The 72089-nt window shown below is 39.9% G+C and overlaps 1 protein-coding gene across 1 annotated transcript; it reads right to left on the bottom strand.

Moving 5' to 3' along the window:
• Positions 1–17521: 17521 nt before the first annotated feature.
• On the bottom strand, positions 17522–45639 carry LPL (lipoprotein lipase). The gene is made up of 10 exons (XM_001149804.8): positions 45322–45639; positions 36473–36633; positions 32897–33076; positions 31415–31526; positions 30487–30720; positions 28633–28875; positions 25378–25498; positions 23693–23875; positions 22559–22663; positions 17522–19473 (listed from the first exon to the last, which is right to left on the bottom strand). Coding segments are annotated over exons 1-10 (1428 nt in total). The 5' UTR covers positions 45410–45639; the 3' UTR covers positions 17522–19472.
• Between the last annotated feature and the right edge of the window lie 26450 nt (positions 45640–72089).

The raw sequence follows: 72089 nt of genomic DNA, 5'->3' as shown, positions 1-72089 counted from the left end.
GCTGAAACATGATTTTTAGAGATTATTTATTTTAAATTGTTAAGGTTTCTGTGTGTGTCAGTGAGGGGGGATGTAAACATTTCAATATAAATATTTGTGGAATGAATGAGTGTAGAATCCACTTAAGCTGATCACAATCAAGGGAAGTACACAGGTAAGCAAACCCCTGCCTCCTATTTCACTTGTAACTGGAGAGACTGAGGGATATGGAGGGAGAATTTTGTAAGAATGATCGAGACTCATGTGCAATTTATATAGTATTTAAATGCAAGGGATGCTCCCCCATTTGTCCTCTGGCAACGGCCCTCCTTGAGCTAAAGAGATTCCTACACTAATACCTCAGCAGCAGCAGCCTAATTAAGATCCCTGATTTTTCTCCAGCAAAGGAGGTGCATCCTTCCAATGGTAATTCCCTAAACTTGTGTTCTGTCTCCCTTTACTAGGCCTTTCTCTCCAAGGTCAAATAAGCTTCCCCCCACCGCCCCCACTCTCTTTACTAAGTTAAAGAAGGGTTCACAGATTTCCCCACCTTACTTTCCTTGGCTGCTATGTCTCCCCGGCCTCCTGATCTTACTTTGACAAGTTTCTCTAAGGTCTTTCAATTGCTGTCAAATTACCCAGCCTGCTCCTTCCTTACCTGGACCTGCACCCTCAGCCATGACCCCATTGGCTTCACCCACAGCCTGTCCCTGCTAAGGAGGCCCAAGAGTGAGTCTAGATTCCGCACATCACCTCAGGCTCATTACTTAACTTTTCTGTGTCTTGATTTCCTAATTGTTCAAATAAGGACTATAAGGGGCCTAATTCACAGGTGTGCTGTGAAGATTTTAAAAATTAATGTGCACAAGTTCATGCACATAAAGTTAATTTGCATAAAGCGCTCAGCACAACACCAGCAGACAGTAAACGCTCTGTAGATAGGAGATATTATTATACGATTCTGTGCAAACCCCAAAGGCAGGGTTTGCAGGCAATGTAATCACCTCTATGCCAACTGCACAGGTGACAAAATTTACAGAGGTTGAAATTTTAGGTAAAATCAATTATTTTGCATTGTATACAAACCCTATCTCCCGTCCAAAATATACACTGTTTGAATTTATATGTATTTGTATAACACTTTGTGATCGCACTCATCTTTGCTTCTCACTAAACATTAAATATGATATAACCTAACTGAGGAAAGTAAGGATGAAATTTACTTGTTCTGAAGACTCTATCCACCTTGCCTATCTGGAGACAGACTAGCTTATTTTAAGATGTAAAATTCATGCAACTGATTGTTTTCTAAAATAATCGGTAGAATTCAGTTGAATCCAGTCAACTACAAACATGTATTTTACAAAGCAATTATTATTATATTTTTAAACAAAGCATCCTTTGGGCTGATTTTGAACTTCAGCAAAAGGCTTGTGTGCCATTCTACAAATTGTCTTTTTCAAAAGAGTGGATGCTAAAGGGCCTACATGGGTCTGTTAGCTCCGCTCTGATTTTCAATAAAGACCAGGGATAATGATAGTGACAAGAATGATAATAGCCACCAGATACTAAGCACTTATCATGCTAAGAATTTTACCAGGAAATTCCTATTTAATTCTGACAACTGCCCTGAATATTAGATATTATTAGCTTTATTTTATGAAGGCAGAACTAGGGCACAGGGAATTACTTAATTAGGAAGTAGCAGAGCCAGGACCTGCTACTGTACCTGTTTGTCCCCAAGTCTGAGTTGTTAATGACTGTACCATAAAGCCCTCTCAAACTCATGCTTTAAGGGAAAGAAAGACCACTGTATAGTGCTTTATGTTATTAATTTTCACTCACATTATGATTTTCTTAGGAGTAGGAACTCAGTAAGGATTAATGTGGAGTATGGTAGGGAAAGTACCAAACCAAGAAGCAGGAGATCTCAGATATGTGCACTTGGGCAAGTCAACTGATCTCTTCAGATGATAGTTTTCTGTCTATAACATGAGCAGTGTTAAAGAAGAATATTCCTGACACTGGTTAAAATGGTAAGGCACACTTTATTCAGGACCATCACCATTGATATAAGGTGTACTAAATGGAGTTTTGCAGTAATCAGGAGAAATTGGGCTCAACTTCAAACACAACATGAACAATTGGGAATTTATAGCCAATTTTTAGCAGCAGAAGGAAAATTACTAAGAGGAAGACATCAGAGTTGGAGGAGATTCTGGCTAAATCCAACTAATAGGATTCTTATTGAAGTCAGGCCAGGCGAATTGGATGTTACTTGAGGGATGGTGGAGGATGAGGAACTCAATCAGATATCAAAGGTGACATATCGAGGGTCCTGCCTAAACTAACTTAGCAGAATTCTTGCTAAAGTCGGACTCTTGAGAACACATCCAAGGACATGGACTGAATGAAAAAGAGCTCAGAGGAGCCTGTCTAGAGTTTGGTCAAAGAGAGAATCTTTGTCAGGAGGTCGGTGATTCTAAGATGCCCACCAGCCTTACCATTCACTTCTCACATGTGTCAGGCATGTTGGTGTGAGAAGATTATGTAAGGGAGTGGTGTTGAGGTGTCTCAGATTTTGTGTCCACTGTGTGGAATGTATCATAATTTGTTTATCCATTCATCAGGTAACAGGCCATCTTCATTTTTTCCAGTTTTAGCAATTTTAAGTAAAGCTACTATAGTAGGCAGAATAATACCTGCTCCATCCCATTTTTGTTGTTTTTTGTTTTTGAGAGTTTTTTGTTTTGTTTTGTTTCTGTTTTTGTTTCTGTTGGTCAGGCTGGAATGCAGTGGCGCGATTTCAGCACACTGCAACCTCCGCTTCCCGGGCTCAAGCAATTCTCCTGCCTCAGCTTCCCAAGTAGCCGGGATTACAGGTGCCCACCAGCAGGCCCGGCTAATTTTTGTATTTTCGTAGAGACTGGATTTCATCATGTTGGTCAGGCTGGTCTCGAACTCCCAACCTCAGGTGCTTCCTCCTGCCTCGGCCTCCCAAAGTGCTGGGATTACAGGTGTGAGCCACCACGCCTGGCCCTACCCCTTTGTCTCCTACACACAATGCATCTGAATCATAATCTCCAGAAACTGTGAATATGTTAATGTCAAAAGGGATGTTGTGGGTATGATTAAATTAAAGTTTTTGAGATAAAGAAATTGTCTTGGTTTATCCAGGTTGGCCCAGTGTAATCACAAAGGTTCTTATAAGGGAAGCAGGGAGGTAGGAGAAGCAGAGCTGTGTGTGTGTGTGTGTGTGTGTGTGTGTGTGTGTGTGTGTGTGTGTGTGTGTCTGAGAGACAGACAGATTTGAAGTTGCTACATGGCTGGCTTTGAAAATGAAGGAGGCTACAATCCAGGAATGAAGTCAGAATCAGCAAGAAAGTGAATTCTCCCCTAGAGCCTCCAGAATAGACAAAACCCAACATACTTTGATTTAGCCTAAGAGTTATTTTGAACTTGTAACCTCAGAATTGTAAGATAATACATTTGTCTTGCTTTAAACCACGAAGGTTGTGGTAATTTGTCACAGTAGTAATAGGAAGCTAATACAGCTGCTCTAAATATTTACTGTAGGTTTTTGTGTCGATATTTTGCATTTCTCTTGGGTAAAATTCCTAAGAGTGAAAATGTCAGTCCTAGATACGTGTAAGTTTAACTTTACTAGAATCTGCAGAACTGTTTCACAAAGTGGCTGTACCATCTGGTATCCCCACCAACGATGTCTGGGAGTTCTAGTTGCTCTAAATCTTTGCTAACAATAAAGTTGGTCTTTTTATTTTAACCTATATAATATTACAAATTATGTTGAGCATCTTTTCATATGTTTCTTTCCCAACAACATTTTTTCTTTGGTGAATTGTCAAAATATTTGTTCATTTTTAAATAGTTTCCCATCCCCACTACCATCACCTGCCTTCAGCAACCACTGATCTATTTTCTGTTTCTGTCGGTTTCTCTATTCTGGACTTCCATACAAATGGAATGATAATATGTAGTCTTTGGTGGCTGGTTTCCTTCCCTTAGCATAATATTTTCCAGGTCTATGTGGGATGTGGTAAGTAATAGCATGTATCAGTACTCGGTTACTTTTAATGGCTGAATAGTGTTCCGTGGTATGATTATGTCCCGTTTTGTTTATTCATTCATAGGTTGATGAATATTTGGGTTTTTCACCTTTTGTGCCTTATAAATAAATGTGCTATAAATGTCTATGTACACATTTTTTGTGGAAATATGTTTTAATTTCTCCTAGTTATGTACCCAGAGTGGAATTACTGGGTCTTATGGTAACTGTATATTTAATTGTTTGACCAACTGCCAGACTTCTTTGAAAGCGGCTGAAGCATTTTGCTTTTCTATCAGCAATGTTTGAGGATTGTGATATATACTTAGAAACACTTATAATTATCTGACTTTATTATTGTAGTCATTCTAGTGAATGTGAAGTGTTATTTTCTTGTGGTTTTGATTTACATTTCTCTGATGACTAATAACATCAAGTATCTGTTCATATGTTGGCCATTTATACATCTGCTTTGAAGAAATGTATATTCAGATCTTTTGCCCATTTTTAAGTTGGGTTATTTGTCTTTTTATTATTGACTTGTAAGAATGAAGTTGAGCCTTACCTTACATTATATGTAAAAATTAGCTAATAGATAAATTGAACTTCATTCAGTACAATTGAGTTGTCTTTCCACTTTCTTAATGGCATCTTTGAGCACAAAAGTTTTTAATTTTTATGAAATACAATTTATATACTTTTTTCTTTCATTTCTGTGCTTTGAAAAAGTTTATGTCTTGGAATCCTTTGCTAAATCCAAAGGTGTATCAATTTACCCTTAAGTTTTCTGCTGATAATTTTATAGTTTTAGTACTTTGAGTTAATTTTTGGCTATGTAAGGAAAGGTAAATAAAGGTTCCACTTTGATTCTTTTGCACGTAGGAAAGGTTCCAACTTCATTCTTTTGCGTGTAGCTATTCAGTTGTCTCAGCTCCATGAGTTGAAAAATGATTCTTCCCCTCCTACCCTCACCTCCGCTGCCACCGAATGGTTTTGGAACCCTCATTGAATCAGTTGACCATAGGTGTATTAGTTCATTTGTGGACTTTTAACTCTATTCCATTAATCTATACATTTTTATCCTCATCTCAACACGACACTTTCTGGATTACCATTGCCTTGTAGTAAATTTTGAAATCAGGAGATGTAAGCCCTCCTACTTTGTTCCTCTTTTCCAAGACTGTTTTGGTTATCCTGGGACCCTTGCATATGAATTTTAGGATCAGCTTGTCAGTATCTACAAAGAAGACACCAGGATTCTGATAGGGATTGCACTGTACGTCAATCTGAGGAGTACTGCTATCTAAACACTGTTAAGTTTTCTAATCCATAAATATGAGATGCTATTCTGTTTATTCACAGCTTCTTTAATATCTTTCAACAACATTTTGTAGTTTTCAATGTATAACTTTTCCATTTATTTTGTTAAATTTATTATTAACTATTTTATTGTTTTGATGTGATTGCAAATATTTGTTTGATTTTATTTTCAGATTGTCTATTACAAATTATTCTTTGTGTAGAAATATAACCAGTTTTGTGCTTTGATTTTAATGCATCTTCAAGCACAAAAGTCTTTAATTTTGCTGAAATCCAGTTTAGCTAATTTTTAAAATAATTACTTATCTCTTTACTTGTTTCAGGTCTATTCAGATTGTCTATTTCTTCCTGAGTAAGTCTCAGTAGTTTGTGTCTTTCTAGGAATTTGTCCATCTCATCTAAGTTATCTAAATTGTTGATATACAATTATCATCATATTCTTTGTAATTCCTTTTATTTCTGTAGCATTGGTAGTAATGTCCCCTCTTTCATTTCTGGTTCTAGTAATCTGAGTCTCTTTTCTTTTTTTCTTGGTCGGTCTAACTAATGCTTTGTCAGTTATGTTGATCTTTTAAAAAAACAGCTTTTGGTTTCATCGATTTTCTCTATTGTTTTTCTATTCTCTGTTTCATTAATTGCTGCTTTAATTTTTTATTATTTCTGTCCTTTTGGTAGCTATAGATTTAGTGTACTCTTCTTTTTCCAGAGTCTTTTGTGTGTGTGTGTGTGTGTTTCTTTGGCAGTGGCTTTTCTTTTTTTTTTTTTTTTTTTTATTAACCTAAAATATTGTTACTAATTTGAGATCTTTCTTCTTACTTAATATAGGAATTTACAACTAGGAATTTTCCTTGAAGAATTGCTTTAGCTGCATCTCATAAATTTGAGTATGTTGTGTCTTCGTTTTCATTCATGTCAAATTATTTTCTGATTTCCCTTTTGATTTCTTCTTTGATCCATTGGTTATTTAGGAATATGCTATTTAATTTCTTCATATTTATGAGTTTCCCTAATTTTTTGCTGCTATTGATTTTTAATTGTATTCCATTGTGGTTGGAGAACATATTTTATATTATTTCTATCCTTTAAATTTATGAAGCATTTTATAGTCTAGCATATGACCTACCCTGGACAATGGTCCATGTGAACTCGAGAAAATTGTGTATTTTGTTGTTACTGGGTGAAGTGTACTATAGATATCTGTTAGATTTACTTGGTTTATTCTTCACGGCTTCTGTTACCTTGTTGCTGTCTTGTCTAGTTTTTCTATACATTGTTCAAAATGTGATATTGAGATCTCTTACAATTATTGTTGAATTGTTTTCATTTCTGTCCATTTTTGCTTCATGTATTTGGTGCTTTGTTATTAGTTGCATATAAATTTGTAATTATATTTTCATGGCAGATTGACAATCTTATTAGGAAATGTTTCTCTTTGTCTCCAGTAACATTTTCTTTTGCTTTAAAGTCTATTTTGTCTGATATTAGAATAATACATCAGCTTTCTTGTGGTATTTGTTTGCATGATATATGTTTTTCTATTATTTGCAATCTATTTGTACGCTTACTTGTCCATTTTAATTTTAGTTTAAATTTTGAAATCTTTTAAGGATTGGGTTGTTTAATATTGAGTTTTAAGGGTTCTTTAATAGTTTTGAATATAAGACCTTGATCAGATTTTTTTTTTTTTTTTGCAAATATTTTACTCAGTCTGACTTGACCTTTTATCTTCTTAACACTATCTTTGGAAGAGCAAATGTTTTAAATTTTAATTAAGTCTTTGTTATCAGTATTTTCTTTTATGGTTTGTGCCTTTGATATCTCAAGAAGGCTATGATTAACCCAATGTCACAAAGATTTTCTTCTGTTTTCTTTTAGAGGTTTTATAGTTTTAGGTTTTATATTTAGGCTCAGCTCTAGTAATTTTGTATATATGGTGCAAGCTATAAATAGAGGTGGTTGGGTTTTGTTGTTGTTTTTGTTTGTTTTTACATAGAGATATCTAGTTATTCTAGCACCATTTGTTGAAAAGACTATCAATTGTTCATTACATCCCATGGGCAACTTTGTAGATCATTTTTGTTTATTCCATCAGATTGTTTACATAGATGATCATGTATGGAAACAAAGACAGTTATAACTCTTCCTTTCCAATATGGATGCCTTTTATTTTGTTTATCTTGTCTTGTTGCACCGAATGGAACCTCCAGTATAGTATTGAATAGGTCTGGTAAGGCAACTATCTTAGCTTTTTTCCTGATCTTAGGAAAATAATTTAATCTTTTACCATTAAATATAGTTTTATATGTAGGTTTTTTTGTGGATGGCCTTCATCAGGTTGAGGACATATCCTTCTATTCCTAATTTTCTGAGAGGTTTTTTTTTTTATCATGAATGAATATCAAATTTTGACAAATCCATCTTTATCTTCATTTTTTATGGTTGCAAAATAATCGTAACTGACAGATATATGTGTTGTTCACTAATTTGCTATTACAAGCAAAATTGTAGTGACTGAGACTATGGTAATATCCTTTTGCAGATGTGTGTCTTCAAGGTAAATTCCCAAGAGCAGAACCATTAGAAAAGGATATGTATTTATAATTTTGAAAGGTATTACCAATTGTCTTCTACAAGGATTGCACCAATATACATTACTATCTGCAATGTAAGACTTATTCTCCTTTAGAGTTGCCAACAAGGTGTATTTTTAAACTTTGAGATTTTCTGAATCTAAATTGGTAAAAAGTGGCATTTTCGTGTATTATTAAATTCTATCTCTTATTATGCATGACAATGACTACCTTTCATATGTTTAAGGACCACTTTATGTTTAGATTTGTGTTCCCATCTTTTGCTCTTTTTTCCTTTGTGTGTGTGTGTGTGTGTGTGTGTGATTTTGTTATTGATTTTTAGAAACTCACAATTACTATTTTTTGAGACAGAGTTTTTGCTCTTGTTGCGTAGGCTGGAGTGCAATGGCGTGATCTTGACTCACCACAGCCTCTGCCTCCTGGGTTCAAGGGATTCTCTTCCCTCAGCCTCCCGAGTAGCTAGGATTACAGACATTCACCACCACGCCCAGCTAATTTTGTATTTTTAGTAGAGAGGGGGTTTCTTCACATTGGTCAGGCTGGTCTCGAACTCTCGACTTCAGGTGATCTGCCCGCCTCGGCCTCCCAAAGTGCTGGGATTACAGGCGTGAGCTACCGCGTTCAGCCAAAACTTACTTTTTGTATATCAATTTTGGGGGGATCAATTTGTTATCTTTTGACTTTGCTTATATTTCAGCTTATCTTAAATGGGTTACATTTTCTTCCATTAGTTTTTCTGCTGAGCTTTTAGGCATGTGACTTAGGAGAAAATGTGAGAAACACTATAGTTATGTCAATTATTTTGACAAATCACTTTTTGGAAAGATATCCACACGTGGTGAGCCTTATAAAAATGGTGTGCTGATTTCTGCTACTTTTTTTCATAGAAATTATACAATATAACTTGAGCATTTCTTCTTTTACTGGTGTGAATAAAAGGTACCACCCTCACTTCCTCACACCCTACATCCTACCCTTTAATGAACCAGTAAACATCAAGGAGCAGCGTGATGCTGTTTGTTGTACACGAAGTTAAAATGTGCCCTTGGACTTGAGGTCACCTTGAAATAATGAGTGGCCTGGTCTCAGAAGGCTCCATACCTCTGAAGGGACACTTATCATTGTCATCTTAGTCAAATCACATGTGGTGGCAGAGGAATCTTAGGGCCTCATTTAACAACCCAGGCTCACCTCTGACCTGGGGACATCTAAAAGCCTAATTTTCTAGCCCTTACATGGTTATCAAAATGCTGAGTTCACAGTGTTACTCAGGCACATCAACGAGCTCTTTGTTTAACTAGCACTGTCATTGCCCTCAATGTGTGACACAAACTCACATGATTTTGGCCCATACAATGGAAAAATAAGGTTGGTTTTTACTTTAAAATCAATATTAAGTTATTAAAATGATAGTGTATCAAGACATGAGTATCTTCCTTCCTTCTTTCTAACTTCTGTTTTCTGTTGCTTTTTTTAAAAAAACCCAACTCAAAATCACCCGCTCTTTCCTAATGATCTATTTTGGTCAATATCTCAGTTCCTTTTTGTCTCCTGGTTGTTTTCTCCTTCTTAGGACATATAGGAAAATCTCTTTCTAGAACAAATTGTGTTCCTTTTTGTTACATCCTTGAGAAACTCAGTTTAATGAATCAAAGAAGGTATTTTTAGAGCATCCTACATGTTCTGTTCCCAGGAAGAATGAGTGTACTGGTCAATTTTGATTACACCCTCTGCTTGTAGAAACCTACAGAAGTGGAGACATGGAGAGAAAAATGAGAAGTTTCATTCATTTATGCTGCTTGTTGGAGTTTAAAAGTACTTATTCATGACAGTCTTTATTCATTTATGTATGCATTTGTTCAACAAATTATTAAATACACTTATTTTTGTACTTTGAATTTTTAAAAGAATAGTAGATGGATAATATAATCGTTATTGCCAAAGGAACTGAGAAGGCAAGACAAACAGTGATGCAAATCAATTTCTGGGCAACAGAATGCTGGGGGAAATGTAGGGCCAAAATAATATTGCAACAGCATTTTTCTAGCTTCTTCATCCCCCTTCTTTATATCCAGGTATCTTCAGCATCTTTAAATCATTCATAACAAACTTGGGTGAGAAACAGAGCAGTGAGTAAAGTCAGGGTTAGCATGTACAGTATAGTGCCTGTGCATGAATTACCAAAATTTGCCCACTCTGAGCAGATGAATTACAAAAAGACAAGTGTATGAAGACCTTTGTCACTCCTAGCTTTTCTATATACTCCCATAAGTCTGCACAAACATGTCACAGGCTGCATGACTCTAGCACCTTGCAAAATTGCCCGCACATCATAGGTACCCGATAAAAATTTGCATTGACCTTACATTTTCCTTCCTTTGTCCATCTGGCTGTTACTAATATCACTTGTCACAACCCACCACAAATGAGTTGCTGAAGCACTGGGGGTGTCAAGGTTCCCTGACCTATGGAGTCCGCACTGAAGTCAGTGCAGCTTACAAAAGCCACCATAGACCCCAGCACATTAGAAGCTTGCTGGGAAAATGTTGGACCACCATGCCCCACACCATGGATGCCAAATCTAGCAATTCACAGATTATCATAGTTGCTTCTCCCTAAACCTCAGGCACCTCCCATAGGCTGGGCTGCCAGACAATAGAAACAGACACATGGTGGAACTCAAAGTTGCCTCTCCTCTCTGTCTTGGGCCTCCATCCTTGAGTCACTTTTATGTGTCTTGCTTCTCTTTTCTCTTAGGAAAAATTTTTTCTGCCAATATATTTCTGGTGCACCATCTCCAAGTGCCCCAGATGTGTTCAAACAGGCTTAAAACTCAAAGGGGGGAAAAATCAACAACTCCAACTTTGAAGTCACACATTGGTTTAAAAGCCAACTCACCCACTTACTAGCTTTGATTTCTAAATTCATTTCCCTGCACCTCGTTTTATTCATCAATAAAGAGAAGATAAAAATACCTATTTCAGGAGGCTATTGTGAGAATAAAACAAATGTTAACCAAGCACTTCACACAATGCCTGGCACATAGTTGATGCAGAAAAACTGGTAGTAATTATTTTTAGTAACACAACATCGGAGCAAGTACATGCAACACTTGTGCTGACAGGTAGATCGTAGTGGTAACATAGCAATGGAAGAAAAAAAGGTTGCAAGAAGGGAGCTCAGAAGAGTGAAAGTAGTCATTAAAGGTACTTAGAAAATAGGGTGGTCATTATAGGCAGAGAGGGACATTTGAGCAAAAATATAGAGACTACAGAAAAAAACTTTGTTTAGGGAAAGAGTAAGAGGCCAGGTTGTCTGGCGAAGAGCTTTATGTTAAATGCATGAAGAATAACTGGGATTAGTTGGAGAAGTCTGGGGAGTACAATGATTTATTGTCTTTACCGACCTACTCTCCTTAACTTGCAACTTGGACCGTTTGATCACCATTAAGGGACTTTAGGAATCCAAATTTTGGCCTAGCACAGCATGACTCAGGAAATGGTGTTGGGGTTGCATCCTCAGGCTATCCCATTGTGGTGGTGTGAGCTTGGACTTTGCACATAACCTTTCCCCATTTGTAATGGGGCAATGATGCCAACCTCATAGAATTATTATGAGGATTAGAAAAGATGTATTTGAGGGCCTGGATCACATAGTCTTTGGATCTAAGGTGCAGATCTTGTGCCAATTCTTAGCGTCTCATCCACGATGTGATTTCTGCTGCCACACCAGTGCCATCTGGAAACATAAAGATTAAGGGAAATATCATCATCCTCAGCTTATGCTGCCAAATTTTGTAAATCTTATTATTGATTCTTATCTCCTTTAGAGCTTTCTCCAGTTGTGTGCTAAGAAGGAATTGCATTTTGATTATGAAACCTTTGTGTTTCACATTTGGCTAAGGAGGCATTGTCTTTGACTTAGCGATCTCTTGATTAAAAGACCCTGGAGTTGTTGGAGCCCTGTCAGCAGAATGGGTGGAGTCAGAGAAGTGCCTTGATTCCAGATACCTTCTCTTAATCTCATGTCAGCAGATTTCCATTGTAGGTCCAGAGCCTGTTACAAGAGGATGAAGGATCTGAGCCCTGATAAAGGAATGAGGTCCCTATGCTGGAACTCTAGCACAGGCTTTCTGAGTGAAGTCTGTTCAAAGCCCACATTTCCTGAAAAATCAGTCATCACGAGGAACTGATTTGTGAGGACCAGAGAACAGAGTTGCCAATGTAATTCGATGGAGAGAGGATATTTTTTTCAACAAATTGCTGGAATAATTTGACTATGTAAAAAAGAAATTATTGCCACAACTACCACAACAAAAACAAAAAACACCTCTAACCACAGATAGTACCATATAAAAAAATTAGCTAGAAATGGGCTAAATGTAAAACAGGGTGAATAACAACAGTATGCGTACAAACACACACATGCATATGCAAACAATAATTTATAGTTTTTTTGTTGTTAGGCAGGATGAAAAATACAGAGAGATGAACTACTGGGTAGAGGAATGGGATGCTACGATCTACTCTAGAAAGTTCACCTGATTCATTATTAATAGACTAATGAGAAGCAAGAGCAGTAGCGGAGAAACCAGGAGAGACTATTGAAATAATCCAGTGAAACCTGATGGCATAACATTAAAAATGGTAAAATGTAGTCAGATTCTGGATATATTTTAAAATGAAGCTGATAGAATTTTTTTTTTTTTTTTTTTGAGACAGGGTCTTTCTCTGTCACCCAGGCTAGAGTGCTTTTTTGCTAATAAAATCTCGCTGCAGCCTCAACCTCCTGGGCTCAAGCTATGCTCAAACCTCAGTCTCCTGAAAATACAAGTATACATCACTATGCCCAGCTAAGTGATTTTTTTTTGTTTTGTTTTGTTTTGTTTTTAGTAGAGATGGCGTCTTGCCATGTTGCCTGGGCTGGTCTCAAATTCCTGGGCTCAAGTGACCCTCCTGCCCAGGCCTCCCAAAGTGCTGGGATTACAGGCATCAGCCATGACACCAAGCTAGTTTTTTTGACTGATTGATTATGTATTGTGGAAGAAAGAACTCAAGTATGGATTCCAAGATTTCCTCCTGAGCAACTGGAAGGAAGAAATTCTTTTAACTGGGAGGAGAAAACTGGTGGATAACAATGTTTTATAACATGATAGGTTCACAAAACCTATTAGAAAGCCAACTGGAGATATTTGATAGACAAGTGGATATATTAAAAAGTCTGAAATTTAGAAGTGAGGTACAAGATGGAGATGTAAATTTTGGATTCATCAGCAGCTGTGTGGTGTTTAAAGCCATGGAACTGAGTATCACCTTGTGAATAGATATAAATGAAGTTGAGACACTGAAGATTCAGCACTGGAGCACTCAACACGTTAAGGGTTAGGAAGATGAGCAGGAATCAAGAAAGAGTGAGAAGGAATAGCTAATGTGAGAAAGAGGGTAGCAAACAGTGGAGTCCTAAGAGACCAGTGAAAAATGGCTTCAAGGGAAAAGCAACCTGGCTCAAATTACACAGGGAAGTCAAGTAAGAAGACAAAGGAGAATCGAGCATTGGGTTTACTGCCATGGTATTCATCAGTAAGCTTAGAAAGAATAAGTCTGGTAGATTGAAAGTGGCTTGATCAGACTTTGTTCGAGGATTGCGAGGGGAAGTAGAAACCATTAGTAGAGATTAAGCAATTGCTATAAAGAGGAACATAAGGCCGGGTGTGGTGGCTCACACCTATAATCGCAGCACTTTGGGAGGCCAAGATGGATGGATCACTTGAGGTCAGGAGTTCGAGCCCGGCCTGGCCAACATGGCAAAACCCCATCTCTACTAAAAATACGAAAAAAATTAGCCGGGTGTGGTGGCAACATGCCTGCAATCCCACCTTCTCAGGAGGCTGAGGCAGGAGAATTGCTTGAATCAGGGAGGTAGAGTTTGCAGTGAGCTGAGATCGTGCTACTGCACTCCAGCCTGGGCAAAAGAGTAAGACTCTGTCTCAAAAAAAAAAAAAAAAAAAAAAAAAAAAAAAAAAAAAAAAAAAGGAAGGTGGAGATGGAAGTGGGTTCAAGCAAGTTTTAATTTGTTTTTAAGTGGGAAATATAAATTTTTGTTTGCTGTTAGAATGATCCAGTAGGAGGTGAAAACTGAGGAGCAGGAGAGAACAGGAACAACTCCAGAGCAATGTCTTTGAGTAGGAGAAAAGGACTTCCTTCTCCTGCAAGATCTTTTTATGCAAGAATTGGTCAGAGGTAGAAAGAAGGAAAACGTCTCTTATATCAGAAGGGAAAACAGAGTGTATGGACACAGGAGCAGGGAGATGGATAGATTTAAGAGTGAAGCACATATAGCTTTATGATTGCCCCTGTATTCTCAGTAAATAAGGCAATCAGGTGAGTGTAGAGAGAGGTGAGAAGTTATTAGAGGTCTGAGATTAAATCATCATCTGGGAGAGTGAGGCCTGTTTGGACTAGGGAAATGTCGGAGGACTGCTGGGCAGCTGTAAGGGATCCATGGAGTGAGGCGGTAAAGTGAGGGGCAGCAGGGCTGTGGGTGCATGGGTGTGTTACCTATCACATTCTGCTGCTCACATGCAGTTATGGAGTTGAGTGGCAATTTGGATATATTCAGGGTTTATGTTTTGCCCTGAAGAGCTCAGTTGAGGGTGAGAGAAGCACAGCTCTTTAGAGTTTTGGCATTGGAGTAATAATAACTTTGGGCCTTGAAATCTAAGCTGAGTACGGATCAAAGTGAGGCTAAGAAAGGAAACGAGGGATGGATAGATCAATGTATTGGAGGTCCTGGGGCAGTTGAGGAGCTGTTGAACTGAGAGCACTAGACTGATTAAAGTAGAAAGATAGCATGTGGTAGTCAAAGAAGGGAGAAGTTGAAATTGAGTTTATGAGTTATTAGTAATGGCATGATATAGTATAGCACATGACTGAATGTTTCTATGTAAAGGTAGATTTAGAAGACAAGGCCATGGGAGAGAGGAGGTAAAGGCAGTGAGAAGCCAGAATATTGGATGCATCATCCAGATGTTTCAGCTATCTATCGTTGCAAAACAAACTCCTAAAAACTTAGGGAGGGGGGAGGGATAGCATTTGGAGATACACCTAATGTTAAATGATGAGTTACTGGGTGCAGCACACCAACATGGCCCAGGTATACATATGTAACTAACCTGCACGTTGTGCACATGTACCCTAAAACTTAAAGTTTAATAATAAAAACAACAACAACAACAACAAGTTATTAGTATCTCTCATAGTACTGTGAGTTGGCTGGGCTTGGCTGGGCAGAGCATCTCTCATGTGGTTGCATCCAGATGCCAGCTCGATCTGCAGTCTTCTGAACACTCAACTGGCCGGAGGTCCAAGATGCCTCACTCACATGGCTGGCAGTCGAGACTGGTTGGCTGGGAGCTGAGAGAACCACCATATGCTCTTTTCATGTGGCTTCAACTTCCCACATCATGAATGCTGAGTTCCAAAGGGAAGTTTCCCAAGAGTGAGTGCCCCAAGGAACCAAAAGCAGAAGCTGCCAAGCCAGTTAAGGGCTGCACCCTACACTGGTCCAGGGTCATTTTAGTTCTATTCTACTAGTAGAAGCAGTCTTAGGGCCCACACAAGTTCAAAGGAGTGGGGAGACTAGAAAAGTGGGGTGACTAGATTCCAACTCTTAATAGGGATGTCAAGGCAACATTGCAGGGGAACATATAGAATGGGAGGTAGTGTTGTAGCTGCCACTGGAAAATAAAATCTGTCACCTCAGAGGTACTGAAATCAGTAATAATAATGGCAGAACTAGTGTAGAAGGGAGAGAGAGTGAACCAGGTTCTAAAATAATGATTAGGCAAAAAACTCAGAGCTCCACAGATGTCTGTAACTAGGAAGAATAGATGGCAATAAGCTCGCTGACATGAGCAAGACAAGGGCTTAAGGGAGGAGAACGGGACAATGGTGGGCATGTCTTATGAAAAGGTGCTTTCACCCCCATCCCTGTTTTAGGTAGTCCTCAATTTGGTACAGTGTGTGAGGCCCACCTCCAGAGTTGAGTCCCACCTCCTACTTCATCTTGAGAACACCTCTTTCCTTTAGCCCTCTCATATGTGGATATTTTCTTTCCTCCTGTGTTACTTGGCCTGGGAGCGAGGCAGGTAGTCTTTTTGTTCCTCTCTGCAACTTTTACACCATTGCGCTGTTCTCCTCCCCTAAGCCCATGGTTCCATTTTGCATCTGGTTTCTTTCATATAGCTAAAGGTTTTCAAGGCTCATCGTGTTGTATCATATATCTGCTGCTTGTTCTTTTTACTTCTGAATAATATTTTATTATATGAATTTGTCACATTTTGCTTATCTCTTTCACAAGTTCATGGACATTTGGGTTGTCCACTTTGGGACTAATCTGATTAATGCTGCTATGAACCTGTGTGTGCAAATCTTTGTGGATCTGTGTTTTCATTTCTCTTGGGTGTATATCTAGGAGTGGAATTGCTGGGTCATATGGGTTAAACTCTATGCTTAACTTTGGAAATACTACCAAATTGTTCTCCATAGTGGCTGTGCCATTTTACATTCCCATCAGCCACTTACACAGGTTCACACTTCTCCACATCCTCAGCAACATTTGCAATTGTCTATCTTGTTGATCATATCAACAGGAATTGATGGGCAGTGGCCAAGTGTGAACTGGGGAGCCCCTTCCTGTCAGGGGAGACCCAAACTCCAGAAGCCCCAATAGCTAACTGACAATAAAAGTTTGGGTCAAGGCTGGGCATGGTGGCTCATGCTTGTAATTCCAGCACTTTGGGAGGCCAAGGAGGGCAGACACTTGAGGCCAGGAATTCAAGACCAGTCTGGGCAACATGGCAAAACCCCATCTCTACAAAAAATACAAAAATTAGCTGGGTGCAGTGGCATGTGCTTGTAGTACCATCTACTTGGGAGGCTGAGGCAGGAGAATCACTTGAGCCTGGGAGGTGGAGGTGCAGTGAGCCATGATCACGCCATTGCTCTTCAGCCTGGAAGTTTGGGTCAGTGGCCATTGAAATAATTGTTTTCTGGGCTGAATTCTTCCTGACTGTACTAAGAAGCAATCCTTACTTAGCTGCATAAATGGACTATATGCTATTAATTATCAAGGCAACCCAAAGCAAAATTCTAAAAAATGTACCCTCCCATCCCAAATAGTTCATTTTATTGCACAAATGCTACTTGCGTTACAGCTAACAATGAGGCCTCAGAAATAGAGATGATGTATACTATAAAATGGCCAAAGGTATTTTATATTAGTCTAACATTTTGCTTGTGAAAAAGCATATTGTAGGCAAGAATAGTCCTGTGTACTTTATGCAGGCAAAATTCTGTATCATTTTCTTCTATAGTCAGTTTAAAGGATATGTAAGGCTTTCTTTAGCTTTATACAAATATAAATGTTAAAAATATCTATAAGGTGCACTATAATTCTCAGAAGCTCTTTGGTTTACTAAGTACAGTGGTTACTTAGTCAAAATATGCTGAGTGAATCTGACCTAAGAATAAATTTACTTTAAAAATGATACAAAATAATGACTTAGTGTGGTAATAAAATGTTGTCAATTTTATTAAAAGCTGATTGCATTTCTTCACACAGTTAAGTACGTTTCTTTCTTGTTTTGTTAAAGCCCATTTCATAAGAGTAAGTTGGCTCTGTGAGACCATCACTGATAAAGACACATACAAAGTTAGCACCACACGTTTATAAATGCAGATAGCCACAATGACCTTTCCAATATGTACAAGCTCCGTTTACACATCCACACATGTATTTACAGCTAATAAATAAAATGTAAAGCCAGAACATCCTTGATATATATAGCAAAGTTTTTCGGAGCCAGAGTTCCCAGTGCTATGTGCTGCTTTAGTGAATCTTTTAAGTTAATGCACCCTGGGTCACAACCCAAATCCAGAAATTTAATGAATTAATAAAGGGGATGCCAACAACAAATCATACATCATTTTATTTTTAGAGAGAATTCATTCCAAGCCTGATGATGTTAATCACAACATTGGTCCTACTATTTATAGGCACGATCATCTCTCTCAGAGAAAGGGTCGAAGTTCTGGCACATCAGGAACAATTTCTACTCCGACATGTTCCAATACATCCCTTGATCGACTGTTTTCCCTTCCGAATTATGCTGAAGGACAACACACATGCAGAGCTTTCTAGTATGTGTTCAGATATCACATACTTTCACAGTCGGGTTCCCAGCTATAGCCTCTGAGATATTTGACATCTTTATCATTTCATATTTATACGTAGAAGAGCATTCTGAAAAATAGGAGATCTAGTTTATAAATAATTGTTCACTCACTCTTGATTAGTTGTTAAAAACAACAAATAGCAACCCTCATGGTACTCCATGTGGCTCATTGCACGTGATGGTTTACAAGCACTGCTTAGGAATCCACCCCAGGAACTTCTCCACCCTTTTACTTAGTAAAAACGGTCCTTGTCTAAAATCTGTAGAAGCTCACACAATGCAAAATTTGAACTCAAACCTATCTTTTCATGTCAAAGCCAGGAACAAAAGAGACGCACTGGAAGTACAACTGAAGCATGACCGAGGTAAGCCTAAAACTGAAGAGTAACTGTCAGATATTGAATGATTTTAAATTGATGAAAATCATTTGGAGAATCTAATAATAAAATTAAGGTATCTTTTTTTTTTTCTGCACCATTCAAATTATGTGTCAGCTGAGGATTACAGGCTCATTTTCAACACCTACCCAGAGAACATTATTATAATATAATCTTGAGACAAAAAAGAAGGGGGAGAGAGGGATTAAGCAATAAACGATAAAGCCTATTAAGAATGAATTGATCTAGATTTTATATCTCCTTGAATTTGTAACTTTGTCATGATGCAGGCCAATGGTAGGGACTGTTTAAAACCTCTGTGTTTATCAGAACCTTTCTTCGTCCCTCTCCAAGTTACATGTTCCTGGTTGACGTCTGGACCACATTCCAATAGCGAGAGGGAATCATTCTAAAACATCATGCATACTGCTGTGTAGATGAGTCTGATTCATGCCGTGGAAAAGCATTTTCTGTATTCTTGGAGACTTAGAGTAAACTTTGAGAAGGCCTCAGTCTGAAAGATCCAGAATTCCAATTAAAATAGGAGGTTCTAACCAATTATAGGCTATGGCCCAATACGCCACATGAAGGAGCCCTATTTTACTCTGCGCCCAAACAATTATTTCTTTCTCAAAGGACAAAACAGCACTTTTCATGATCCACTGTCTTTTAGCGTTGGAGGATGTGCTATTTGGCCACTATACCCCACAAATTGAATTAGCCACTTTTTAGTGCTTGAGACTGTCTCCTAAAATAACTAACAAGGATAGGGCTGGGATTAATATTCAGGAAAATCCACTTTTGAAACACCCCAAACACTGGGTATGTTTTGTAAAAGTTACTTCCTTCACTTCATTCTTCACAGAATTCACATGCCGTTCTTTGTTCTGTAGATCTGCCCAGTTTCTGAGAAAAAGCACAGGAAAAAGGGCAATTTATTATCTTCTGAGTGTTTTACAATCCCCGCCCATCCCCCACTGGTTTTAGGATGGAAAAAGCCTTCAAATGGAATTTCAGAACAAAGGTTGTGAGAATAAACCCAGGGGAGATGTGTATAATGGATCAGAGAATGGCAGGTTTGTAGGAATGGAAGACACTGGAGCAACTATTTAGCCCCGTCCCAATAAGGTGCATCATTTTTGGAGGACTGGGCCAAATGACTTCTAAATTTAGAGGATTTCTTATTCTCAAATGTATCAAACGAAAGGCCTGTTCCATTTCATTTCTTGTGATATGAGGTTTCTGAGGAGTTAGCAGAAGGTGTGAGAAAGAGAATCTTTGATTTGATTGATTTTAATCACAGAAGAAAGAAACTGTAGAAGATTATTAGTCTAATTTATAATTACCTCCTAGATAAAGTTCAGGTACGTTTTTAAAAATGCATCTGGCTGGGTGCTGTGGCTCATGCCTGTAATCCCAGCACATTGGGTGGCTAAGACAGGCACATCACCTGAGGTTAGGAGTTCAATGACCAGCCTGGCCAATATGGTGAAACTCCGTCTCTACTAAAAACAGAAAAATTAGCTGGGCATGGTAACGGGCACCTATAATCCCAGCTACTTGGCAGGCTGAGGCACAAGAATCACTTGAACCCGGGAGGCAGAGTTGCATTGAACCGAGATCACGCCACCACATTCTAGCCTGGGCAACAGAACGAGACTGTCTCAAAAATAAATAAAAGTAAAAAATAAAAATAAAATGCATCGGAACATTCTCTGTCTAAATAACTGTTCTGTCAGTAATCCTATAATCAGACAAGGAATGCTTCATTAGGCTTTCTCAGATAAAGTCTTGTAACATATAAATAATATGACTGGATGTGCTTTACAAGCAGCTAGAGTTATTTACTAATTTAATGAGGTTTTATTTTCACATTCACATGTAGATTTAAAGTTGTAGATGCTCTGGGAGAATATGCATGCTATTTATGTGTAATACAAATGCATGTATAAAACTTCATCTAGGGCTGGGTGTGGTGACTCACACCTATAATCCCAGCACTTTGGGAGGCCGAGGCAGGTGGATAACCTGAGGTAAGGAGTTCAAGACCAGCCTGACCAACATGGTGAAACCCTTTCTCTACTAAAAATACAAAATTAGCCAGGTGTGGTGGCGGACACCTGTAATCCCAGCTACTTGGGAGGCTGAGGCAGGAGAATTGCTTGAACCCAGGAGGTGGAGGTTGCAGTGAGCTGAGATCGAGCCACTACACTCCAGCCTGGGCAGCAAGAGCGAAACTCCATCTCAAGAAAAAAAAACCAAAACAAACAAAAAAAACTTCATCTAAAAGTCTCTTCTAAGAACTGAAGAAAGTATGATATTGCCTCAGATTTGTGATGAGGAAAAACAACGTAATAACCTCTTAGAAGAAAAGACTCCAGTTAGATAAGAATTGCGTTATTTTGCCTGGCTCAATACCACTAACTATTCTCCATTTTGAGTTTATCCTGAATGTTCTTACATTAATGCTTTTGATCCAGATGGTCTCATCTAGTCATTCAGAGTATATACACCATAATTCTATTTTTGTAAAAGACGAAAAACATATAAATATTATGTATATATAAAGTCCCAAAGAATATAAATAAAAACGTTAATTGGGGTTGTCTCTGAGTGATATGGTCACAGTGATTTTATTTTAATTTTGCTCATTTTTCCTAATCTATTTATAGTAAACGTGTATAAAATCTATTATAAAGTAGAATTTAAAAATATTAAAGATGTTACACATAGGGTCTTTAATATACTTTTCCTAATAGGCATTTTTTTTTTTTTTGAGATGGAGTCTTACTCTGTTGCCCAGGCTGGAATACAATGGCGTGATCTCATCTCACTGCAACCCCTGCCTCCCCGGTTCAAGCAATTCTCCCGCCTCAGCCTGCCGAGTAGCTGGGATTACAGGCATGTGCCGCCACACCCAGCTAATTTTTATATTTTTAGTAGAGAGGTGGTTTCGCCACGTTGGCCAGGCTGGTCTCAAAATCCTGACCTCAGGTGATCCACCTGCCTCAGCCTCCCAAAGTGCTGGGATTGCAGGCATGAAGGCAATTCTTATACTATACTTTTGTCTCAAACGCAAACTAGGAAAAGAACAAACCAAAAGCAGTTGCTTTTCCTGTTTCCAGATGGCTCTGTGTCCAGCCTTTCCCATCATTTCTTGTGTCACTGGCTTGTATGACATGATCTAATATTTCTCCCCTTTGTTCCTGTAACCCATTAGCACTTGCTGTCTGGCAGGGGATGTGTGGAGGGTTGAAAAGGGCATATTCCTGGAATTCAGAACAGGAGTGGTGAAGGTCACATGCTTAGTGTCCTCTTAGTACTGACGCTCTGGAAAGATGCAGCTAACAGCTGCCACATGGATTAGCCCTAAAGGTCAGGTAGGAAAGAGGCACAGAGTTGTTTGGAGATAGAAGAGAGAACAGTTTCCTATAACCCTCATTCTGTTTGCTTGGCAGCTTTGAGGGTTTTGAGATGGGTGCTTGGGGCAGCCCTGTTGGCTGTGTGTCCCAGAGTATGCTGGCACTTGGAGAATCAAGAACTATGTGGCTGCAGGTGATGCAGTGAGACCTTTTTACTTCCCTGAATACATCCTGGGAAGAGCTGCACCCACAGCCAGAACGGCGACTACTAAACTTGTGTTACATGCTCTGCAGATGGCATCTGCAAAGTCAGCAGAGACGCAGTAGAGAAAAAAGGAGAAGTGAAGATTCAGGGGTAGTTCAAGGAGTAAAATAAAACCTAAAATGTGTGCCTGGGTTGAAGGTCCGGGCTGGGAGAAACAACAGGAGAAAGAAAAAAGAGGAAGTATTGCATAAAGCAACAGACCCATTTGATACATATGCAGAAGGACTAAGAAAGACTGACCGAATGCTTTGATCACATGAGTCAGGGCAAGCTGCTGGTGATGGGGTGAAGAGGAATGCATGAAGCTGCCTCCCTTAGGGTGCAAGCTCAGGATGCCCAGTCAGCTTTAGCCCAGAATGCTCACCAGCCTGACTTCTTATTCAGAGACTTGTCATGGCATTTCACAAATACCGCAGGTGCCTTTCCTTTCTGCAAATGAGACACTTTCTCCCTAGAACAGAAGATCACCCTGTGGAAGAAAATGGATGTGAATATGCCATGTAGAACAATCAAAAGCACTGTTCACAAAGGTACAGTTCTGTCAGGACTGTTTAAATACTACATGATCATGCTGGGTAATTGTTTTGATATTCCCAATAATTAACTGTCACACTCAGGCCACATCAGAATCAGAGGGTAATTTGAGAGCCTAACCCGGTGTTCAGCAAACAAGCTAGTTAATTTAGATAGACAGGCATGCAGACAGCCTAGAGCAGTCTTATGTTACTGGGCTTTCACCAAGAGATGATAAAAGATCAACTCTGCCATCTCTTAGCATCTGCATTAAGGAATTAGGGCATCTGCCTTCAGCTAGACCTTGCTAGTGTAAAAAAGATTCTTTATAACATTTCCATCCCCAAGATCTTTTTCTTTTTTTGTTTGTTTGTTTGTTTGCTTCTTTGGTGATACAAGCAAATGACTAAAGAGAAATAATTTGTCAATCCTAACTTAGAGTTTTTTTAAATTAACAATAACAGCACACTATAGTTTGCAAAATCCCAGCACATTTAGTATAAAAGCTTTAAATCCTATAGCGATCTCTGTGTAATTCATTTTATGGGTACACATGGGTGGGGCTGCGGAGACAGGTTGAGATTATCTTGGAATCTCACCCTTCTTGAAGAGGTTGGTTTGAATCTTTGAATATCCAGGTAGCATCTCGGAGGTTTGTTCCCTAACTATTTTGTACTTACAAGAAACAGTGCCAAATGAGAAGCTGAGATTCCTGACTTCTAATCCCAGCTCTCACTGAATAACTGTGAGCGATTCAGGGCTTATGTTTTCCTTACATGAAATACAAAAATACTGTCACTTCCCACCCCCCCCCCAAAAAATAAGAAAATAAAAGAAGACTCCTAAAGAAAATCTACATCATACAGTAATAAATACAAGGTTTCCTAAAGCTCTCCCTGAATTGCGAAGGCCCCTGAAATACAGCCCCTAGGTCCTGACATCAGGTGGGGGTCTAAAGTGAAGGAAGAAAAATAAATTTAATTACTTTTTCTGAGTCTCTCCTGCTTTTACTCTGATCTTCTGAATGGCGAAGCCAGGACTGCTCCACCAGTCTGACCAGCTAAAGTATGAATCACTCTTCCATTTGAGCTTCAACATGAGTAGTTCTCCAATATCTACCTCTGTGTAAATTAGGAAGGAGTATGTCTTATTTGTGGAAACTTCAGGCCTAAACAAAAAAGCAATAAATTTGGTTAGTTATAGAGATCAGCTCTCCCTGCCCCCCACTTTTTTTTCTCCTCTCCAAATATAAATAACTTTATTATTTAGGGGATATTTTAAAAATGCACAAAAATGCCCAACGAAGTACTCAAAATGAAGGTTGATGGCATTTAGTATATTTTAAATTATATCCACATTCCAGCATTTATCCTAATGACATGAACTATTTAATACAATTCTAAAAGAAAATCCTGAAGTCAATCATTCAGAAATATAATTTTCATTTTCATGTATTTCTTTTCAATTTGTGTTGATACTTGAACATTATTTAGCTACAATCATAGCACACATACGATTCTCTATTCTTTATTCTCTTTAGATTTTATATTCCATTTTTTACCATGTTTTCCTGGGTTTCCTAGAATTATAGTTTTTAAAGGCTAGATTGATTTTAATGACTTGATAAACCACGATTCATTTAACCACTGCCTCAATGTTGGATACTGGGTTTCTAATTTATGCTAGTATAGGTACGACTGTAATTGATGTTTTTAAAAATGTTTGTTGACTATTTCTTTAGGATAAATATTAGAAAAAAATCACTCCCTTCTATGTAATAATATTTTGTAGCTATGGAAAGTTATTAAAATACTACCTTCCGCACCTGGAGGGTTCTAGCCGTGAATGATGCATGGTAGGTTCGCATGTTCTGCTTCACCACCTTGTCTGCACTGGCTATTTTTAAAGATTTGTTCATCTAGTAATTGTAAAAGTATCAAGTTGCCTTACTTTTATTTCTTTGATTAGTAGTAAAGGGTAGGCTGGGCATGGTGGCTCACACCTGTAATCCCAGCACTTTGGGAGGCCGAGGCGGGTGGATCACCTGAGATCAGGAATTCAAGACCAGCTTGGCCAACATGGTGAGACCCTGTCGCTACTAAAAATACAAAAATTAGCTGGGCATGGTGGTGGGCACCTGCAGCCCCAGCTACTCGGGAGGCTGAGACAGAAGAATTGCTTGAACTCGGGAGGTAGAGGTTGCAGTGAGCTGAGATCGCATCACTGCACTCCAGCCTGGGCAATAGAGAGAGACTCCATCTCAAAAAAAAAAAAGAGCTAACACTTTGTCATGGACTTCTTATTACTTATATTTTCTGTACATATTATATGTACATCTATAGAGTGGTTTCCTGTTACCATTGCTCATTTTCTTTAATGTCAAACCTTTTGAGATAGTTTAATTATATTGTTTAACAGCAGCTTTATAAAAGAAATAAACAGATATAAGATGATAAATAAAAAAAATAACTAGTAAGTGAAAATAAAATGGTCAATTTGAAGCATTTTTTTCTCAATATCAAATAGAGGAAAGACCTCAATTTTGAAATTCTGATTTTTTTAACTAAAGACTTGTTTTCTAGGCATCGCTCTCTGCTTCTGCTGCTCAGACCAAGGGTTATGGCAGGGGAGGGACTGGTGCCATGATGACCGCCCCCCTGTGCTACTCACAGAGTGAATGGGATGTTCTCACTCTCGGCCACGGTGCCATACAGAGAAATCTCAAAGGCCTGGTTGGTATGGGTTTCACTCTCAGTCCCAGAAAAATGAATCTTTACTTGGTAATGGAAGACTGTTGGGGAGGAAATTGGAACATGTTGATCAATCTTTATGAAAATATCACAACCCCAAACAGTCAGGCAATTCAGAACCACAGAAGTATCTCACTAGCACTCAAACCAGAAGTGCACACACATGGAACCACTGGTGTGGCTTGGAAAGACTTCATCATGCACAGTGTTCATACCTAGAAAATGCAGACCTTGAATTCTACTCCCTTTCAGAAAAGTGTGGTTATATGCATAGGAAAAACCCAAATGTGTCTGAATTGCCAAGCAGCATTAGGAAGTAGCCATCTTTGAGGGGTGCTAGGGAGATCAAATCAGAAGGCCAAAACACTCATGACGCTTTCTCCATGAACTCCGCCATCCTTGGCCATCTTGTGCCTTAGCATCTGGAGCAAGCATATTTGGCATTTGCTTCTGTGTCACTGTATGTCACTGTGTTTGTTTCATGAGTAGGTCTGTCCTCCACCCTGACTGTAAGCGGGCTTCCGGTCACAGGATCATGCCCACGCTCTTAATTCCCCCACCGTCTAGCGCAGAGTAGGTGTCTAGTAGGTGCATCATAGAACTTATTTCATTGATTTTTCCATTCCGTAATGGGCACACCAAAATCTCACAAATCACTACCAAAGAACTTACTCATGTAACCAAACCCACTTGTTCCCCAATAACCTATGGAAATAAATTTTTTTTAAAAAGAACTTATTTCATTGACCCATCAGTGAGGCCACAAGGACTGCCTTGTAAAGCCAGACCCTAAAGTATTCTATACTAGGGACAGCCTCTGGAAGCAGGTAGTTGAACTTCTATATCTCCTCCCTGCCCCTCCTCTGGTCTCTACCAAAAACCCTGAGCAAATAGGCCTGGGGAGAGGTTAAAAGGAAAGGCAGCAGGACTAAAATACAACCATGATGATGGGGGAAAAAAGAGTTCTTGGAGGCCAGGCATGGTGGCTCATGCCTGTAATCCCAGCACTTTAGGAGGCCTTGGTGGGTGAATCATCTGAGGTCAGGAGTTTGAGACTAGCTTGGCCAACATGGTGAAACCCTGTTTCTACTAAGAAAAATACAAAAATTAGTCGGGCGTGGTGGCGGGTGCCTGTAATCCCAGTTACTCGGGAGGCTGAGGCAGGAGAATCGCTTGAACCGGAAGGCAGAGGTTGCAGTGAGCTGAGATTGCGCCACTGCCCTCCAGCCTGGGTAACAGAGCGAGACTCTGTCTCAAAAAAAAAAAAAAAATAGTTCTTGGAATGTTTTTTCTTCTATATCCCACTATCCTTGGTCAGATTTTTTTCTTATTTGTGTTACTGTCTATTAAATGTACTTTCTCTTAAGCTGAGACACAGATCTCTTAAGACTGATGGTTTAGAATATAGCAGACCATATTTTTATGCTGCTTTAGACTCTTGTCCAGGTGAAAAAAATTTTAATAAATGTTGTGAACTTCTGATAACAATCTCTATTTTGTTTAGCTACATCTCTTTTTATAATTAAAAAGTAGTCAGATACTAAGCAAAAACAGAAGAACAACAACAAAACCCCACAGCTACTAAAAGATGAAGAGACATTGAATTGAGAATTAAGCAAAACCCTTGCAGGCAGCAGGACAGGCCAGAGCTGAAGAAGCTGGGAGTGGTGAGGTGCCCCCAGGGGACACTGACAGAGCCTTGAACCCACTGGTGCAGGAGACAGGGATGAGTGAAGCCTGTCTGTGTCTTCAAGATTATGGTCCCACGGTCCCCTCTTTACCTCATACACATTGCCTGATTCTGAAGAGTTAAGGTTTCCTTGAAGCACAGGTGCCCCAACCTCTATACCACGAAAGACACCTCTACAGATTCTAAGAATCACCTTACACATGGGTGCCATATGTTTTACCTGGGGCCACTGTTCTTTAATATCATCCCTTCCCTCAGGTTTCCACCTGGATTCCACAAAAGCCACCCTTCCTGAAGTTGGTCCCTCTCACCGGATTTATCCGAAGACCTCCTCTCTCATTTTCCGACCATTCCTTTAGGTCTGGCTCTAAACAAGAGGCCAAGCTTGAAATTCAAGTGTGAAACAAACTCCTGGCAAAATGGCAATATCTTAGAAGGTGTGAGATATTCTTGCCTTCCAGGAATAGTTGCATTTAAAAAGACAGATGAGGCCAAGGAGGGCAGATCACCTGAGGTCAGCAGTTCGAGACCAGCCTGGTCAACACGGTGAAACCCCCTGTCTACTAAAAATACAAAAATTAGCCGGGCATGATGGTGCATGCCTGTAATCCCAGCTACTCCAGAGGCTGAGGCAGGGGAATCATTTGAACCCGGGAGGCAGAGGTTGTGGTGAGCCAAGATCATGCCCCTCTCCTCCAGCCCAGGAGAAAGCTAGACTTCATCTCAACTTAAATAAATAAATAAATAAGACAGATGGTCCTTGCCTTTATGTAAGTTGTGAACATTCTGTAAAGGGCCAGGGAGTAAATATTTTAGGCTCTGTGGGCTATCAACTCTGTTACGGTGGCATGAAACCAGCCTTTGACAATATGGTAACGAATGTGTGTGGCTGTGTCCTAATAAAACTTTGCATGAGCACATAGAGGGGAACAACAGACACTGGGGCCTCCCAGAGGGTGGGAGGAGGGAGAGCTTCAGGAAAAATAACTAGTGGGTACTAAGCTTAATACCTGGGTGATGGAATAATCTGGACAACAAACTCCCATGTCACAAGTTTACCTTTTTAGCAAACCTACATACGTACCCCTGAACTTAAATGTTTTAAAAAAACTATTTACAAAAGCAGGAAGTAGGCTGGATTTGGCACAAGGGTTATAGTTTGTTGACCCCAGGTGGATGGTTCCAAATGAGCTCTGAGCTCTGTGCTGATAGCCTAGCCCATGCTAATGGCCAGATTTACAGGGGAGGGCAGCGAGCAAGGCTGCAAATCCCACGCTGAGCACTGGGACCTTGCTGACAATGGGAATTAGGAGCCTCAGACAAATGGATCAATGCAACCCCCTATCAACAGAAACACCAGGGCTCAGGGTTTAGTAATATCAGTCATCATCTCCGTTCCAATGGACAGAATCAGTACATGTGATGCAGTGAGCATGATGAAATAGGACTCCTTGGTTTCCTTATTTACAACAGTCTCCAGCCTACCTTTGTAGGGCATCTGAGAACGAGTCTTCAGGTACATTTTGCTGCTTCTTTTGGCTCTGACTTTATTGATCTCATAGCCCAGATTGTTGCAGCGGTTCTTTCTACAACTCAAGCAGAGCCCTTTCTCAAAGGCTTCCTTGGAACTGCACCTGTAGGCCTTACTTGGATTTTCTTCATTCAACAGAGAGTCGATGAAGAGATGAATGGAGCGCTCGTGGGAGCACTTCACTAGCTGGTCCACATCTGTGTAAAAAAGAGACACCAAGATTGTATCTCGGCAGAAATTCACAAAGAATGTTTCATTTGGCGTGTCTAAAATACGTGAGATGTGGTGTTAGAATAAAATCACCCAAGGATATAGTCCTGTGCATTTATGATTGTAGGCCCTATTTCAGGAGATATTCTTGGTGGTAGCGGCCCACCCACCTTCAAGAGAGTGAAAGTTGCAAGTTCACAGGGAATTTTTGACTTTTGTGCTTCTTATATTTATGAGTATGTTTATGAAGCTGTAATAAGCGTCCAAGGTGGAGGTTGATTTCCTTGTTTATCTCATCCTTCTCTTACATTGAAAGTGTCTAACACTTCTAGGTGCTTCTAGAAACATATACCTGCCCCTTGCCTTACAACAAATTCTTCATAAGTCAAAAATACTGTAAGTCGAAATACACTTAATACCCCCAAAACCCATCATAATGTCAAAAACTTTTAAGTCAAACCATCACGTGCTTCTCAACTTACAATGGTGTTACAGGCCAATCGTAAAGTTGGAAAACTGTAAGTTAAGGACAGTTTGTATTTCTAGAAACCACATCTTAAGAGGGTAATTGTTAAATGAGTTGTATTTTATCATTGATATTATGTACAATTGAGGGTTCTGCCCCTACTAACACTCTTTTATATCAAATGAACATAGAAATAATCAGCAATGCCATAAGAATGAATTCCTTGTAAGTTTTTAGGACAATCGAAAATAGTAACATTATGCTCTAAGTTCTACAACGTGCTCAAAAATAACGAGAATATCCTAGGTAGGTCCCAATGTCTATAAAGTATGCGAGGGGCTCTTAAAAATAAATCATAAACTGGGCGTGGTGGCTCACAGCTGTAATCCCAGAACTTTGGGAGGCTGAGGCAGGAGGATCACTTGAGGCCAGGAGTTTGAGACCAGCCTGGGCAACATTGCAAGTCCTCTGTTTTTACAAAAACCAAAAACATTAGCCAGTTATGGGGGTGTGTGCCTGTAGTTCCAGATACTTGGGAGGCTATGGCAGGAGGATCGCTTGAGCCCAGAAGTTCAAGGTCACACTGAACTGTGATTGTGTCACTGCACCCCAGCTTGGGTAATAGAATAAGACTCTGTCTCAAAAAACAAACAAAAAAAAATCATAAATTTAACACAAGCTAACATTATTAAAGTAAAACATTAAGCTAACATTATGTTCTGAACATTTTGGAAGATTTATACTAATTAACATCTCCTTCTGTTCCAGTAACATCTAAAATCTTTCCACTGGCTTTGCAGCTACATTCAAGGTATGACAACATGTGGCCAGATAGCATTTTGTGATGCCATTATTGAGGTCAGTGGAGTCTTCCTGTCTAAAATCCCACCTTTTTCTCTTGCTACTGTAAGTGCACTGCTCAGTGTAGCCTACAATATAGTAAATAAAAGATAAAATGGCTGTCTGCCTGGCTCTAAGGTGGTCATGCTGAACATTGCAGAATTCTTCAGAAACATAATTTGGCCAAATGTGTATATGAAAACTACATACTTTGAAGCTACTGAGTAGGACATTGGGTCAATAAGGGTTAAGGATAAGAGTCACATTTAATTCGCTTCTAAATAATAATTACCTCCAAGTCCTCTCTCTGCAATCACGCGGATAGCTTCTCCAATGTTACATCCTGGCTGAAAAGTACCTCCATTCGGGTAAATGTCAACATGCCCAACTGGTTTCTGGATTCCAATGCTTCGACCAGGGGACCCTCTGGTGAATGTGTGTAAGACATCTACAAAATCTGCATCATCAGGAGAAAGGCGACTCGGGGCTTCTGCATACTCAAAGTTAGGTCCAGCTGGATCGAGGCCTTCAAAGGGAAAAAAGCAGGACCACAGATTTGTAAATTTCCATTCGTATGACACTCGCATGTCACTGCTCATCATTTGAATGCACTGGCAGCTATTTAGATTCTTATTAGCTCCTATTCTACAGTCACGGCATCTTAGAGAGACATAAAAGGAGGCTTGGCTCCTTCTAAAATGAATTTGAGTCTCTTAAACTAGCCTTATGCAGCAATTTCCACTCAGGATGGCTGGATTTCCTTTTGTAGATTATTTCTGAATATGTCGAGAAGATGTATAAACAGCCGTGGGTTCTTTCTCTCTGTGTGTATGCCACACCTTTGCCTAGATGACGGTCTTCTTTCCAAGTGGCCTCTGGAATTGGTCCTTCTTCTTTTCTCCTAGTACTGATGTGCATTACACTACTAAAACACAGAGCTGAGAGTGGGAGGAAACAGGCTTCCCAGAGAAATCTGCAGGCATTGTGTGTAATTATGCTTTATTTCTGTGCTGTTGCCAGTGGATAGTAAGCCAGTGAGAGCATCTGTGTTTTTTCTTATCCCTAATAAAGAGCCCTACAATGAGATAATCAAGTGCTGGGCATGTCTCCGGGAAGAACACCACACACATGTGGGTATTTAACAAAATTTGTTCTGATTCTCTCTCAGAATGACAGTCTTTTCACCTCTTATGATAAGACCAATGAAATTGCTTTCTTACCAGTAATTCTGTTGACTTTCTTATTGGTCAGACTTCCTGCAATGCCAGCAGCATGGGCTCCAAGGCTGTATCCCAAGAGATGGACATTGTCCAGAGGGTAGTTAAACTCCTCCTTTGGAAGAGAAAAGAAAATGAAGGTTCTTACAGTTCTGCCAAAAATAAAACTAAAAGAAACAAAATGAATATAAATATTGTTTTCCAAATATAGGAAATACTGAAAACTAATTCTACTTATTTTAATTTTGTGTTACAGATAAGAGAGAGAAAATATTCTCTAGTGTTAAAATTGTCTTTTTCTTTTGTTTCACTTTTCCATAAACAGATCCAGAATTGATTTTCTCTTTCTTTAATAACAGATTTAAATTACAAAGTTTTTCCATGCATCTGAAATAGTATTATTTATGTATATAATATATGCATATGTTTGTATATGTATATGTATTTGCATATATAACCATATGCTATACGTACAAACATATACACATATACATATGCGTATACATATATATGCATGCATATATGTATATGTGTGTATGTTTGAATGTATAGTATATGGGTATATATTTTCCCATTATTCCTTACTCTAAATATCTGTATCACTTTATCATTGAAGGTTAGCCAAGCAATGACAGACTCAGGAAACATTCAGTGGAAGGGACCAGAGGTACATGGTCCAGCCCCTCATTTAACAGGTGAGAAGCCTGAGCCCCAGGGAGGTGATCCCATTTGCCCACATTCATTTGCCCATATTCATTTGCCCAGTCAGCAAAAAAGACAAGAAAAGAACTTTTGTCTTTTATGATCAGTCTAATAAATACAGCTTATTTTTTACTTCCAATTACCTGGTTAAAATAATTTGCCTTGGTCAGAGTATCAGCTTCTTTCCAACCCCAAGATACTTTTCCGAGGTATTTCTCAGGGGATCGTGTGAAAAAGTGGGTCTCTTGCAGCTAAGTCAGAACTCCAGAGCTCAGTTCCCTTCTATCCTATGCACCTTCCCTTCCAACATCTTCCTAGCTCAATTCCATCACTCTCCCAATGCTCAACAAAAACATTCATCCTATTTCACACTAAAGAATAAGTACTATTAATATTTTCATGAAAGAGATTGGTATGTCAAGGTGAGGATCAGATGTCCACAGGCCAGCCAACTGGTAGGGAAGGGTCTGGCTGAACATGCCATCTTTCCTCTGTCCAAAAATCACAAGCTTTTTTCTGTTGGGCCCACTTAGTTATTGGTCTCAGCAGATCTATTCACTGTGAAAATATCAAACGATAGAGCAGGGCAGGACTATTTATTGGCCTTATAGTCTATTCTTATCAAAATGTTGCTTTTGGATATAAAATAATATCCACGCTGATTCTGAAGATTTGAATGCCCCCAGAAAATATTTAAGAGAAAAGGAAGAAAGAACAGCCGTTTTTCTGGCTCCAGTCAAAAACACTGTTTTGGACACATAAGTCTCCTTCTCCCAGTCTTACCTCCATCCAGTTGATAAACCGGGCCACATCCTGTCCCACCAGTTTGGTGTAGCCCGCGGACACTGGGTAATGCTGCTGAGCCCGTGACAGCCAGTCCACCACAATGACGTTGGAGTCTGGTTCTCTCTTGTACAGGGCGGCCACAAGTTTTGGCACCCAACTCTCATACATTCCTGTTACCTGAAGATGATGACACAAGCTTTCTTAAAATACCCACCTACCACTTGTCATAGATACATCAGCCCAATACACCTGCATGAAATGGAAAAAACAAACTTGATTGGAAGCCCATTGGCACAGATAGAAAAATCAAATAACAGAACAGTGTTCAGAGACAGGTCTGTCCCTTCCAAGGCAGATCTAAGTAAGCCAGGAAGGCATTGAGTTGAGTTGAGGAACGGCAGATTGGGGTTCACCATGCTTCCCATTTAAAAAGTATATTTTAGACATTCAATAAAATTTTGATCATTTATACTATTAAAAGGAAAGATTGGTCTGAATGCAAAGTGGATCTTTGAGGAAACTAGCAGGAGCACCTGGCTAGGAGCAGAACCCTGTTGAATTGGTCCAGTCCCACTCACCTTCGCCTCCCTTCAAGGTTGGCGTGTTGGGCACCCTTTGTAGTTGGCTTTCAAGATCAGGAGAGGTTGATGTCATTTCTTCAGAATGTAATGTTAATGTCTCCCTGTTTCAGCCAGGATCCCCTACTTCACAATGGGAACCCTGTACTTAAAGCCAGTGACATCCAAGCAAGTGGCAAAGCTCCAAGATAGCTGTGTCTAAGCAACCTGCTGGGATGTATCACATGCATGCTACATGCTAAGCATTCCTTTGGGTGTCTCATGACACAGCTGGAGAGCCTCCTCATTTCCCTTCGTCTGTGCCTGTGAGTCCCCAGGCAGCTTATTTCAGATAAGGCAAGAAAATCTGGTTTACTCTAGGCCTCTATTAGAAGTTTTTCTGTACTACCAGTGTTTCTCTTTTCTTTGTTCTTCCTTCCTTTCTTCCTCCCTTCCTTCCTTCCTTTCATTCCTTCCTTCCTCCCTCCCTCCCTCCCTCCTTCCCTTCCTTCCTTTCATTCCTTCCTTTCTTTCCCTCCTTTCTTTCCTTTCTTTTGGCAGAGTCTTACTGTCTCGCCCAGGCTGGAGTGCAGTGGCATGATCTCAGCTCAGTGCAACCTCCGCCTCCTTGGTTCAAGCCTCCTGCCTCAGCCTCCTGAGTAGCTGGGACTACAAGCACATACCACCACACCTGGCTAATTTTTTTGTATTTTTTTAGTAGAGATCGGGTTTCCCCATGTTGGCCAGGTTGGTCTCAAACTCCTGACCTCCAGTGATCTGCCTGCCTTGGCCTCCCAGAGTGCTGGGATCACAGGCATGAGCCACCGCTCCCAGCCCAGTGTTTCTAAGTTAAGCAATCTAAAAGGGCTGGACATCCAACTTACTCCTACAGTGGCTGACACTTTTATTAACTGCACAATAGCTAATTGAATCCTTTCTTTCTGATCAACATAAAATACTGATGTAAGTAATCCCAAACAAAGCGAATGAAAAATCTAAGTACTCACCTTTCTCAACTCAAAAAGGGTCTTATTCTAAGTTCTTTCAATCTGAGTTTTTCTTCTGAGGTTCAATAATTACTATGTTTTAAATCTTTGGTTTTCAGACACGCAGCTGAACTGAAGCCCTCCCTGCTGCCTGTACCAGGTGGGCCACCTGACCCTGCCAGTGAGTTCACTGAGATAATCAAGATCAGTGTGGCTGGCTTAGTTCTTGCACAGACCCAACTCAGTCCCACAGCCAGACAGCAGTCTCTGTGCTCAAGCACTCAAAATGTCAGGACACATGATGTGAAAGATACAGGTGGGCTTAGTGAGGCAGTAGGACCAATGATAGGAAGTGGCACCGTCTGTTGATATTGGGTTGGTCATGTCATCTTAGTATGAAAAAGAAACATTTTTTTCCCACAACTTCCCAAAGTATAAAATTCTCTCAGGGATAAGATTGAGATGACTGAGATACTCAATTTATTTCTGTTGTATAAATGCGTTTATTAAGCTCAGATTTTTTGAAAAATTTTAAAAGCCAAGTTCTGTATATAACCAAAGGGCCTCTAAAGATTCCTTTTTCTGGGCCAGATGCAGTGGCTCTCGCCTGTCATCCCAACACTTTGGGAGGCCAAGGTGGGTAGATCACTTGAGGTCAGGAGTTCGAGACCAGCCTGGCCAACAGGGTGAAACCCTGCCTGTGCTGAAAATATAAAAATTAGCCGGGTGTGGTGGTGGGCGCCTGTAGTCCCAGCTACTCGGGAGGCTGAGGCAGGAGAATCTCTTATGCCCAGGTGGCGGAGGTTGCAGTGAGCCGAGATCGCGCCACTGCACTCCAGCCTGGGCAATAGCGTGAGCATCCATCTCAAAAAAGAAAAAGATTCCTTTTTCCTACTTACACCTATTAAAATATTAAAGGATTTATGTTTAGGAATTTGAGATTTTATCACAAAATATTGAATTTACTATGTTAACATAGTAAATGGCTATATTTTGTTAAACATCTGTGTGAATTCTGTTAGTAGTAGTCTCATCTCTATAAAAATTGTAGCGATTGTCCTCTTCAGTCAATAACAAAGCCACTTAAATTATGTAGGAAAAGAAATGTGGACTAGATGAATGTTATTTTTAGTTAGTTCTCACTAGAAATTAGTATTATAATATTCACGAGCTCTGACATAATGGATAGATAATATATCTTTAACAATCCATTTTACACAAATCCTTTTAAATAAATTACACAGTCTACTCACTTGGGATTGAAACATTTTAAAACAAACTAAGCAAGAACTACATAATCTAAAGTGACTGTGTGACATATTAGAGAGGGGACTTTTAACAACATTTTTTTAAAGTAAATTTAATCACAGTTTCACTTTTTCTAATCATCTGGCATGTCAGCATGTCAGTTCCCTGCCCAGCCCTTTTTTTTTTTAATTTCCAGAAAGGCTCCCTAAAGTTTACAACTGGAAAATTTTGGAAGTAGAGTGTTTTTAGGGACATCTAGTGCAACCTCTGCTTTACAGATCAGTAAATGGAGGCCCAGAGATGACAAGTGACTTGATCCACAGCACAGAGCTGGAGAATGGCAAAGCCAGCATGGACGCCACACTTCCTCACTCCACTCCAGCCCTCTCCTCACTCTTCCATGCTGTCTTCTTTAGAAAGGTTCTCCTGGCAATGTGCTGGGTGATGCGGGATCATGCCAGGGTTCCACCGGTTCCCCACAGCAATCACCTATCTTCTGCTCAGTAGCTGGGCAGAGCATCCTTTACCAACCTCGCAGGAAGCTCTGGCTCAAGGGCACCAACAAGGTACAGTGTTAAAATGAAGGCTGGCACTGCCTAGGGGGAGTTCTGATGAACCTGTGGCTTCAGATCCCACCTCAGCCAGAACTGTCTTTATTCAAGTGCAAGGAGATCCATGTGAGATGTGGGGTGTGGACCCATCACTGGGTCCCCAACAATTGGGCAGGCCAGTCAGGATACCTCACCACCCCAATCCACTCTTCCCCAAAGAGCCTCCCTTACCGTCCAGCCATGGATCACCATGAAGGTTTTGCTGCTGTGATTGAAATGACAGGTAGCCACGGACTCTGCTACTCCGGGAATGAGGTGGCAAGTGTCCTCAGCTGTGTCTTCAGGGGTCCTTAGGGCAAATTTACTTTCAATGTCAATAAAATCTCTTCTTTCTGGAAAGGAAAAATTGGATATGAGGTTAACTGGAGGGTTGCTTGATTTTATTCATTGGAATGATATGTTTTAGGTTCACAGGCAACCACCGCTGATGCTATTTTTGTTTCTGAAGTGTTTTCGAAAACGAATGTAGATTGCAAGAGAACAACAGATGCTCCAACGTTGAGCAAAGTTGACAGAGAGACAACCTTAACTCTGAATTAAGATTGTCACCATTGACCTCTCCTAAGTCTTCCAGCCTTTCTTGAAGCTCTCCTTAGTCAGGGTGTGTGTGTCTATGTTCGTGATTTCAACTAAGGGAACTGCTATTTGGGGATTCCTTAGTTAATTCTGTTTTCTCTCAAGACATGAATTTAAGTGACTTGGCCGAGGCTACCCTGGTATTAGTGGGAGGGTGAGGATCAGAACCAGGTCTCTCAGTTCCACTTCGAAGCTTGCTTTCCTGGAGAACACTGACTCATGCATGGCTCTTGTGTGCTATAGTTCCACTATTTGTATGTGTGTGTGGGGGGGTTGTTTTGTTTTGTTTTGTTTTTTGAGACAGGGTCTTGTTCTGTGTCCCAGGCCAAAGGAGTGCAGTGGTGCGATCTTGGTTCACCGCACCCATGAACTCAAGTGATCCTCCCACCTCAGCTTCCTGAGTAGCTGGGACCACAAGTGTGTGCCACCACGCCAGGCTAATTTGTATTTCTTGTAGAGATGAAGTTTGGCCATGTTGCCCAGGGTGGTCTCTATCTCCTGGGCTCAAGTGATCCACCAGCCTCAGCCTCTTAAAATGCTGGGTTTACAGGCATGAGCCACCGGGCCTGGTTAATTTTTGGATTTTTAGTAGAGATGAGGTTTCACCATGTTGGCCAGGCTGTTCTCAAACTCCTGGCCTCAAGTGATTTGCCCGCCTCAGCCTCCTAAAGTGCTGGGATTACCAGTGTGAGCCATCGGGCCAGGCCTCTATTTTTAATAAAATAATTTTTAAAAAATTTTTTAAAGAAAAGTTGGAAGCATGAGGAGGCTTTTGTATGAAACTGTTCCCACTCCTATGGCAAGATATACTTCAAAATGTTCTAAGAAGTAATTTAGTAGGTTGTTCAGAAATACCCGTGCTATGTATTAGCCATGGTTAATTCTCTCCCCAAATATTTCTTTTCCCACTATGTCATTACAATGTTCCACACAAAGGCAAAACTTGAAAACCACAGCAAACCTTGTTGTTGAAAGGGTTCACTTTGGTTCTTCATAGTTAATCCCAAACTTGGTGAGAAGAGAAAGACAACCTAGTTTTTGAAACTATGGACAATAGTTATAAATGCTGCTGAATCTTCATGGGGTACAGTGAATAGTTGAAGTAAATTATATTGCAAATAAAATCAGACTTCATGAAGCAGAGCACAATCAAAGGGAAGTTATGTTAAAGGGAAATCATTTAATTCCTTTTCAAGTAAAGAAGTTAAAAAAGAAAACAACCCATAAAACCCACCTATTTACTGTAAGAAGGTAATAACTTGTAGATTTTAGATTTTGCCATTCAAAATTTCAGGAGATTCATGAGGCTGCGAGGACTACTTCTCATTTCTTAATCTAAATTTGCTCTTTTTTTTTCAACTCAAAATTTAAAAATCTGTAACTTCGAAATAACTGCAGAAGTCAGGCCAATAATAAAAATAATAGTGTCATATTAAGAACAGTGAAAGTGTAGGCATTTGAATCAGCCTTATCTAAATATCGGAGGATTGGCCAACATTTTCCTATTGAGTAATTATTTTCTAAAATTCCTTAAACAATATTGTGGTTTAAGAAACATGCAATGAGTTGATCACACACACATACACACACACGTGCACACACACCTCCGTCATGTAAAATGTAGGAGAAATTTCTTAATGATTCTAATTATGAGAAAAGGAGTTTTGTTACAATGGGTAAACACTCCAACATCACTTATTCAAATAAGAGTCTGTTCTAAACTATTGATCTTTAAAGCTCTTTTCATTTGCATATAGTAAAAGTGCACGTGAATCCATCCATCCACCAAGAATATGCTCTACTTCTCATCTTTATTTGAAGATGTTGGTCGCCTTCTTCCTTCCCAACCAGAAAGCACTCTAGTAGCTTTACTATTTCTCTGATAATGGAAGAGTATTGAATACTTTTAATCTAATTCTGCCTTCAGTGCCCAAGAACTTCTTTTCCTGTTAAAAAGTGCTTTAGAAAATTTAAAACTAATTTCACCCTCTCCCACACCTTTCCACCTTAAATAGCTCATACCTCCTCTCCACAAGTCTTATTTTAACATATTCTATTATCAATCTTTTTAAAGCAGAGATGATGTGAACAATCTGGCAGACAGATCTCGCTTACCACCTATTTGCCAAATTGACATTTTAAGAACAATGCTCAGTATAACTCCAGAGGCTGCCATTCACTTTTAGTCCACTTTCCCCTAGAATTATGCAACTTGGTGTCCCTGGAATTGCTGGTGGTTTTGAAATGACCACAAATTTTCTTTGAAATGACTAAGACTGGCTTTGTGTAGTTCCATGAAAAAAAGTCTATTCAATCCATAGATCCTGTACCAGATTGCATGTATGGCTCACTGACAGCTCCAATTTCCCTCTGTTGGGTCCAGAGTATGTAATGAAAAGTAGGAAATTTACACATACTCTAGTAAATTTGTATTTAGAGACTTTCATTTCACTTTTAAAGAAAATGATTTTCATTTGACAGGAAAATATACCACTCTATGTGCTATGTGATGGTTTCAATTCTATGTCAGACATGACATCATAAATCTTATTGGCACTTAGTCAACCTTTCCTTTTCTTGGATGTTCTGATAATTTTCACACTACCTGTGTTTGCAACCCCCCGAGGATGTCTCAGTGTCCTAAAGATGAATGTGCTTCCCAAACTTCAGTCAGCTCTCTAGTAACTGACTTAGAACATGTGGCTGTGGGGCAGTCAGTATATTTATTTGTCCCAATGCATCCTGTGATTGCTATTGGGCAGCAGGTGAACTGATTTGATGCAATTGTTACTAAGGAAACAGTTATTTTCCATACATGGAAATAATATTAGTGACTGCACTCATCCAACTAGACTGTCTTTTGCCATGTCCCTTAGAAATTAAGGCCACCTTAGAATTGAGAAAGAAGAGGAGTACAGGAGGGAGGGAGGAATGGAGGGAAGGAAGGAAGGAAGGAAGGAAGGAAGGAAGGAAGGAAGGAAGGAAGGAAGGAAGGAGAAGGGGAAGGGGAAGGAAGGAGGGAAGGAAAGGCAGGCCTTCATTCTGAATTTAACTTAGCATCACCGTACCACCTGCCCATCAGGCCTCATCAGAAATGTCCATATTAAGCCCTTAGGGGAGAGTTTTGGGTAACACGCAAGTTATAAATTATGCCTTTCCCGACTATGGAATCTTTATTCCTAAATTCCTAAATAAATAATTACAAATCTGAGTGTGTAAACAAAGACAAAGAATTTATTCTAACATAGATAATAACTCACATAGACGAAATTAGGCTGAGAAGTTAAAGCACATAGAGAAAGATAAATGTATAGAGGGGAAGAGTGGTAGTTCTTGTTGCTAGAAAGAGGGAAGCGTTGAGCATCCCAGGAAAGCAGCAGATGGTGCTTTAAAGGCAGATCAAAGTCATCACGTGAGTAAGATGAACATTTATGCAATGACATGAGGTACAAGAACTCAATGAGAATGCAATTCTCTATGGAATTTCTGTTCTCCTGTTATCCCCCCACCCCTTTCTCTCTCTCTCTCCCCTTTTTTCTCACTCCTACAGGGCTTCCTCAGTAATTCATTTGCTCTCTGAGACTGATAGTCATAGTTATCGACTCAGGCAGTGTCTGTAGGATATCGAAGAACAAACTGAATTACTGATGTGGTTGATTTGGTGAAGGAAAACATCAATATCATGATCAGACTGAATTGATTGGTCTGTTCAGATATTCTAACATAAATATTGCTCTTGACTTTTCTAACATGCAGCTTTACTTTATTTCATTTTATTTTATTATTATTTTTTGAAACGGAGTCTTGCTCTGTCACCCAGGCTGGAGTGCAGTGGCACGATCTTGACTCACTGCAACCTATGCCTCCTGGGTTCAAGCCATTCTCTGCCTCAGCCTCCCGAGTAGCCAGGATTACAGGCGCCTGCCACCACGCCTGGCTAATTTTTGTATTTTTAGTAGAGATGGGGTTTCACCATCCTGGCCACGCTGGTCTTGAACTCCCGACCTCATGATCCACCTGCCTCGGCCTCCCAAAATGCTGGGATTACAGGCGTGAGCCACTGCGCCAGCCTACTTTTTATTTTTATAAAAATTGTTTTATTAATGGAATATAAAAATAAATCCTGTATGAATCACCTGAATTTTACCCTGAATTTTCTCCAATATTAGGGCTAACCTTCCACACTACTGAAAAGAGGGGTTAAAAAATAGGTTCAGAGATGTGTGTTAAAATTGCCCCACTGAATTAGACCAAGTGTGAATAAGCCATCATTATTTAAGGAGATCTTGTGGACTGGTTAATGAAATAATTTGGTTGAGTGTCATCACATAGGCATATTTCAGTCAAGATTTTTTAAGTTAAATACAAAATATTTACATGGTTAATCTGAGACTACTTTCTTCTTGTTGCTGAGGATGGCAAATGGAAACATCCAGTTGTCTCAGACTAACACATGAAAGTCCACGATTACTTTGCCAACAATTGTTTTATTGGAGGGAGGGCTGAATAAACATGGGGACGCTATTCTTTTTAGTTAAAATGTAAGTGCTAACTCCTATACTGTTTTTCACCATAATTAATTCTGCAGGCAATTTTTTTTCAAAGGTACATTATTGATGTCATGGTAGCTGTATCTTGAATGAAGGGCTGTTGAGGATCTCTAAGTGCAGATCCATTTACCTACATTCACCACCATCCCTCCGAAAGCATCTGACTTTTCATGCTACTTAAAAAGCTTCTCTAAACTTTGTACTACCCTCAAATTAATCCAAGCCAGAATGGTATTACCCCTACCTGACTGCATAGAAAGAGACTTCAACATTTACGAAAATACAGATGAGCGCACACACCAAAGTGGGTTGAGTGCTGTGAGCAAGGTGGCTGGATTAGACAAAGTGTGGCCACGCCAACTGGGTCATCTTTGTTCTATTCTACTGTCAAATAATGGTGGGAGACGTTTTCTTTTATTCATTCAAACAGTCAAAATCACCACACTACTTAGATAGCATTTGATCATTCTGAGAGCACAGACTGGGAAGAGCAAAAGGAATGAATTGGCACAAGTTTAATAGGCTCACTTTCGGCAGAACTTACATATATATATAGCACCTAAGATAATCCATTCCTTCCCTCCTAGTAGATATCTATTGTTGAGTACGCAAATGGTGTCAGTGCACACAGATAATCTTAAAATGGCCACAAGACAGCAAAGTGCAGTCACGCAGTCTAGTGAACAGACATTGTTCAGAGTAAATTTCAAACTCTTAGCCTCTGAGTAAGTTGGAACCCTATCCTATTAGTCCTTCAGAAACTATTGGAGCCTTCAACTTTTGCAAAGACAGAATGTGACAAAAGCACCGTGACAAAGATTTTACTCCCAGGTTAGAAAGTCTCTGTTGATAAAAGGTATTTAGTTCACTGTGGTGACAAAGTCATTTAATGGATAGATGATCCCAAAGCTTTACACTGATAAGTGTTTTTGTTGTTTTTATTGCCATAGAAGTTGGAATTTACCTTATGAGTAAATCCAAATGGTCTCTTCATCCAGACCTTAAAAAATCATGATACTCATGTCTTGAATACTTTCCTTACACTTTGTGATCCAAAATCATCACCAACCATCATTTTGATGGCTGGAACATCTTCATATTTAAGTCAATGCAGTCTTTGTGGTGGTCACGGAAGAAACTAGCTGCAAAATATTGTAAGTTGCAAGGCATTTTCTTGAACAATCTGGCATAAGGCAGTAAACTGTATGGCCCAATTTTTCCTCCATAATAAAGCAAGAACAGAAAGCTGAGTTAAAAATAAGCTGCTGAAAGAAAGCGAAAATTTTCCATCGCAGCTCTTCCCCCGTACCTGACTCCCACCTTTCAATATAGCTATTAATCAATCACTCCCTCGCTGAGCTCTCCTTCAGTGACATCTGCTATTTTGCTCTCCTTTGCCATCATGTTCAACTCAGAAGACAGCCTGGAAATTCACGATGGCCAGGCAAGTGGAACTTCAGCTGCTAAGCACTGACCATACTCTCCCTCTCCTAGCTCTTCACATTTCCTAAATGGGGCCATGCAGAGATGGTGGTGGCTCCCAGGACGAAGTGCCTGAGGACAGTGCCTCTTCTCCTCATATTCTTGTTAGAAAGAATCCAGAATGAATAAGTAAACTCAAGAGCCCAGAGGAGGTGATCCCTGTCTTTCTACCACGGTGACATCTTTCTCTCCCTGAAATTCTTACCTTCCTAGATGAATGCATCTGGAGGAGAAAGAGGGAGAAAGTTGCTGTGATGGGAGAGGCATGATATACTGGGTGAGTAGAGTGAAAGTGGAGGGGATGGGAGGGCATCATTTCCAGTCTACTTGGAAATAATCCTTCCTTAATATATTTACAGCCAGGAAAAGCATGTGTTGGCTACAACTCAATTAAACTAATTAATCACATAAGTGTCCACTTAAAGAGGCAAGAGTTACACCAGGCTCAGAGAACATTGGCCTCATCCAAACTCATTGCAGAGTTGAGGAACCTAAACCCAGAGAGGTGACACTGACTCCCAAGAATTTAGGATCTTGAACCTGTAAGGGAGCCTAGCAAAAACTTGAATGTGATGACGTATTTCGGTGCTTGTTTTGCAATGAAAATGACGTTATTCTATGGTGTGCTTTCTGAAATAAGAATTTGGAGTTGGCTCCTACCATCTTCTTGTCAGCATTAAGCAGTACGAAGGGAAACATACGAAACATACCCCACCTAAGATGTTGAAGACTTTCTCATCAACTCTCCAGTGTTTTCAAACTGATCCAATAGAAAAGATACTTTTTTTCTTATCCAATTTTGCTTTGATGGAATCTATACTTAGGGTTTGTTTTGTTTTGTTTTAGTTTTATGAGACAGGGTCTCACTGTCACCCAGGATAAAGTGCAGTGGGGCAATCACATCTCACTGCAGTCTACTGAAACTCCCTGGCTCAAGTGATCTCTCAGCCTGCTGACTATCTGGGACCACAGGCACAGGCCACCACGCCCGGCTAATTTTTGTATTTTTTTTTAATAGAGACGGTGTCTCCCTATGTTGCCCAGGCTGATTTCGAACTTCTGGGCTCAAGCTGTCTTCCGGCCTCGGCCTCCCGAAGTGCTGGGACTACATGGGTGAGCCACTGCTCCCTGCCAACTTTTTGTTTTTTAATCTAACAAAAATGTTTCACAAATTAATGCCAAAATAAAACAAACGTTTAGCGGCCATCAAAGCTATGGACAGACTCTATTATAACTTGAACCGCTGGGGACGTGCCGCCTGAGAGCACATCCAAGCGACACCGCCCTAATTGCAATTCCAGCAAGGAAGAAAAAAGGAAATGTTGTCCCGTGTTATGAATGGCTTCAGCTGCTCTCTATGCTGCTGTTGCATGTTTACTGAATCGAGGTTCGAATTAAGCAGGCTGCCTCCATTGCGGACAGGTCTGAGACATTCTCATTTGGCCCCGAGCGCCTGGACCCCAGCGAGCGGGCGGTTCCCTGGCGGCGGTGACCACCGTTGTGCTCGCTGCCTCCACGCGGCGCCCGTCAACCCCACGTGCTCGCAGCCGCGCGGCGGGGCCGGGCGCCCGGAGCTGGCCTCAGCCCCCAGGACAGAAAGGGTGGCCAAATGCAGACCTGGCAACCCCCGAGTCGGCGACCACAGATTGCTGGTGGCTGCGCCACGGTTTCGGGAGGGTCAGCCCCTCGCTGGGTTCTCAGGGCACTAAGAAAAGAGGCGCATGCGAGCCTGGAAGCTGGAGAGAGTCCCGGGCTCCCCAGAGCGGGTGGGACGCCGCGTCCCCAGGACTCCGCGCCACGCGTCCTTTCTCCACCCCGACACCCACTGCCACTCCCACAGCGGAGCGAGGGGCCCCGCCGAGGGCGAGCGTGCCCCGTGCGGCTGAGATGCCCGGAACGCCTCCCCGCGCCCCGGCTTCCCCAGAAGGGGCCACAGTCGGCCCGCGAGTCCCCGGGCGGGGGCTGAGCCGCAGTGCCAACCAAGCCGAGGTCACCTTGGCCCGCGCGCCTTTCATTCCAGAGCCCCTCCGGCAGAGAGGTGACTGCAGGTCACCGCCAGCCGGGCCCTTACTCCCCGCCTCCGCCGTCCCGGCCCCCACACCCCGGAACCTCCCCGGCGGAGCCTGCGCGCCCGGGAACGCGGTCCCAGCCAGAGTGGAAGAGATAGCGCGGGAACCCGGCAGAGAGAAAAAGCGGGAACTGGGCGCCGCCGCTTCACGATCGGGAGGAGATTCCCTCCCGGCCCCTCCTGGATCCCACTCCGGGGACCGTTTCGGGGCTAGAGCCCAGGCTGGGAGAGTCCCTGGGCGCATCCACTGCCCCTTCCAACTTCCTTCTTCTCATCCTCAGTTCGGGTGGCAGTGGCCACCCGCCGGGTCTGCAGGTGGAGGGGAGTTTGCGCGCAAAACTTACGGTCGGCGGCGGCCACCCCTCCGCGGGAGGCGGTCAGACTCTGGAGCCACACGGCCAGAGTCAGCACGAGCAGGGCTTTGCTCTCCATCTCGGGGCGCGTCCCTCTGGAGGAGCTGCAAGGCGCGGACCGACTGATGAGCCGGCTGAGCCGCAGGCTGGAGAGGGCTGGAGCCGCGGTTTGGCGCTGAGCAAGTCGCCCTTTAAAGGGGAGGGCAGGGCAGCTAGAAGTGGGCAGCTTTCCCTTGAGGAGGAGGAAGAGGGGGAATCGAGTCTGACACTGTTTTCACGCCAAGGCTGCTTATGTGACTGGAAATATGCAAATAAACCTCATCACCTATTGGCTATAAAATCATAAGTTGGGGGGAGGGCCCTAAATTCACTTCTAAACGTTTGAGCAAACAGTAATGAGGCTCAACCCTGCCAACGAGAAGAGGGGGAAAGGGCAGACGGAAAAATTTGCTTTGTTAGGCTCCTGTTCGCTTAGCTTAAGGGGTTCCACTCTACCCGGGGCCCCCTGTCTAAGCACCAAACACAGGTTTACATCGATTCACGTTAAATACTCAACAATCAGCTGTTTTCCAAGGAGGGAAAGTTTAGCTGTTAAATTACATTTGATAGGCACTTTAATACACCTCTCTTTTGATGAATCCTGTTTGTCACTTGCAGTCCTCCCTCACTCACCCCGCACCCCATCCCCACCCCCGCAAAGTCAATGTAGGGATAGAGGGACACACATTGCGTCCCAGCTTGTGCTTGTACAATCTGGTGTTTTAACATTGGCAAGATGGATCAGCTTATGTGATGGAGAAAAGCCTACTTGCTCTAACTAGTTTCTAATTTTTGTCTCATGCAAATTATTCTCAATCCTCAAACTCATCAAGGAATGCAAGGATAATATTTTATGTTCAGAGGCAGAACATCGAGGTCAAATAATCTAAAGCCGTATTGAGTTATGATAAGTGAAAGAAGATAGTCACAAAAGACACATATTGTACGATTCCATTTAAAGTGTCCACAAATAGACAAATCTATAGAGACCAAAAGTAGATCAGTGCTTGCCTGGGGCTGGGTAATTAATAGGGGAAGGGAAGAATAGAGATTTGGGGGTAGTTGATGACAATGTTCTAGATTACATTATGCTGACGCTGCACAACTCTGTAAATATACTAAAAGCAACAGAATTATGCACTTTCAATGGGAGAATTATATAGTGTGTAAATTATAAGTCAGTAAAGCTATTTTTACATGGATAAGAGGCATGCACATAAAATAAGAAAAAAATAACATTAGATACTATGCTTTTCTGCCGAAATGCTTGGAATACTTTTAAATATCTTTTTAAATATAAGGGATTTACATTAGCCAGGAAGGACAATGAAGTGTATCCCCAACCCCCTCTCAGTTTATGGCTGAGAAACTGGCTCATCAAATCAGAACCTCCAATCTACTATATTTATGGTCTGAATATTTTTAATGTCCCCTTTTATTCATCCCACCCTCCGTCACACACACACACAAACATACAATGCACAATTGTAGGTTAGAACAACGAAATGCTTTTTAAAAAACTGGGCTCACTTTTTAAGTTTTTCTCAAAAAATGAAATAAAAGTTGATAATACCCAAATATTTCAAAGGTCTCTATTCTGCACAACAATTCTATCTTTAAGTTGATGCATTCCGTGCCACAACACACCGTCTTGTATTGCAATTATTACACAATATACTGTGCACGTTCACTCTAACCTACAAAGTATGTAGAGAATCTTGAAACCTGCCAAAAATTAAACTTCGCAGAACTTTAGAAGTGGCAGAACAGACCATGCAAGGGATGAATAACTATGATGTGGCCGTCCTCCAAAAATCATGTAGTAAACTCTAATTTTAAAAAATGACAGAAGATGAGTACAATTGCATTGGATGTGTTCATGGTGTGAATGGCATATAAACAGACGTGCAGAAATGCCTGCTATCTTATATAGAATACTCCTGCAGCCTATTTTCATGCATAAATGTCCTTTGATAAGACAACCAAACCAAACTGCACTTCTGTGCCTTTCAGAAAACTGCAAGGAGATTTTATGTAATTGCTAAGGGAAAGTCTGATACTTATAGCGTATTTTTAAAATGATTTCCCAGGCTAACCAGATAACAAAATTAAAGCACTCAAGAGTTGGAGGATATGTAATATTTAAATATGAATCCAGTTTGGAGTGAACTGTGCCATTAGCATGTCCAATAGAGTGGCTGAGATTTCCAGGAAGACTTAATTTACAGCAGCTTAGCCTGGTTAAAAAAAAAAAAAAAAAAAAAAAAAAAAAGCAAGACAGGTTGGCTCCTCTCCCAGGGCCAGCGCGGAGCAGGTGGGTGTGGCGGCAACGCTCTCTCCTGATTGGCTGCACTGGGAGCCATCAGGTGCCCGCCTTCTAACGCAGAAACTCACATGATCTCTAGGTCAGGATTGCATGTGCATTAGTGAAGCGACTCATCCAAACTTTGGCGAGGTTACTCGGCCTTCAGTAGCTCAAGGCTTGACTTTTTCCATAATTGGCATTTCCTTTGTAACAAACTAAGTTTTAGGTGAGAAGAAGCTAACAGTACCCCTATAGCAGGACACTTGCCACTGGGACACATTTAAAATTACCTAAGTAAAAACTTGAATGTGCATATCTAATGAAACAACTGGAAATTCTGGATGTAGGGAAGCATTATTTAGCCAGCCAGCCAGCTAGCTAGCTAGCTAGCTTATTTTGATTGAAGGCCTGCTAATTGCACTGGGCACTTTTCATCTTCTACTGTGTTTAATCATTACAAAAGCTCTCCAAACTCAATAATATTCCCCTTCTACAGATAAGGGAAGATGAAGCTCAGGGAAGATTAAATAACAGCAACCACAAATCATAAGATGTTTTTTCTTTGGCGATCCTAGGAGAGAAGCAAATATGTATTTGATGTGCTATATTTTAATGTTGCAGCAATCGCAAACAGGAATAGGCTGGGAATCAGATTTTTTTGTATGCACATATTTTAATGTAGATTTTTATTTTGTGGCTTTCTTACTAAAGTAAAATACAATGAAATGTGTAAGTAGGCTCTAAAGAACATCAGTACTGAGTCAGATCTTGTCCTTATAAAAAGTATAATTAATGTAAGAAAACATACTAATACAAATAAAATGTATAAATACAAAGTCATAAATATTTAAAAATATTGTAAAATCTATTGACTTTTTAAAACATTTTATTATTATTATAGTTTAAGTTTTAGGGTACATGTGCACAACGTGCAGGTTTGTTACATATGTATACCTGTTCCATGCTGGTGTGCTGCACCTATTAACTTGTCATTTAGCATTAGGTGTATCTCCTAATGCTATCCCTCCCCCTCCCCCCACCCCACAACAGTCCCCAGAGTGTGATGTTCCCCTTCCTGTGTCCATGTGTTCTCATTGTTCAATTCCCACCTATAAGTGAGAACGTGTGTTGTTTGTTTTTTTGTCCTTGTGATAGTTTGCTGAGAATGATGGTTTCCAGTTTCATCCATGTCCCTACAAAGGACATGAACTCATCATTTTTATGGCTGCATAGTATTCCATGGTGTATATGTGCCACATTTTCTTAATCCAGTCTATCGTTGTTGGACATTTGGGTTGGTTCCAAGTCTTTGCTATTGTGAATAGTGCCACAATAAACATACGTGTGCATGTATCTTTATAGCAGCATGATTTATAATCCTTCGGGTATATACCCAGTAATGGGATGGCTGGGTCAAATGGTATTTCTAGTTCTAGATCCCTGAGGAATCACCACACTGACTTCCACAATGGTTGAACTAGTTTACAGTCCCACCAACAGTGTAAAAGTGTTCCTATTTCTCCACATCCTCTCCAGCACCTGTTGTTTCCTGAGTTTTTAATGATCGCCATTCTAACTGATGTGAGATGGTATCTCATAGTGGTTTTGATTTGCATTTCTCTGATGGCCAGTGATTATGAGCATTTTTTCATGTGTCTTTTGGCTGCATAAATGTCTTCTTTTGTTAAGTGTCTGTTCATATCCTTCACCCACTTTTTGATGGGGTTGTTTGTTTTTTTCTTGTAAATTTGTTTGAGTTCATTGTAGATTCTGGATATTAGCCCTTGGTCAGATGAGTAGGTTGCGAAAATTTTCTCCCATTCTGTATGTTGCCTGTTCACTCTGATGGTAGTTTCTTTTGCTGTGCAGAAGCTCTTTAGTTTAATTAGATCCCATTTGTCAATTTTGTCTTTTGTTGCCATTGCTTTTGGTGTTTTAGACCTGAAGTCCTTGCCCATGCCTATGTCCTGAATGGTATTGCCTAGGTTTTCTTCTAGGGATTTTGTGGTTTTAGGTCTAACGTTTAAGTCTTTAATCCATCTTGAATTAATTTTTGTATAAGGTGTAAGGAAGGGATCCAGTTTCAGCTTTTTACCTATGGCTAGCCAGTTTTCCCAGCACCATTTATTAAATAGGGAATCATTTCCCCATTTCTTGTTTTTGTCAGGTTTGTCAAAGATCAGATAGTTGCAGATATATGGCATCATTTCTGAGGGCTCTGTTCTGTTCCATTGGTCTATATCTCTGTTTTGGTACCAGTACCATGCTGTTTTGGTGACTGTAGCCTTGTAGTATAGTTTGAAGTCAGCTAGCGTGATGCCCCCAGCTTTGTTCTTTTGGCTTAGGATTGACTTGGCGATGCGGTCTCTTTTTTGGTTCCATATGAACTTTAGAGTAGTTTTTTCCAATTCTGTGAAGAAAGTCATTGGTAGCTTGATGGGGATGGCATTGAATCCATAAATTACCTTGGGCAGTATGGCCATTTTCACGATATTGATTCTTCCTACCCATGAGCATGGAATGTTCTTCCATTTGTTTGTATCCTCTTTTATTTCATTGAGCAGTGGTTTGTAGTTCTCCTTGAAGAGGTCCTTCACATCCTTGTAAGTTGGATTCCTAGGTATTTTATTCTCTTTGAAGCAATTGTGAATGGGAGTTCACTCATGATTTCGCTCTCTGTTTCTCTGCTATTGGTGTATAGGAATGCTTGTGATTTTTGTACATTGATTTTGTATCCTGAGACTTTGCTGAAGTTGCTTATCAGCTTGAGAAGATTTTGGGCTGAGATGATGGGGTTTTCTAGATATACAATCATGTCATCTGCAAACAGGGACAATTTGGCTTCCTCTTTTCCTAATTGAATACCCTTTATTTCCTTCTCCTGCCTGATTGCCCTGGCCAGTACTTCCAACACTATGTTGAATAGGAGTGGTGAGAGAGGGCATCCCTGTCTTGTGCCAGTTTTCAAAGGGAATGCTTCCAGTATTTGCCCATTCAGTATGATATTGGCTGTGGGTTTGTCATAGATAGCTCTTATTATTTTGAGATACGTCCCATCAATACCTAATTTATTGAGAGTTTTTAGCATGAGGGGTTGTTGAATTTTGTCAAAGTCCTTTTCTGCATCTATTGACATAATCATGTGGTTTTTGTCATTGGTTCTGTTTGTATGCTGGATTACATTTATTGATTTGCATATGTTGAACCAGCCTTGCATCCCAGGGATGAAGCCTACTTGATCATGGTGGATAAGCTTTTTGATGTGCTGCTGGATTCGGTTTGCCAGTATTTTATTGAGGATTTTTACATCAATGTTCATCAAGGATATTGGTCTAAAATTCTCTTTTTTGGTTCTGTCTCTGCCAGCCTTTGGTATCAGGATGATGCTGGCCTCATAAAATGAGTTAAGGAGGATTCTCTCTTTTTCTTTTGATTGGAACAGTTTCGGAAGGAATGGTACCAGCTCCTCCTTGTACCTCTGGTAGAATTCAGCTGTGAATCCATCTGGTCCTGGACTTTTTTTGTTTGGTAAGCTATTGATTATTGCCTCAATTTCAGAGCCTGTTATTGGTCTATTCAGAGATTCAACTTCTTCCTGGTTTAGTCTTGGGAGGATGTGTGTGTTGAGGAATTTATCCATTTCTTCTAGATTTTCTAGTTTATTTGCATAGAGGTGTTTATAGTATTCTCTGATGGTAGTTTGTATTTCTGTGGGATTGGTGGTGATATCCCCTTTATCATTTTTTATTGCATCTATTTGATTCTTCTCTCTTTTCTTCTTTATTAGTCTGGCTAGCAGTCTATCAATTTTGTTGATCTTTTCAAAAAACAAGCACCTGGATTCATTAATTTTTTTGAAGCGTTTTTTGTGTCTCTATTTCCTTCAGTTCTGCTCTGATCTTAGTTATTTCTTGCCTTCTGCTAGCTTTTGAATGTGTTTGCTCTTGCTTTTCTAGTTCTTTTAATTTTGATGTTAGGGTGTCAATTTTAGATCTTTCCTGCTTTCTCTTGTGGGCAATTTAGTGCTATAAATTTCCCTCTACACAGTGCTGTGAATGTGTCCCAGAGATTCTGGTATGTTGTGTCTTTGTTCTCGCTGGTTTCAAAGAACATCTTTATTTCTGCCTTCATTTCGTTATGTACCCTGTAGTCATTCAGGAGCAGGTTGTTCAGTTTCCATGTAGTTGAGCGGTTTTGAGTGAGATTCTTAATTCTGAGTTCTAGTTTGATTGCACTGTTGTCTGAGAGATAGTTTGTTATAATTTCTGTTCTTTTACATTTGCTGAGGAGTGCTTTACTTCCAACTATGTGGTCAATTTTGGAATAGGTGTGGTGTGGTGCTGAAACGAATGTATATTCTGTTGATTTGGGGTGGAGAGTTCTGTAGATGTCTATTAGATCCGCTTGGTGCAGAGCTGAGTTCAGTTCCTGCATATCCTTGTTAACTTTCTGTCTCGTTGATCTGTCTAATGTTGACAGTGAGGTGTTAAAGTCTCCCATTATTATTTTGTGGGAGTCTAAGTCTCTTTGTAGGTCACTAAGGACTTGCTTTATGAATCTGGGTGCTCCTGTATTGGGTGCATATATATTTAGGATAGTTAGTTCTTCTTGTTGAATTGATCCCTTTACCATTATGTAATGGCCTTCTTTGTCTCTTTTGATCTTTGTTGGTTTAAAGTCTGTTTTTTCAGAGACTAGGATTGCAACCCCTGCCTTTTTCTGTTTTCCATTTTCTTGGTAGATCTTCCTCCATCCCTTTATTTTGAGCCTATGTGTGTCTCTGCACATGAGATGGGTCTCCTGAATACAGCACACTGATGGGTCTTGATTCTTTATCCAATTTGCCAGTCTGTGTCTTTTAATTGGAGCATTTAGCCCATTTACATTCAAAGTTAATATTGTTACGTGTGAATTTGATCCTGTCATTATGATGTCAGCTGGCTATTTTGCTCGTTAGTTGATGCAGTTTCATCCTAGCCTTGATGGTCTTTACAATTTGGCATGTTTTGCAGTGGCTGGTACCGGTTGTTCCTTTCCATGTTTAGTGCTTCCTTCAGGAGCTCTTTTAGGGCAGGCCTGGTGGTGACAAAATCTCTCAGCATTTGCTTGTCTGTAAAGTATTTTATTTCTCCTTCACTTATGAAGCTTAGTTTGGCTGGATATGAAATTCTGGGTTGAAAATTCTTTTCTTTAAGAATGTTGAATACTGGCCCCCACTCTCTTCTGGCTTGTAGAGTTTCTGCCGAGAGATCCGCCATCAGTCTGATGCACTTCCCTTTGTGGGTAACCCGACCTTTCTCTCTGGCTGCCCTTAACATTTTTTCCTTCATTTCAACTTTGGTGAATCTGACAATTATGTGTCTTGGAGTTGCTCTTCTCGAGGAGTATCTTTGTGGCATTCTCTGTATTTCCTGAATCTGAATGTTGGCCTGCCTCACTAGATTGGGGAAGTTCTCCTGGATAATATCCTGCAGAGTGTTTTCCAGCTTGGTTCCATTCTCCCTATCACTTTCAGGTACACCACTCAGATGTTGATTTGGTCTTTTCCCATACTCCCATATTTCTTGGAGGCTTTGTTCATATCTTTTTATTCTTTTTTCTCTAAACTTCTCTTCTTGCTTCATTTCATTCATTTCATCTTCCATCACTAATACCCTTTCTTCCAGTTGATTGCATTGGCTACTGAGGCTTCTGCATTCATCACGTAGTTCTCTTGCCTTGGTTTTCAGCTCCGTCAGGTCCTTTAAGGACTTCTCTGCATTGGTTATTCTAGTTATCCATTCGTCTAATTTTTTTTCAGTTTTTAACTTCTTTGCCATTGGTTCATACTTACTCCTGTAGCTCGGAGTAGTTTGATCGTCTGAAGCCTTCTTCTCTCAACTTGTCAAAGTCATTCTCCATCCAGCTTGTTCCCTTGCTGGTGAGGAGCTGTATTCCTTTGGAGGAGGAGAGGCACTCTGATTTTCAGAGTTTGCAGTTTTTCTGCTCTGTTTTTTCCCCATCTTTGTGGTTTTATCTACATTTGGTCTTTGATGATGGTGACATACAGAAGGGTTTTTGGTGTGGATGTCCTTCCTGTTTGTTAGTTTTCCTTCTAACAGACAGGACCCTCCACTGCTAGTCTGTTGGAGTTTGCTAGAGGTCCACTCCAGACCCTGTTTGCCTGGGTATCAGCAGCGGTGGCTGCAGAACAGAGGATATTGGTGAACCGCAAATGCTGCTGCCTGGTCGTTCCTCTAGAAGTTTTGTCTCAGAGGAGTACCTGGCCGTGTGAGGTGTCAGTCCACCCCTACTGAGGGGTGCCTTCCAGTTAGGCTACTTGGAGGTCAGGGACCCACTTGAGGAGGCAGTCTGCCTGTTCTCAGATCTTCAGCTGTGTGCTGGGAGAACCACTACTCTCTTCAAAGCTGTCAGACAGGGACATTTAAGTCTGCAGAGGTTACTGCTGTCTTTTTGTTTGTCTGTGCCCTGCCCCCAGAGGTGGAGCCTACAGAGGCAGGCAGGCCTCCTTGAGCTGTGGTGGGCTCCACCCAGTTTGAGCTTCCAGGCTGCTTTGTTTACCTAATCAAGTCTCAGCAATGGCGGGCGCCCCTCCCCCAGCCTCACTGCCACCTTGCAGTTTGATCTCAGACTGCTGTGCTAGCGATAAGCGAGACTCTGTGGGTGTAGGACCTTCTGAGCCCTGTGCGGGATATAATCTCCTGGTGTGCCGTTTTTTAAGCCCGTTGGGAAAGCACAATATTAGGGTGAGAGTGACCCGATTTTCCAGGTGACGTCTGTCACCCCTTGCTTTGATTAGGAAAGGGAATTCCCTGACCCCTTGCGCTTCCCAGGTGAGGCGGTGCCTTGCCCTGCTTCGGCTCGCGCATGGTGCGCTGCACCCACTGTCCTGCACCCACTGTCTGGCACACCCCAGAGAGATGAACCCAGTACCTCAGTTGGAAATGCAGAAATCACCCATCTTCTGCATTGCTCATGCTGAGAGCTGTAGACCAGAGATGTTCCTATTTGGCCATCTTGGCTCCTCCCCTATTGACTTTTTAAATAAGAAAGAACAAAGATATTTACTAAAAGTTGTCATAAAAGGCTTTCCCACCACCACCCACTCACGTCTGTCCTTTAAATTGTAGCACAAACTGGCTCTGAACAGAGATGATAATGTGTTGCTGAAGGTAAGGATGAAGTTGAGATTGGCAGCCCTTGGACCTGGAAATATGGTGGGATGTGGGGAGCACTGCTTCAAACCATAAGGTTACAGTGTTGAATGACCTGGACACATTTTAAACATTTTAGTTTTCCTGAGTTGGGGATGTTCATGCCCTGCCCCTTTCCAAAAACTATAGAAAAACAAAACTACTTTAAGAGAGAGGAAGAAATAATATAATCATCATTAAAAGATTTGTCTGAATAAAATTAAGAAGGTAAATTTCAAAATAATTTTTAAAAAGAGAGAATTCTTTAAAAAGCCAGTGCATGGCAACAATGCCTCCAGGAAGAGACTTCATGTTAAGGGGAAAAGGAAAGAGCATGGCCGGGCGCGATGGCTCATGCCTGTAATCCCAACACTTTAGGAGGCCAAATTAGGAGTTGAAACCACCTTGGCCAACATGGTGAAACCCCGTCTCTACTAAAAATAGAAAATTAGCCAGGCATGATGGCAGGTGCCTGTAATCCCAGCTACTCAGGAGCCTGAGGCCCCAGAATTGCTTGAACCCAGGAGGTGGAGGTTGCAGTGAGCTGAGAGCGCACCACTGGACTCCAGCCTAAATGACAGAGTGAGACCCTGTTTCAAAAAAAAAAAAAAGGAAAGAAAGACAAGAAAAAGAATAGAGCACACTATCCAGGTGATGTCCCAGAGGAACTGGGGAACCAAGGGCGAGCACAACTCACACACACACACACACACACACACACACACACAAAGAATATCCCACAAATAACCCACTGGATTTCTAATTCATGTTCGTTTATAAGTAGTTTCCCCCCTTTTCAAAACAAAACAAAACAAAATTAAAAATGTAAGTCCATGTAGAAGATTAAAGAAAACTTTGAGACCCAGCTAATGATTGGAATATAGAACATCATGAATGTTTTTTGCTGATGGTTTCACATTCAGAGATGACTTCAGACCCATGTCAAAGGCCTGCTCTGAAAACGAGCTTAGCCCCATTTAGCAGAAGATGAGTTTGAGATGCCCCCTGCTGACTTCCTGGTGATACTGTAATATCCCAGAAAAACCCTTGTAACAGGCTTGAAACAGAATTGACTTGATGAATGAATAAACTCTAAACTCTTATATTGTTACTTGAGCTTTCTTTTTTTCTTTTTTCTTTTTTTGAGACTGTCTCACTCTGTTGCCCAGGCTGCAGTGCAGTAGCACAACCAGGGTTCACTGCAGCCTGAAACTACCAGGCTCAAGCAATTCTCCCACCTGAGCCTCCTGAGTAGCTGGGACCACAGGTGTGCGCCATCATGCCCGGCTAATTTTTGTATTTTAGTAGAGGTGGGGGTCTTGCTGTGCCCAGGCTGGTCTCGAACTCCTGGGCTCGAGTGATCCACCTGCCTCAGCCTGCCAAAGTGCTGGTATTACTAGCATGAGGCACTGGGCCAGATCTGAGCTTTCTTGTTTCTTTTGTTCAACCATAAGTAACCTGAAGGAAAGTATTGTTCTTTCCCTGTCTGGGGTATTTCCCACAGCATCTAATGGTGCTGGGAAGTTAGGAAGTTCTTAGCCAATTGTTGTTGCGTGAATTAACAACACTGAGTAAAAGATGATCCAGTGTCAAATGGGGGAGAAAGCAGGGTTCCTTTTATTTTAAACTTTCACTAGATTTATTAATTATGAAACTACAACCACAAAACCACACACACACACACACACACATACACAGACACATAATTAAGTTTACGTAGCTCAAATCTGGGTTGGAAAAATGGAGGACAACTTCATTTGATTGGAAATTTTGCTGGCATGGTATCTTTCTCTTTCTTTCTTTCTTTCTTTCTTTCTTTCTTTCTTTCTTTTTTCTTTCTTTCTTTCTTTTCCTTCCTTCCTTTCTTTTTTTTTTTTTTTTTGACAAAGTCTTGCTCTGTCACACATGCTGGAGTGCAGTGATGCAATCATGGCTCACTGCAGCCTCTACCTCCTGAGCTCAGCTCAGGCAATCCTACCAGGCTCAGGCAATCCTCCTACCCCAGTCTCCTGAGTAGCTGGGACTACCAGCATATTCCACCACACCTGGCTCATTAAATTTTTTTTTTCTTTTTGTACAGATAGAGGTGTCCCTGTGTTGCCCTGGCAGTCTTGAACTCCTGGGTTCAAGTGATCCTGCTGCCTCATCTTCCCAAAGTGCTGGGATTACAGGTGTGAGCCACCTTGTTCAGCCTCTTCTAATTAACTCTTTAGTTGAAAAAGTAATCTGTTGTTAACCAAAACAAAAACACTAAAATCGAAATTTCAAACAGTACAAAATTATGTACAAGCAAACAAAAATCTTTCTCTAACCTAAGACTTCCAATCCCCTAGTCATTCTCCACATGCTGCTAGTTTCCTTTCTTATAAAGTTTACCTTTCCAGAAAAGTCTGTGAACACACAAGCATAAATGTGTTTGTAAATGTGTGCATATGTATGTATTTATCCACACACATACAGCTTACTTTTTACAGTAATGTCAGCGTACCATGAGCAGTCTTCTGCAATTTATATTTTTCACCTAACAATATGTCTTAGAGATTAGCTCCTTGAGGAAGAGTTATTTTGTTTCTTTCTTCTTTGGGCCACATAAGATTTTCTTATTTGGTTTTGTCTTCATTTATTTAATCAGACACCTGTTGATAGTTATTTAGATATTTTTGTAATATAAACCATGCTATAATAAATACAAATTCTTTAAAATTATTGAGTCAAAAAGCATAAGTGTTTATTATTCTAATAAGTAAAGTCACCTCTCTGCCAATGAAACTGCACAAATTTACATTCTACCTATAGTGTAGAATGATTGATTGTAGACATTCTGGCTATTACTGTGTGAGGCTGAACTATTTAACAATCTTGCAGGTATAACGTGGTCTCTTCTTTAGTTTATATTTTATATCATCGTCATCATCATAATAACTAACCTTCATATAGCACTTACTATGTGCCAGGCATTGTTCTAAAAGCTTCACATATATGAACTACTTTAATATAAAACAGGTCTGTTGAGATATAGTTTAAATATACAATTCATCTACTTAGTATATAATTAAATGGTTTTTAGTTTATTCGCAGGAATATGCAACCATCACCAATTTTAGGCCATTTAGTCACCTCCAAAGAAGCTCTGCACCCATTAGCACTTAATCCCCCCTCCCCTGCCTCCAACTGTAGGCTAGTTTCTGTCTCTATAGATTTACCTATTCTAGACATTTCATATACACAGTCATATAATACATGGTTCTTATAACTGGCTTTCAGTTAGCATATTATTTTTAAGGTTCATCCATGTTGAAGCATGTATCAGTACTTCATTCCTTTTTATTGCCAAATAATATTCCACCATATATCATGCATTCTATTTATCCATTTATCAGTTGACAGATGTTTGGGTTGTTTCTGCTTTGGGGCTATTTGATTAATGCTGCTATGAACAGTTGTGTACAAGTTTTTATGTGGACAATGTTTGCAGTTCTCTGGAGTATACAGGAGTAGATTTGCTAAGTCACATGGTAACAGTATGTTTAAGTCTTTGAGGAACTGCTAGACTTTTAAACACCTTTCTCCATGGAATTTTCCAGGTTTTCCTCTGAGAGTTAGTCACCATCTCCTTGTGTTACAAATTGGTGTTCATATCTTGATTGTTGTACTTGTAATATCATATTATTCACTGTCTGTGTATTACATGAAATTGTGACTTCCCCCAATTTGAGGATGAAATCTCATTTATAGTCCTGGTATCCTTACCACTGAGAGTAGAGCTGGGTAGCAGAGTATGTACTCAAACATTTACATGAACAAGTGATTGAATAAAGGAAGAAGTAAAAGTGTGAAAGGTAAAAATCAGTATATGCTGCCAGCTATTTAATTTATCTTAAAACTCAATCTTTAGTTTTCTTCACGAAATAATTAAAGAGCCAGAATTAAAAATGATAAATTGAAATCTTTGAGTTTTAAAGCAGTTTATATATAAATGAACATGGCAGTGTGACCCTATTTATAATTGAACGCAAGAAATCAAAACCAAAAAAGAAGATTCAGATCTGAGCTTACATTGTCATAAACATTGTTAATTATATGGTACCATTTTAATTTTTATTATGTGACTTAAATGCATTGTAGCAACTGATACAATTTCATAGGTAACATTTTACTCTTACTTCAGCTGATATTTTAATGTAAGGCTAATCGCCATTTTTATGAAATTTTTATGAATTGATTTTTCATCACTGTCAGAGTACTGTTTTATCCAAAAAATTATTTTATGTTGTCCAGTACCAATATCTTTGGCTTGAGATATTTAAATATTCTAATAATAACACAATGTGTTACATACAAGCAGGCTTCATGGTTGTGAAAACAAAAGCATCACACTCAGAATTGAACATTTGCCTGGGCTTGGCCTTGATTCTCAAACAGCTGTCCAGGAAACTCAGCACACAGATTGATCTTGAGAATTATGTCTAAAAGCTCTACTCTCAGACGTCACACATCAATCACCTCTCAGTACGCAGGCATTTGATTGACCCATGTCCAACATTCTCCACCACCATCCCAAGCCTTCTGCACACACTCTACCCTAGACATACTCCTGGGATCATTTCATGCTTCAGAAGGTCAACCCAGTTGACTTATTACTTAATAGCAATGTAAGAGTGGCAGGAATCTGCCAGGACCTAGATCCTACATTACGAAGGCCTTCTCTAGAGGCCTTGAACATAGTTTGTCTGCTTAAATGGCCAGGAGAAATTAGGCAGTCCCATCAGCTCAGTCTTCCGTGAATGAGGGAAATTTTTCCATCTCAAACTTCGGCTCTAGCAGCTTCAGTGAAGAAAAGTGCCAAAGAAAACCGATCTCATTAGGACTTGATGGAGAAGACTGAGAATAGGTGGCAAGGTCTACAGTGAAAGGGCAGGAGACCACAGAAGTTGGAGCTCTGGGCTGATTCTTGGGCCAAGTTGGAGTGGGCCCCAGGGTCACTTGGATATCAGCAATCTCAGATGTTTAAGATAGAATGCCCTGTTCACTCAAGCACTGTAAATCTTCCCATGTAACGTGCTGAAGCTGACTGACATCAGCTTGAGAAAATTGATGGAATACTGTACAGCCATAAAAAAGAATGATTTCATGTTCTTTGCAGGGACATGGATGAAGCTGGAAACTATCATTCTCAGAAAACTAACTAACATAGGAACAGAAAACCAAACACTGCATGTTCTCACTCATAAGTGGGAGTTGAACAATGAGCACATATGGGCACAGGGAGGGGAACATCACACACCAGGGCCTGTTGGAGGGTGGGGGGCAAGGGGAGGGATAGCATTAGGAGAAATACCTAATGTAGATGACAGCTTGATGGGTGCAGCAAACCACTATGGCACATGTATACCCATGTAACAAACCTGCATGTTCTCCACATGTATCCCAGAACTTAAGGTGTTAAAAAAAAAAGATTTTAATTTTGATTAAGTCCAATTTATCTATTTTCTTCTTTTATTGTGTATGCTTTTGGTGTTATATCTAAGAAACCATCACCTACGCCAAGGTCATGAAGGTTTACTCGTGTTTTATTCTAAGAGTTTTATAGTTTTAGCACTTACTTTTAGGTCTGTGATCCATTTTGAGTTAATTTTTTATGTATGCTGTGAGGTAGGGATCTGAGTTTATTCTTTTGTCTATGTGACTCAGCACCATATCCAGTGACTCCACACTGCTTTTGAAAAGATTCTTGTTTCTGCACCCTCCTCAAAAATCTATTGACTATAAATGTATATATACATTTGACTATAAAATTGACTATAAAAATTTGACTATAAAAATCTATTGACTATAAATATATATTTATTTCTGGACTGTCAATGCTATTCCATTGATTATATGTCTATCCTTTTGTCTCTACCACACAGTCTTGATTGCTGTGGTGTTACAGTAAGTTTCAAATCAGGAAATTGTCCTCCAGTTTTGCTCTTTTTAAACATTCTTTTGGCTATTTTAAGTCCTTCGAATTTCTATATGCTATAAGTTTATAATCTTACTGTGGTCAGAGAACATACTTTGTATAATTTCAATCCTTTTAAATTTACTCAGGCTTGTTTTATGACCTCACATATAGTGTCTCATAGTGTCTCCTGTAGAATGTCCCATGTGCCCAAGAAAAATGAATATTTTGCTGTTGTTGGATAGAATGTTCAATAGGTATCTATTAGATCTAGGTGGTTTACAGTGTTGTCCCAGTTTTTTTTTTTATTCTTCTACCTAGTTGTTTTATCTGTTATTGAAAATGGGGCATTGAAGTCTCCAACTGTTATTGGTTTTTGTTTTTGTTTTTTGAGACAGCGTCTCACTCCGTCATTCAGGCTGGAATGCAATGGTGTGATTATAGCAACCTTGACCTCCTCCAGACTCAAGCAATTCTTCTACCTCAGCCTCCCAGGTTGTTGGGACTACAGGCATGCACCACCACTCTGGGCTAATTTTAAAATTTTTTGTAGAGACAGGGTCTTATTATGTTGCCCAGGTTGGTCTCAAACTCTTGGCCTTAAGCAGTGCTCCTTCCTTGGCCTCCCAAAGTGCTGGGATTACAGATGTGAGCTACCATGCTCGGCCTCCAATATTATTACTGAATTGCCTACTTCTCCCTCCAATTCTATCAATTTTTGTTTCATGTATTTTGGGGCCTCTTTTTAGATGCATATATGTCTATAACTGCCAAATCTTCCCAATGGATTGAACCTTCTATCAATATAAAATAACCCTCTTCATCTGTAGTAGCTTTTCTTTTTGTTTTAAAGTCTATTTTTTGAGTATTTGTATAGCCACTTCAGCTTTCTTATGGTTGCTATTTGCATGATACATCTTTTTCTATCCTTTTAGTTTCAACTTATTTGTATCTTGAAATCTAAAGTGTATCCCATACATAGCATTAGTTGGCCTTGTTTTTAAAGTTAATTTGACAATCTCTTCGTTTTGATTGTTTAATCGGTTCACATTTAATGCTGTAATTGGTACAGTTGGATTTACATATGTCACTTCTTGTTTGCTTAGTGTCACATCTTTTGTTCTCCTCTATTCAACCTTTACTGCTTCTTTTTCATTACCTGAATATTTCTTTCTTTTTCTTTTTGAGGGGGAAGGGGCGGCACGGACAGAGTTTCATCCTTGTTGCCCCGGCTGGAGTGCAATGGTGCAATCTCAGCTCACTGCAACTCCCCTGATCTCAGGCGATCCGCCCACCTCAGCCTCCCAAAGTGCTGGGATTACAGGCATGAGCCACCACGCCCAGCCTCTGCTTTCTTTCTCTATGATTTGACTATTCCAGATCCTTCATGTAAGTAGAATCATATATTATTTGTCTTTTGTTTTGGGTTTATTTCATTTAACCAAAGACAAAAATTTGCTCTTCAAGGTTCATCCATGTTGCAGCGTGTATCAGATTTTCATTTCTTTTTAATACTGGATAATATTTCATTGTATATATAGACCATATTTTGTTCATCCGTATTCTCATCACTGAATATTTTGGTGGTTTTCACCTTTTGGCTACTGTGAATAATGGTCCTAGGAACATTGATATACAAATATCTGTTCTAGTTCCTGCTTTCAATTCTTTTAGGTTTATATCCAAAAGTGGAATTGCTGGATCACATGTTAGCTATATGCTTAATTTTTGAGGAAACTTCTTACTGTTTTCTGTAGTAGCTGTATCACTTTACATTCCTGTTGGCAGTATACAAGGATTCCAATTCCTCTGCCTCCTTGCCAATACTAGTTATTTTCTGGGTTGGGGTTATGTGTTTTTAGCGAGAGTCGCTCTGAAGAGTATGAACTCTCCCACCAGCTTCTGCTTGGGGCCTTAGGTGCCATTGTATGTCTCCACCCAGAATCTCTTGCTCCAGATATATTAGAGAGGGTTCTCCAGAGAGCACAGGAGATATGTATGTATGCATGTATCTATCTTGCTACCTATATATGATTCATTTTTCACATATATGCTTTATTATTATAAGATATTGACTCACATAATTATGAAGGCTGAGAAATTCCATAATCTGCCATCTGCAAGCTGGAGACCCAGGCAAACCAGTGATGTAGTTTCAAGGTTCGAGAGCAGAAGAGCATGGAATCTATTTATTATTTGGGGTGAGCTGACATCTTAGTATCCACATCCTTAACAACATTTATTTATTTATTTATTTATTTATTTATTTATTTATTTATTTAGAGACGAGGTCTCACTCTGTCACCCAGGCTGGAATATGCAGTGGCGCAATCACTGCTTACCGCAGCCTCAACCTCCCCAGGCTCAGGTGATCCTCCCACCTCATTTTTTGTAGTTTTATTAGAGATGGGGTTTCACCATGTTGCCCAGGCTGGTCTCACATTCTTGAGCTCAAGTGATCTGCCCGCCTCAGCCTCCCAAAGTGCTAGAATTACAGGCGTCAGCCACCACACCCAGCCAATGCTTTTCTTCATCTTTCATCTTTTTGTTAATCATTTTACCAGTTGTGAGGTAATATCTCATTGTGGTTTTCATTTGCATTTCTCTGATGATTTGTGATGTTGAGCACCTTTTTCATGCACCTGTTGGCCATTTGTATATCTTATTTTGAGAAATGTCTATTCAGGTCCTTTGCCCATTTTTGGAATCATATTATTTGTAATTTATTTTTATTATTATTATTATTTTATTTTTATTATTTATTATTTATTTTGCTGTTGAGTTATATGAGTTTATTGTATTTTTTGGATATCAACCCCTTATCAGATATATAGTTTGCAAGTATTTCCTCCCATCCTATAGATTGCCTTTTAACTCTGTCAATTTCTCCTTTGTTGTGCAAAGCTTTTTAGTTTGATGCAAGCCCACTTGTCTATTTTTGCTTTTGCTACTTGTGCTTTTGGTGTCATGACCAAACAATCTGTGCCAAGACTAATTTCAATAAGCTTTTTCTCTATGTTTTCCTATAGTAGTTTTAGAGTTGCAGATCTTACAGTTAAGTTTTTAATCCATTCTGAGTTGATTTTTGTTTATTCTGTGAGATAAGGATCTAATTTCATTCTCCTGCAAGTGGTTACCTAATTTTTTTTAACACCATTTATTGAAGAGACTATCCTTTCCCTATTGTGTGTTCTTTGCACTCTTGTTGAAGATCAGTTGATGGTAAATGTGTGGATTTATATGTCTCTATTCAGTTGCATTTATATATGTGTCTGTTTTTATTCCAGAGTCATACAGTTATGATTACTATGGCTTTGTAATATATTATAAAATCAGAAAGTGGAAAATATTTATCTTTGTTATTTCTCAAAATTGATTTGGCTTTTTGGGGTCTTTTGTGTTCCTATACGTGTTTTTGTTTTTTTCTACTTCTGTAAAGAATGCCACTGAGATTTTAATAGGGATTGCGTTGACTACATAGATCACTTTTGGTAGCATGAGTATTTTTGCAATTTTAATTACTTCAATTCATGAACAAGGGAAGTCTTTTCATTGTGTCTCCTTTAATTTCTTACATCAATGTTTTATACTTTATAGTGTGCACATCTTTCTTAGTTCATTTTCTGCTGCTATAACAAAACACCACAGAGTGGGTAATTTCCAAAGAAAAGAGATTTATTTGGCTCATGGTTCCGGAGGCTGGGAAGTCCAAGGCAATGACTCTGTCATCTAATTGGTCATCTATTAACACTATGGGTCATAACATAGTAGAAAGCATCACATGGCAAGTAAGCACTAAAGACAGAGAGAAAATGGGACTAAACTTATCCTTTTATTAGGAGCCCACTCCCACAATAACTAACCCACTCCTGCAATAATGGCATTAATCCATTCATGAAGACAGAGCCCTCCTGACCTGATTACCTCTTAAAGGTCTCACCTGTGACTTGACCAAGTGGCTCACACCTATAAACTCAGCACCTTGGAAGGCTGAGGCAGGAGGATTGCTTCAGGCCAGGACTTCAAGACTACCTTGGCCAACATAGCAAGACCCCATCTGTATAAAAAATAGAAATTAAAAAATTAAAAAGGTCTCACCTACAGACACTATTACATTGGAGATGAAGTATCCAGTGCATGGACTTTGGGCGTCACATTTAAACCATAGCAAAGTTTTTCACTTCTTTAGTTTATTCCTAACTATTTTATTCTTTTTATTGCTATTGTAAATGGGATTGTTTTGTTAATTTCCTTTTTGGATAGTTCCTTGTTAATGTATAGAAATGCCACCATTTTGTGTATGTTTATATCATATACTGCAACTTTACTGAATTTGTTTGTTAGCTTTAACAGTTTGCAGTTGTCATTGAGTATTGAGAGTTTTCTATATATATGATCATGTTATCTGCTAACAGATAATTTTACTTCTTTCTTTCCATTATGAGTACCTTGTTTTTCTTTTTCTTGTCTAATTGCTCTGGTTACAAATTCCAGTACTATGTTCAATAGAAGTAGTGAGAATGAGCATTCTTGCCTTGTACCAGATCTTTGAGCAAAAGCTTTCAGTTTTTCCTCGTTATGATGTTACCTGTGTGTTTTTCATATGTAGACTTTGTGGCATTGAGGTAAGTTTCTTCTATAACTATTTTATTGAGAGTTTTTGTCATGGATAGATGTTGACTTTTGTCAGATGATTTTTCTGCATCACTTGAGATAATCAAGTGGTTTCTGTTGTTCATTTTATGTGAATGTGGTATATCACATGTATTGTTTTGTGTATGCTGAACCACCTTTACATCCTAAGAACAAATCCCACTCGGTGTGTAATACTTTTAATATGCCATTGAGTTTGGTTTGCTGGCATCTCACTGAAGATTTTTCTGTCTGGATTCATTAGAGTTATTGGTGTATAGTTTTCTTTTCTTGTTATGTCTTTGTCTGGCTGTAGTATCTTGGTAATGTTGGCATCATAAAATGAATTTGGAAGTGTTCTCTCTTCTATTTTTTGGAAGAGTTTAAGAGGACTGGTATTAATTCTTCCTTGAATGTTTGTTAGAATTCACCTTTGAAGGCATCTGATCCTGAATTTTTCTTTGTCGGGAGGTTCATGTTTATTGATTCAATGTCCTTACTCATTACTGCTCTGTTTGTTACTGCTTTCTATTTATTGCTTCAGTTTTGGTAGGTTGTATATTTCTAGGAATATATCCAATTTCTTTTAGGTTATCCAATTTGTTGGCATATAATTGTTCATAGTAGCCCCTATGATCCTTCTTATTACTGAGGCAATCATTGTAATGTCTCTTCTATGATTTCTGATTTTATTGACTTAAGTCTCCTCTCTTTTTTTCTGTTAGATAAAAGTTTACTGATTTCATCTTTTCAAAAAGCCAAGTATTTGTTTTATTGATTTTTTCTTTTGTTTTTCTATTCTCTGTTTAATTTCTGCTCTAATATTCATTTCTCACCTTCTAATAACTTTGAACCTAGTTTTTTCTGTTTTTAGTTCTTTAAAGTAGAAAGTTAGGTTGTTTATATGGTGTCTTTTTAATGTGGGCATTTTGCTACACACTTACCTTTTAGAACTCCCTTCTTTTGCTGCATGCCATACACTTAAGTGTGTTGCACTTGCATTTTCGTTTGTCTTGAGATATTTTTAAAATTTCCTTTTGATTTCCTCTTTGATTCAATGATTGCCGAAGAGTGTGTTGTTTAGTTTTCACGTTTGTAGTTTTTTTTCTATTTCCCACTGTTATTCCTTTCTAGCTTCTTTACATTGTAGCCGGAAAAGATATTTGGTATGATATCAGCCATTTAAATTTGTTAAGACCTGTTTTTGTGACACAACATGTGATCTGTCCTGGAGAATGTTCTGTGCTTAAGAAGAAAGTGTATTCTTTCACTCCTGAATGGAAAGTTCTGTATATGTATACTAGGTCCATCTGACCTATAATGTTTTTCAAGTCTGCTGTTAATTTTTAAATTGATTTGCTGCCTGGATATTCTATTCAGTATTGCAAGTGAAGTATTAGAGTCTTCTACTATTATTGTAACATTGTCAATTCTCATTTCAAATTTGTACATATGTCCTTTATTCTATACTGTTTCTTAAATCTATTTATGCATCCTTATCCAAGTATTGCACTGTCTTTATTGTTACTTTTCTGTTCATCTTGAAATCATGTAATTTAATACCTCTAATTTTCTCTTCTATGAAATTATTTCAGCTACTTACTAGGTCCTTTGAATTTCCTTTTAACTTCTTCAATTATCTTGTTGATTTCTACAAAATTTCAACTAATATTTTTATTTCAATGACATTGAACCTATCTATCATTTTGGGATGAACTGACATCTTAGTACTGAATTTTCCAATCTATGAACACTCTAGCCTAAGTACATCCAACAAAATTTGATATATTGTATTTTCATTATCATCTAATCCAAAATATTTTCTAATTTGTCTTATTAATTTTCTTTACCACATGAGCTTTTAGAAATAATTTCCAAATATTCATAGTTTCCTAGATATTGCTTTAAAATGTCTTAAATTTTGTTCTTTTGTGGTCAGAGGACATACTCTGTATGATTGCAATCCCTTGAAATGTATTAATAATTGTTTTATGGGCCACCACATGTTCTCTCAGTAAATGTTCCAAGTGAATTTGAAAAAGAAAGTATATTCTGCAGTTGTTGTGTATAGTGTTCTACAACTATTAATTAGCTAAAGTTTGCTGAAAGTGATGTTTAGATCTACATCCTTACTGATATTTTTAATCTACTCATTTTATCAATTACCAAGTGAAGGATATTAAAATCACCAAACATGACTGTAGTACCTCATTTTAGTTCTGCCAATATTCACTTTATGCATTTTGAAGCTCTGTTATTAGTTGCATATGTATGTAGGATTATTATCTCTTTTTCTTAAGTTAACCATTTTTTCATCAGCAACTGATCCTCCAGTGTGGCATCCAGGAGCAGGTAAAAAGAAAAAAATTACTTCATGACACATACACAAGTATCAATAGCCGAACTGATCAAGCGGAAGAAAGGATACCAGAGATGGAAGATCAACTTAATGAAATAAAGAGAGAAGATGAGATTAGAGAAAAAAGAATGTAAAGGAACAAACAAATCCTCCAAGAAATATGTGAAAAGACCAAATCTACATTTGATTGGTGTACCTGAAAGTGACGGGGAGAATGGACCAAGTTGGAAAACACTCTTCAGGATGTTATCCGGGAGAACTTTCCCAACCTACCAAGACAGGCCAACATTCAAATTTGGGATATACATAGAATGCCACAAAGATGCTCCTCGAGAAGAGCAACCTCAAGACACATAATTGTCAGATTCACCACGGTTGAAATGAAATAAAAAATGGTAAGGGCAGCCAGAGAGAAAGGTCAGGTTACCCAGAAAGGGAAGCCCATCAGACTAACAGTGGATCTCTCGGCAGAAACCCTGCAAATCAGAAGAGAGTGGGGGCCAATATTCAACATTCTTAAAGAAAAGAATTTTCAACACAGAGATTCATATCCAGCCAAACTAAGCTTCATAAGTGAAGGAGAAATAAAATGCTTTACAGATAAGCAAATGCTGAGAGATTTTGTCACCACCAGGCCTGCCTTACAACGGCTCCTGAAGGAAGCACTAAACATGGAAAGGAACAACTGGTACCAGCCACTGCAAAAATATACCATATTGTAAAGACCATTGACACTATGAAGAAACTGCATGAACTAATGGGCAAAATAACCAGCTAGCATCATAATGATAGCATCAAATTCACACATGACAATATTAACCTTAAATGTAAACAGGCTAAATGCCCCAATTAAAAGACACAGATGGCAAATTGGATAAAGAGTCAAGACCTATCAGTGTGCTGTATTCGGGAGACCCATCTCACATGCAAAGACACACATAGGCTCAAAATAAAGGGATGGAGGAATATTTACCAAGCAAATGGAAAGCAAAAAAAGCAGCAGTTAGAGGGAGGTTCCAAGATGGCTGAATAGGAACAGCTCCAGTCTACAGCTCCCAGTGTGAGTGACGCAGAAGACGGGTGATTTCTGCATTTCCAACTGAGGCACTGGGTTCATCTCACTGGGGCTTGTCAGACAGTGGGTGCAGCCCATGGAGTGTGAGCCGAAGCAGGGCGGGGCATTGCCTTATCCGGGAAGCGCAAGGGGTCGGGGAATTCCCTTTCCTAGCCAAGGGAAGCTGTGACAGACAGTACCTGGAAAATCGGGACACTCCCACCCTAATACTGCACTTTTCCAATTGTCTTAGCAAACAGCACACCAGTAGATTATATTCTGCACCTGGCTCGGAGGGTCCCACACCCATGGAGCCTCAGTCACTGCTAGCACAGCAGTCAGAAATCGAACTGCAAGGTGGCAGCAAGGCTGGGGTAGGGGCATCTGCCATTGCTGAGGCTTGAGTAGGTAAACAAAGTGGCTGGGAAACTCGAACTGGGTGGAGTCCACCACAGCTCAAGGAGGCCTGCCTGCCTCTGTAGACTCCACATCTGGGGCAGGGCATAGCTGAACAAAAGGCAGCAGAAACTTCTGCAGTCTTAAACGTCCCTGTCTGACAGCTTTGAAGAGAGTAGTGGTTCTCCCAGCATTGAGTTTGAGATCTGAGAATGGACAGAATGCCTCCTCAAGTGGGTCCCTGACCCCTGAGTAGCCTAACTGGAGCCTAACCTCCCAGTAGGGGCCAACTGACACCTCATATAGCCGGGTGCCCCTCTGAGAGGAAGCTTCCAGAGGATGGATCAGGCAGCAACATTTGCCGTTCTGCAATATTTGCTGTTCTGCAGCTTCTGCCAGTGATACCCAGGCAAACAGAGTCTGGAGTGGACCTCCACCAAACTCCAGCAGACCTGCAGCTGAGGGTCCTGACTGTTAGAAGGAAAACTAACAAACAGAAAGGACATCTACGCCAAAACCCCATCTGTACGTCACCATCATCAAAGACCAAAGGTAGACAAAACCACAAAGATGGGGAGAAACCAGAGCAGAAAAGCTGAAAATTCTAAAAATCAGAGCGCCTCTTCTCCTCCAAAGGATCGCAGCTCCTCCCCACCAGCAGAACAAAGCTGGATGGAGAATGACTTAGACAAGTTGAGAGAAGAAGCCTTCAGACAATCAGTAATAACAAACTTCTTTGAGCTAAAGGAGGATTTCGAACTCATCACAAAGAAGCTAAAAACCTTGAAAAAAGATTAGACGAATGGCTAATCAGAATAAACAGCTTAGAGAAGACATTAAGCGACCTGATGGAGCTGAAAACCATGGCATGAGAGCTACATGATGCATGCACAAGCTTCAATACGCAATTCGATCAAGTGGAAGAAAGGGTATCAGTGATTGAAGATCAAATGAATGAAATGAAGTGAGAAGAGAAGTTTAGAGAAAAAAGAGTATAAAGAAACAAACAAAGCCTCCAAGAAATATGGGAGTATGTGAAAAGACCACATCTACATCTGATTGGCATACCTGAAAGTGATAGGGAGAATGGAAACAAGTTGGAAAACACTCTGCAGGATATTATCCATGAGAACTTCCCCAACCTAGCGTGGCAGGCCAACATTCAAATTCAGGAAACACAGAGAATGCCACAAAGATACTCCTCGAGAAGAGCAACTCCAAGACACATAATTGTCAGATTCACCAAAGTTGAAATGAAGGAAAAAATATTAAGGGCAGCCAGAGAGAAAGGTCAGGCTACCCACAAAGGGAAGCCCATCAGACTAACAGCAGATCTCCTGGCAGAAACACTACAAGCCAGAAGGGAGTGGGGGCCATATTCAACATTTTTAAAGAAAAGAATTTTCAACCCAGAATTTCATATCCAGCCAAACTAAGCTTCATAAATGAAGGAGAAATAAAATCCTTTACAGACAAACAAATGCTGAGAGATTTTGTCATCACCAAGCCTGCCTTACAAGAGCTCCTGAAGGAAGCACTAAACATGGAAAGGAACAACTGGTACCAGCCACTGCAAAAACATGCCAAATTGTAAAGACCGTCGATGCTAGGAAGAAACTGCATCAACTAATGAGAAAAATAACCAGCTAACATCATAATGACAGGATCAAATTCACACATAACAATATTAACCTTAAATGTAAATGGGCTAAATGCTCCAATTAAAAGACACAGACTGGCAAACTGGATAAAAAGTCAAGACCCATCAGTGTGCTGTATTCAGGAGACCCATCTCACATGCAGAGATGCATATAGGCTCAAAATAAAGGGATGGAGGAAGATCTACCAAGCAAATGGAACACACAAAAAAGCAGGGGTTGCAATCCTAGTCTCTGATAAAACAGACTTTAAAGCAACAAAGATCAAAAAAGACAAAGAAGGCCATTACATAATGGTAAAGGGATCAATGCAACAAGAAGAGCTAACTATCCTAAATATATATGCACCCAATACAGGAGCACCCAGATTCATAAAGCAAGTCCTTAGAGACCTACAAAGAGACTTAGACTGCCACACAATAATAATGGGAGACTTTAACACCCCACTGTCAACATCAGACAGATCAACGAGACAGAAAGTTAACAAGGATATCCAGGAACTGAACTCACCTCTGCAGCAAGTGGACCTAATAGACATCTACAGAACTCTCCACCCCAAATCAACAGAATATACACTCTTCTCAGCACCACATCGCACTTATTCCAAGATCGACCACATAGTTGGAAGTAAAGCACTCCTCAGCAAATATAAAAAACAGAAATGATAGCAAACTGTCTCTCAGGCCACAGTGCAATCAAACTAGAACTCAGGATTAAGAAACCCACTCAAAACCACTCAACTACATGGAAACTGAACAACCTGCTCCTGAATGACTACTGGGTATGTAACTCAATCAAGGCAGAAATAAAGATGTTCTTTGAAACCAGTGAGAACAAACACAACATACCAGAATCTCTGAGACACATTTAAAGCAGTGTGTAGAGGGAAATTTATAGCACTAAATGCCCACAAGAAAAAGCAGGAAAGATCTAAAATTGACACCCTAACACCACAATTAAAAGAACTAGAAAAGCAAGAGCAAACACATGCAAGAGCTAGCAGAAGGCAAGAAATAACAAAGATCAGAGCAGAACTGAAGGAGATAGAGACACAAAAACCCTTCAAAAAATCAGTGAATCCAGGAGCTGGTTTTTTGAAAAGATCAACAGAATTGATATACCACTAGCAAGACTAATACAGGAGAAAAGAGAGAAGAATCAAATAGATGCAATAAAAAATGA

The sequence above is a fragment of the Pan troglodytes genome, chromosome 7 (assembly GCF_028858775.2).
Source record: "Pan troglodytes isolate AG18354 chromosome 7, NHGRI_mPanTro3-v2.0_pri, whole genome shotgun sequence".
Lineage (NCBI taxonomy): Eukaryota > Metazoa > Chordata > Mammalia > Primates > Hominidae > Pan > Pan troglodytes.
This window is presented reverse-complemented; position numbering and strand designations above follow the sequence as displayed.

Bases quoted from the DNA above. Each gene is read 5' to 3' on its own strand.
- LPL (XM_001149804.8), bottom strand. From the start codon at position 45,409: ATGGAGAGCAAAGCCCTGCTCGTGCTGACTCTGGCCGTGTGGCTCCAG. The intron at 31,527-32,896 runs GTAAGACTGGGA...TCTCTTCCAAAG, and splicing joins GGTTTATCAACTGGATGGAG to GAGGAGTTTAACTACCCTCT. The intron at 30,721-31,414 runs GTAAGAAAGCAA...TTCCCTTTGAAG, and splicing joins GAAAGTCAACAGAATTACTG to GCCTCGATCCAGCTGGACCT.